The sequence below is a fragment of the Cibotium barometz genome, chromosome 3, assembly GCF_041138505.1.
Source record: "Cibotium barometz isolate CiBa-2024 chromosome 3, ASM4113850v1, whole genome shotgun sequence".
NCBI lineage: Eukaryota > Viridiplantae > Streptophyta > Polypodiopsida > Cyatheales > Cibotiaceae > Cibotium > Cibotium barometz.
The window spans coordinates 12,158,131-12,230,219 of NC_141048.1; the positions used below are offsets into that span (position 1 = coordinate 12,158,131).

At 42.6% G+C, this 72,089-nt stretch overlaps 2 protein-coding genes across 3 annotated transcripts; one reads left to right on the forward strand and one right to left on the reverse strand.

Annotated features, from left to right (window-relative positions):
• The first annotated feature begins 17,765 nt into the window (after nt 1–17,765).
• LOC147639719 (uncharacterized) lies at nt 17,766–52,279 on the forward strand. The gene is made up of 4 exons (XM_086822439.1): nt 17,766–18,093; nt 18,519–18,608; nt 51,332–51,428; nt 51,538–52,279. The coding sequence occupies exons 1-4, from the start codon at nt 17,802–17,804 to the stop codon at nt 51,674–51,676; spliced, it is 618 nt and encodes a 205-aa protein (XP_086678565.1). The 5' UTR covers nt 17,766–17,801; the 3' UTR covers nt 51,677–52,279.
• Nucleotides 52,280–55,663: 3,384 nt separating this feature from the next.
• On the reverse strand, nt 55,664–58,978 carry LOC147639720 (uncharacterized). Of its 2 annotated transcripts, none has more exons than XM_086773150.1 (2): nt 58,390–58,978; nt 55,664–57,784 (listed from the first exon to the last, which is right to left on the reverse strand). In XM_086773150.1, the coding sequence occupies exon 2, from the start codon at nt 57,548–57,550 to the stop codon at nt 56,102–56,104; it is 1,449 nt and encodes a 482-aa protein (XP_086629276.1). In that variant the 5' UTR covers nt 57,551–57,784; nt 58,390–58,978; the 3' UTR covers nt 55,664–56,101. The 2 variants fall into 2 exon arrangements, with proteins under 2 accessions (XP_086629276.1, XP_086629285.1); XM_086773159.1 differs by having other exon boundaries at nt 55,664–57,781; nt 58,390–58,868.
• Nucleotides 58,979–72,089: the final 13,111 nt, after the last annotated feature.

Here is a 72,089-nt window from a genome sequence, read left to right on the forward strand (position 1 = left end):
AATCCCCCGGGTAAAAATGTTGACAATGGGGTCGAAACCAAGCGATATGAAACAAACAAGAGTCCAGAGGGCTTAGAATCGCTTGGTACTGACCCCACAAAAAACATTATGACAATAGGGTCGGTACCAAGCGATATAAAGCAGACAGGATTCCGAAGGCCCTTGAATCGCTTGGTACTGACCCCATGACCAACGTTATCACAGTGGGGTCGGTACCAAGCGATATAAAACAAAAAGACTCTAGAGGGCTTTGAATCGCTTGGTATACTGACCCCATGACCAACGTTATCACAGTGGGGTCGGTACCAAGCGATATAAAACAAAAAGACTCTAGAGGGCTTTGAATCGCTTGGTATACTGACCCCACAAAAAACATTATAACAATGGGGTTAGAACCAAGCGATATGAAACAAACAAGAGTCTAGAGGGCTTAGAATCGCTTGGTAATGACCCCATGGAAAACACCATGACAATAGGGTCGGTACCAAGCGATATAAAGCATACAGGATTCCAATGGATTGTAGGTATGCAACACAATATTAAACATTAAGGTACATTTCTTTTAGCACTAGTATGGAGAGACACCCTAACAACAAAGTAGCATTGGGGATTGCAATCGATGAATGGAACACCTATTAGAAATGACAAGTATGGCTTCCAAAATTTGGCCACCTAGCCATTTCATTCGGATGTTACTATAACAATATCCTTCAGAGATACATTATCCCACCAATCTTGCCCAATAAGTGTTGGCAGGTCAAACCGACAGAGTAAGTGGGATCATCCAATAAATCCATTGGATATCCAACTCATAAATATTACCAGAGTATTTATGAGTGGCATGCATGAGTTATATTTACTACATAAATACTCCAGTGGGATGAGTAGGTTTGCATACTACTGAAGCATTTACAAGTGCATATCTAATAATGTTAGCCATGTGTGCCACTTGAATTGTAATGATACCTAGGAGTAGAAGTTTATGTCCAAAATCTATTTAACAGTTCTTGGTAGTCAATGTGTATGTAATATTTCCTATAGTTTTTTGCAATTTTCTCGTCTTTTGACTTGTTCTTTAGCATATCATTCTTTTAGTGCTTTTAAGTCTATGATATTCATTAGCCTGCACATGTGTATGGACATCATGTGTATGGACATGTATTGACAGAGCCTGGCATTTCATATCAGACTGTCTTTGCCATGTTGACACCCCCTTCTTAAATTTACACACAGCCCCCTAACCCTCCTCCCCCTTTTTAAAATTACACCCTCCTTTTGATTTATTAAAAAATCACACCCTAGATCTATTTTTCTTTTTTTAATTAATTATTAAAAAGCACCCTCCTAAATTAAAATTTCCTTCTTTAGTATTTACATTTTAAAAAAATACACTCCTGTACCTGTATTGCCAGACCTGCCAATGTCAAATGCCTTCGTGGCTACACTTGGGGGGCCACATCCATGGGGGCACATGCCCATCTGCAAGGCCATGCCCCTTCGCACGTGGGGGCCCATGCTCCCATGCACCGCGGGTTGGGGGGTGTGCACGTGCACCGATGTCCTTCCCGTTGCCTCCTTTATGCCCCTAGCTTGATCTCTGCCTCCTTTGCATCCCTCGCTTCATGCTTTACCTCCTCTATGCCTGTGTAAGTGCCCCCAGATGACCACTTCTTCTTAGGCTCCAAGCAAACCTACTCATATGCATGCCCGTCACCATAGTCATCTCCACTCACTTATGTAGCTCAACCGTGCCCTCCCCCCATTATATAATAGCTTTTTCATCGCCCAATTGCCTGCCCCCTTCCACCTCTGCATATCAGCAAAATCACCACACTTGAAAGGAGAACAAACCGCTTTCCAACAACACATCATCTCCCACACCACCGATGAGGCACCTCTTCTCCCACCACTGTACCAACAAAAAATCACTTTCCAGCAAGCACATCATGGCATAAGCATCAAATAGGTAGATTAGAATGGTCTAGAAAGTTTAGTGTATTCACTTCATCGGAAATGCATCTTGAAATACTCTCACCAATATCTTTATTCGAACCTCTCCCATCCTACACAAAGGTTTATGGCAGTAAGATTCTTTCTCTTCCTTTTACTACTTAAAGTAGCTCCCCTCCTGGGAAATCGTCATGTAGGTACATAAAACTCGGAGAGTCGAAGTTCACCATTTTTTGTGGAAAATCCTTTCACTTCTCCTTGCCAACCTCTTCCCCAATTCTTATCATTTTCAACCTTCTTCCCATCATTGTCCTCAAACCTTGTCTTATTCAAGACCAAACCTCTGAATCACAATCCATGCATAACAATACACCACCTATGCACATAACAAAACTAAGGGCTTACACAAGGAATCTAACATTCGCCACCATGTTATCCCCAAAAATAAGCACCCCAAACGTCTTGTTTGGGCTGAATAAATTAATAAGTTGTGTTCTCTTTGCTTCTACATGGGCTTTTTGTTACACGTGTCAACGTTTGATGCTTCCCTTTTATTTTCTTCTATACGCAAATTTTTTTTTTTTTTGGCGGTCGCTGGCTCCACCAACCAATGTGATCTATCTATATTTTTCAATATCTGTGTATTATGTAAATAAGCACCGCTTTCTCTTGTATTCTGCGCATAAGGCTATTGTTCAATTAGCACCGTAAGGAGAAAACCGATTAATGTATGCAAGAATGTATTTATGCACTCTGCATGGCCATTTTATTACAAGTGTCAACGTGTAATAAGTTATCCACTGTTTATAATTAATTTACCACGTCTATATTTTTATTACTGGCCCTTTATTTCAAAACTACCTGTGTTTATACACATGTTGTGGACCTTAATTATTTCGTTATTTTTTAAGACGCATGCTATAATTTCTCATCTGAAGAATATTTTATTTGGGCTAATAAGCATTGTTGCACAACACAACAATTTCATAAGTAAATACATGTGCCAAAAAAAACACTTGAAATGACAATAATAATAAGCAGCTAGTCAATAAAAGCAATGTTAACAATTCAATTTTATTTCCGCAAGATCTCTCATCAAAGAATCAAAAGGCAAGCACCCCATGAGGACAAATGAGAAGAATGCAGACTCAGAGCCATCCATTCACAAAATTTCTCAGTTTCCACTAGAGAAAAAGAAAAACCTCTTTGAAGTATCAGTCACAGTGGCTATAGAAAATAGAGACATACACCTCTCATGTTGGGAGCCACTCGAAGAGTTTATAAGGATGGACTATTTAAAAGGAATGTTTGCACTCGAAAAAGGTGGTACTTTAAACCACTTACATTTTCAAATGGTTGTAAGTCTTGTGGTGCCGTCACTAATAAGTATAGGAAAAACCATCAAAAGAATCTTGGGTTGGGATTTGTTCAAACCTGAGGGTGCTATAGTAATGTGTAGAGGATTAAGACACATCAAAATGCACACATTTGAAGGAATGATATGATACTTTATGAAAGATTTACACAAACCACATTTCAAGTTTTTCTCTGTATAATATCTCCACTGAGGAAATAACAAAAGGTCGTCAACTCTATTGTCTTTATGGCCAAGCAAACATTAAAAATAAAGGATGCTTATCACCAGTAAATTGTTTGAACGGGCATATGTATACATGGACAATTACATAGCCAACAAGTTGGGTGCTTCACTACAAAGTACTCTTCTCAAAATGGTTTGCATGGGGAAATACTATCCGTCAGCTTCATGGATAATTACGAAGACTGGATTTGGGATGAGCACGACAAGGTCCACTACCATTTGGAAAGTGATGAAACTCCCTCATCTGACCCAGTGTATAGATATTGATAAGATCTTCTTTGCAGATACTCCTGGTTATAGATACTTCAATCCTTTGCATGCAGGATACAACAGAGAAGATGATGAAGGTGAAGATGATGGAGGTGCAGATCCGGAAGGAAGACAAAGTAATGAAAGTGTCCATGATGTAAAGCTTGGCAGTCGTGGCAATCCCATTGTCATTGACGATGAGCAAGACACTTAATCACAAGAGAACTTTTTTGGATCATATCTGTCTGTCTGGGAAAGAGCACAAGTTTAAAAAAGCAATTGTGGATGGAGATGAATTTGTGCCGTTGTCACCAGATGTCTGCAAATATGTGGGTCTCACTGAAGAAGAAGCTTGTTTCTTGTAGATTTTGTTTTTGGCTTGTAGTGCATTGTCTTTCTCCCTTGTACTAGATTTGGCTTTCTAGAATCCTTGTAGTTAAATCATGTGTTGTAATTCAATGTTCTCAAATAAACATGACTATTTTACCCATACTTGTTGTTTACTTGACTTCTAATTGAGTTTTCATTTCTTTTTTTTTTGGATTCTCAACATTCATTTTGTACACTTGTAAATATTTTTCAATGTTATCTTCAGTAAGTTTATGTGACAAAGCTTTCATACCATAATTTTTCTAAGGTTTGTTTTATTAAATTTGAATAAGCACCCTCAAAAAAATTAATTAATGTGAAAGAGTGAATAACCACTAAGGGCTTACACAAGGAATCCAACATTCGCCACCATGTTGTCCCCAATGGTGTGGCCTCCACATCTGGCCCACTCAAGTAGGCATCAACAAAGAAGAGGTTAATGGAGGCCGTTGAACCATTTGTCAAGACAATGGTCATCATCACCACCACAAAGAGGAAGGTTCCCTACCACTAGATGCAAAATTGCTTCACAAAGTCAATGGATCCCTCATCCAAATACAAGTCACAATCAACAAAAGAAATCATTATAAGATGACTTATCCATCAACATATTGCCTCCAGCTTCTCCACACACCAAAGGTAGCCTTGTACCTTGGAAAGGTTGGTCTCCACAAGTTTCACACATAACCATTTTGCGGTCTAGATCTACCTCTCACTCTATACTTCATCAGCACTATCTCCACAAATTCCACACATAGCCATCATGCGACCTAAATCTACCTCTCACTCTGCACTTTATCAGCACCTATTACAACAATGCCAATTCGATTGAAGTTTAAATCCCGAATGGCTCACAAAAGAGGCTAGTCCTAAATGAGGACCTTGTCTCCATATTGTCCTCTACCTCCCCACTATTCCCTGAAAATTAACCAATGGGAAGGGCTCCCTTATATCAATCAAAACATCTCATGTAACTAACACATGCATCAATAATACTAGGGTAAAATTTGACGTAACATACTCATGTACCATGGGACCAGCATGGGAGAGCGCCACTCACCATTTTGACCAAACTCCATGAAGGTGCCACAACAAATTGGTCCCATGTCTTCACGACGACAAAAAAAACTTTTGGCACCTCCAAGTTCCATGCCGACAATATCATTTGTGCCCACATACTCACACTAAGGTCTTATGTCATGCCCACAACATCATTTGTGGGAGCCACATGCTCACACTAAGGTCTTATGTCATGGCATTAGTACAGAACTCCCACACCACTGGTACCCTGATCGAACATTATCCACTATGACAAGATCTAACTCTTTGACAAACTCGACTTGAACTCCCACACCACTGGTACCCTGATCGAACATTATCCACTATGACAAGATCTAACTCTTTGACAAACTCGACTTGAACCTCCTCTCAAAAAAGAAGTGGAAGCTTGAGATAACCCCTACAACCCTTCAAGAACCTCACCCATGGCTATTATATTAGGGATCCCCATTCCAATCCAACCTAATTACCATTATCAAACCCTTGCCTCTCCACAAAACTTGTCACCCATAAGCCACCTATTAACCCAATTCTAGGGTTAACAAGATCTACCACCATTATCTTACATCAAGGAGTCATGATAGATACACCAAAGGGTCATACATTCAAGATATGAAGCAATAGTGTACAAAGCTACAACTTGGACAGGCACCCGTAATGGTGTGACAAAGTATTCATGGCGATTCCTGCTTCAAAAGCGTGTGGTAGCAAGATAGGATGAAGTCCTAAGTGAGGTACTTCATGGGTATATTATGAGAGTAGTCATTGTAATAGCATTAGGCCTCTTATACGCCTAAAGTGCCCGGCCAGCCACAGTTTAAGTGAGTGTGAACACTTATGGCCATGTATATAAGTGAATTTCTCTCATAATACAATACACTCTCCCATTGTGCAATTGAGTCTTGATCTTGCTAATCTCTCTCCCTAATGCATGCTAGTGAGTGTGTGTAAGTGAAGTGAGGTGAGAGGAGGAACAAGTAGCCATAGTGCAATGCGGTGGCGTGGCAACGCTCGGGAGGTGCAGTGGAATTGCTTCTCAAGGAGTTGTATTTCCATGAAGCGGAACCGGTTTACAACGTGAACCATTTTTTGCAATTTCACGGCCAAAGGGTTCACGTCCTCGGGAACCGCGCCCAAAAAAATAAAATAAAATAAAATAAAAATCGGGTTTAATATTTTCGTGAAGTCTGGTTCACGACGTGAACCATTTTCTACAACTTCACGGCCAAGGGGTTCACGCCCTCGGGAACCGTGTCCAAAAAAATATCAAATTTAATATTTCCGTAAAGTCCGGTTCACGATATGAACCATTTTCTGCAACTTCATGGCCAAAGGGTTCACGGCCTCGAGAATCGCGCCTAAAAAATATCAAATTTGATATTTCCATGAAGTCCGGTTCACGACGTGAACCATTTTCTACAACTTCATGGCCAAAGGATTCACACCCTCAGGAACCGTGCGCTAAAAAAAAATAATTAAATTTTTTTTTATAAAACCCGTGAAGTCTGCTTCACGACGTGAATAGGGGTCCATCGGCAAAAAATAAAAATAAAAAATAATCAATCAATTAAAATTTATAAAACCCGTGAAGTTTGCTTCACGGGCGTGAACATGGATTTAGAAAACACCCCTGTTTGGAGGCCCGTATCTCCTAAATCGTATATCCGATGAAGGTGCTCTAAGGCTCATCAAAAAGTTGACATCGAGCTCTTCGACTTTGGACTTGGCCGTCCGAAGTCAAAATCGATCATTTTGGCCTCCGATCAGCAACCTTAAAATTTGACCAAGAAATCAAAGCAAAAACCCCCCAAAAACCACGAAAAATCACAAAAAACAGCTCGAAAACAACGACGAGCCATATTCAGGCTACTTTTTGAGGGTCCAAACAAGGAAATCACGGACGACTCGGGGAAACAAAGTTGTAGTACTCCAAAAATATTACAACTCTCTCATACAGAGTTTTTTAAAATTCCTTTTGGACCACTCTCAAAAACGTGCTGCGAAACATGGAAAAAATTCTCAGAAATTTTTCTCATCTTGAGACAGTGATGGAAAATAGGTTTTAGGACCTCCTCTTTCATCTGGAAAGCTACTAGTGTACGCTTTTTCCAGAAAATTATCTCTAAGAGGTCGTTCGTATGCATATATCGCCTAAGCTATTTAGGGCGAACGAGCACCCGTTGGACCCAACGAAGAGTACACCAGGCCTCTTGAGGTTGTAAAACGGGCTATGGGAGAATATAAAAAGCAAAAAAAAAAACATGTGTTTGCTTATTAAGGAGCATTTAGGCACTCCGACATGGCCACGATAGAGAGATTGCCAGGGATCACACAAGGAGTGAACCTAATGGCTGACATCTTCGAGCCATTGAGATCTATGCCGCAAATGCACCTCTTGATACCATTGGCTATGCCTATAAACAAGCGTGTCATCGGGTTTTACACCCTCACTTCAATCCCCCGGGCTTTGGTCCCTTACCTAACATTCCCGCAAATCCTATAAGTACCAATCCTTTCCTGGATGCCCACACTCTAGACATACTGACTAGTCTAGGAAAAGGGGGGTAGCCCAAGGACTCAATGAGTCTCTCCCAACAAGAGCACTCACATACGGCCTTTGTGACTTATACAGAAATACAACCATACAAATTTCTAAAATTATGGGCAAATACGACGGAACAACAGACCCTGTTCAATTCATTCAAATGTTTGAACATAGATGTGAAGCCTTAGGAAATCCCAACTGTCCCACCAAGGTACATGCGTTGAACCTATGCTTAGAGGGAAAAGCTAGTCGATGCTTCATCACATTGATGCCTACGATCAAGACCAACTTCAAAACCTTGAAATCAGCCTTTATACATGGCTTTTCCAGACAAGGTGATCAGTGGAGTGCAACAACAGAACTCTATTCAATTAAGCGTCAACCAAATGAATCCATTAGAGATTTTATCCTTTGGATAAAACTCTTGGACTCACGTTGTGAGACATGGGAAAAATTAAATGATGTTCAATTGAAGAGATGTTTTATGATGGGCTTGAAGAATAACAGCTTACACAACTTGATCATTGTATCCAATCTGAAAATATTCAATCAATGTTGTAAAGAAGAAATACATTTAGATGACAACATGCTGGAAGATGATCGTGCTACGAGATGTTCCTCATCTAAACCAAGTGAAGCAATGGCAAAAGAAAGATCGATCTCGGAATTGACATTCCCCGAATTCTATGCAGCCTTACTTAAAACCTTTCAATCAACATCTCTAAGAGAGGATGAGATTCTTCAAAAACCAAACATCCTTAATGCCTCTACAAGTGAAGAACGAAATGCCCTGTGATGAGTGCAATCACTACGACCATCCCAATCCTCATTGTGCATAACAAGGCACCTATTCTTCTATACTGCATATATTGTAAAACCTTTGACCATGATACTAAAAAGTGTCTCGCTTCATCCACAATTGACTCAAAACCTCCATCTCCCATGCACCAAACACAAACAGTCCTAAGGATAGAAACTGCTCACGAAGCAATTAATCGAACACTTTAGTGTTTCTATTGTCGTGGACCTCACAAGGTGGCAGACTGCATAGTTTGGAATACTTCCATGCCTATAGTCACTGACACCTTACAACCCATGTGTGAACAATGTGGCACATTGATCACATGTTCCAAGATTGCCCAAGACGAGTTACTTCAATGCAACTTGCCTCACAAAATACAACTCTCAACATCTTAAGTGTACAAAACGGGCAATTATCCACGATACCCTAGAATGTGCTTACACGCTTACAAGCCAAGGTACGAGGAACAATAAAAAAGAATGCAAACAACAATACCTCAACATGGGTAGAAGAACATGCTTTAAAGCAGAACCCAAACGAAAAAGCAAAACCTTCTAAACCCAAGAAAAACAAGGAACTACAAACTATCGAAACCAAGGTCGAATTAAAAGATAGGGAAAAGGAGGCATTAGAGGACATAAACCCAAACGGGGACATGAACCCAAAAGAGCTAAAAAACTATACATGATGCAGAAGCATCCACCTCAAAGACCACCACACAAACCTCAAAACCCATAAGTGCAACACATGGTACAAAAGTCCAAAAGAAAACTCGATCTCGTCGCATGGGCCAACATAATGAAAAACTGATAAACCAAAGAAAGTCAGAAAATGAAATAAGTTCTAGTACGTCACTAAGTGAGGATGAAACAAATTCTTACTCTTCACTCAGTGCAGCACATAGACCAATCAAGAAACTAGAACCCACTCCAACCACCCCAAATAGATAATAATGATTACATGACATATGCGGAACGCAAAAAGCAAGCTCAGGAGAGCATGCTGAGCTTGGTTGAAACTTGAATGTCTTACAGGGTCACTGGTTGTGATTGAGCCTCATAATGCCAATCCTAAAATAGCAACCAAAATACAAAGCCCAGAGGAGTACCACTTCCCCCTTCAAGAGGAAGACATACTCTCTATAGAAGAGTCATTTGAGACATATTGCACAAACTATACACTTATGAAAGCACGTGCAGAATTTGATAATTCCCTTACAAGATTAAAATAGTCTCTCAAAACCTCATTTGGAGGAATGATCTTCTCTCATGGTGCCAGTATAACATCTGCACTTGCACCTTTAAGGGCTCAACCTGAGTTTTACCAAGACATAAAGAACTCCATAGAACAGGACTGTGAGGATTCGCAAGTTTCCAAACAAACCTCATTAAGAATTGTCATAGGGCCAAGTGTGCCACAGTGTACACATTGGGTACTCTTGAAAAAGCTAAGAGCCAAAATGAGGATGAAAGTGAATGAGATTATGAAAAAAAAACACGATCTGAAGCTAAAATAAAAACTGAAACATCCATGGTTCCTTTGGAAGTTTCTATCATGGTATGGTTGGATTTCCCTATTGGCAATGATGTTAAGCGTAAATGCGCATTGATTAGCCCTCTAACTAGGCATAACATCATGACAATAGACCCTTGGGTGTCAATGGGACAACCTAAACTCATCCCTACAAGCAATAGTCTTGTAAAAGGAGCCAATGGACACAACATTGAAGTTCTAGGTTACTTTAGCTACACTACTCAAACTATCGGTGGAGATATGGAATTTACATTCTAGGTTACCCTAGATTCCCTTGAGTATGATGTCATCCTTGGTGGAACTTGGATATGTAAATCGTTGTATTCAATGGATGAATCCATACACACAGTCACCTTGAACACTCCTGCAGGCAATGTACAATTGCTCTTATACAGGAGAAAGAGACCTTGGAGGAGCTAGAACTTCCAACATATCTTACTGGAAAGATTCCTAGGATTCTGGTTGGATTGGAAATTGTAAATAGAATCGCCACAGCTCAAGCATAGATTTATCCAACATGAGAACACAATCTCATGACCCTCGAGCTATGGGATTTGTTAGGTCAACCAACACTCACGGCACATCCTGAAAGAATTCCCTTCACACAAGATTTGAACATGCCATGTTTGGGGTACCTTGAACATACAAAACAACGTATATTGAAACTAACCCCCTTACTTGCAAGTTTTTTGTGGTTGGGTATGTGTTGGAAGAAGATTTAATCTTGGGACATAAATGGACTATTGCTACCCAAGCACCACTATGCTTTGCTCTAACAATAGAGTCATTATGATGGTCAATGACAAAAAGTTGACAATACCATACTGCAAGGAAGAGGATACAACTTTAATGGATTTCTATGATGCTGAATGCAAAAGGATACAGGCCTCTTCCACATAAGCCCCTCTACACAATGACCTACCATCTGCGTTAACGACCGACTCCGATAAAGCATCTACTCCTTCAACCCCATCCTCACCTACAAAGTTTGATACCAAAACCTCACAATCAACAGCTATTCTTGAAGAAGTTCCCACAGCCCACCAACCATCTCTAACAAGGAACTCAAAGGGAAGGCCTCGAAGCCTATGCATCTTCATCGACAAACCTCACCAAAGCAGATAACCACATGCTCAAAGGCCTCATCATCGACAGCCACTCCACAAGAGACTCTAGCCTCATCATCGTCAACAATGTCCATGAGTCTCAAACCTACAGCCTCAGCGCCAACCAAAGTCAAGGAGGGCCCCAAACCTTTCACATTAACCCAAAAGAATACTCCACCAAGATAACCACGATCAAGATACCTTAATAGTATCAAAATGTGGGTTGAGAAACAGCTACTATGAAGGTGCCAATCAAATTTGGGTGCCTCGACAGTCAAAGCCTCTTCCTCAACGCAGAATTACTCCACAACACCTTCCACACAAAAGCCTATGTGAGTTCCTCAAATAACTCCACCAAGTCAACAAGTGTGGGTACCAAAAACACTACTGCAGGCACAAGGGTACTACCAAAGAAATACCAAAGCTTGGGTACCTAAGCACATCACAAAGTCCCCTAAGCTTGCACAAAGAAGGAAGCCTCAGCACCACCAAGCACATCGGCCACTAGTTTATAATGTTCATCAAAGATGGGTGCCTGTGCCTGTGCATGTGCTTCAACAACAAGGATACTATGATGGTAGTTCCATCAAATGGTTGCCAAAATTGAACAATGTGAAGAAAACCTCACCACCAACTTCAACCCCAACAGCTTCACCTAAAGTTCGACAAGAATGGAGGCCCAAGCAACAACAAGCAAATCACTCAACCACGCTCATGCATTCAGCACCAACATAAGAGCTTGTGTGTTCAAGCAAACAATCAGCAGTCTTCCCTACTGCCTCGACAACATTTTAGCAATAAATTCAAGAATCAATACCCACGTCTGCAATGGAGACTTATGAACGCATCAAGAACAAAATAACGATGCTCTTGTCACCCCTCTGGATGTGAGAAATAACGATGCTCTAGCTGACCCATTGAATCATTTCAATAAAAAATCATTGGGGTGAGAACCTACACTTTCATGAGTTTAGGCAATTTCACGAAATAAATTAACAAAAAAAAACACTCACAAAATTCCATCTCACGGAACTACACTTCACAGAATTCCATCTCACGAAACTCCATCTCATGGAACTCTATCTCATGAAACTCCATCTCACGGAATTCGATCTCAGGGAACTCGATCTCATGGAACTACACTTTACGGAATTCCATCTCACCAGAACTACATCTCACAGAATTCCATCTCACGACCAAAAAACTTGCAATCTCATAGGATTGAGCATTTCACGACATATCCCTTCACGGCCAAAAAACCTACCTATCACGAATTCAGGTTTCACATGAATTAATAGACTCACGGCTTACAAACCTGCAGTTTCACGATTTAAGCCACATCATGGATTAAACCATCTCAAGCATTAACACTTTCCCAACGATCTTCAATAGCCATTATAGTTGTTATTGCTTACTATTCTTATGGCTAAATTAATGTAGCACCTGCTCCATAAGTACATATCCATACTCATGCATAGAAGAACATTTACACCAAAGCCTCACCATTGACAACTTCCAAGTACATCTGGATGGGGGAGCGATGGTGGGCGAAAGCCTGGCAATGGTACAACCCATCGCTTGGAATTTTCCTTCAAATTACAAACCTCTCCAGACGACGCCACCATCTTCACAAATCAATGATCCTCAATCCTTAGTGAAGATATCTATATTAGCCTCGTAAGTCGACGTAATTCTTTCAATCCTCACCAACAAATGGCTAATTCAACACATAGCAGTTCAATAAGAGTCTATATGATTCATTTCTTGTACTTCATGTAAATCTGCTTCATAAGAGCACTTAAATATACATAAAAACATCAAAAGCACATGGATAGAAGAAGACAAAAACAGGTCCTACTCAACAACATTTGACTAGAACCCTGCCGCCACACAAAGGGACATCATCGTCGAAGGCTAATTTCTTCAAATGATGAATGTCGCTTCAATGAATCAAATGAATGTCGCTTCAATGAATCAAATGAGAAACTGAGAATCACCATCTCGTTCTAATGATTAAGTCTACGTTCCTCCGGATTCTTCCCTCTCTTCTCTCCCATTATTAACATCTCTTAGTGTCCCCACTAACAAAAATCACATGTAACCTTGCTGATGATTCGCAAAAACAAACTAAGCCCAAAAAAAAGCCCACCCTCCACCTCATTAGGAATTCCCAATAAACCACTAACCTCTTCATTCACTAACTAGGTTTTCTTATTCCTTCCGGAGGAACAAAGACCATTGAATGTCACTCAACATCAAAGCCATCAACAAAGCTTGCTCATTCTCCCCCCACACAAAGGTCTTCAACGTGACGCGATCGCCATCAGGAAGGGGGGGATGTTAACCCAATTCTAGGGTTAACAATTCAGAGATACGTTGAAGGGCAGCTAATGCTTCAGCTTCAATATTCAAAAGTTTTTATTTTACCCCAAAAAAGGTCTTCAAATCGTTGTTATCTCTGTAATCTCTTGGGTCAACAAGTACTTCAAGGGTGGGCATCCACCGGCATCGAGTAGGTGGAGTACGCCATGTCATGGATCCATGCAGGTAGCATTTGGTGCCCACTTTGTTCTCTTTGTGTGCATGAAAGTAGCAAGGTGCTTTTCCCTTAATTTAGGCGTTTTGGGCTAGCTTCAATTTGCGCATGCCTAAATACATTGCTTTTATATTTTTTAGTTTATTTTGGCAGCCTCATAAAAGACCTTGATTTTACAATGCCACGTGGCCTAACACTCTTGCTTGCTTTTGTGCAAGGGTGTTAGGCTACCCAAGGTAACTATAACCTGTCCTGTCAATAACTTCATGAAGCTTAGGAGAAAATGGCTATGTTAGAAGTTGAGCTTTAAAAAGCCAAAGAAGAAGTCCACAAGCTTGAGCATGAGCTCATTGTAGGTGAGGCCACAAAGGAAGGACTCTCCAACACTCATAAGGTATTCCTACTTCAAAGAATAATGAATTAAAAGAGGCCATAAGCATGGCAACCAAATCCCATGTAGTAGAAATGGAAATAGAATTGGAAAATCTTTAAGCCCCACAAGCTCACATAGGCCAATGATGAGAGATCAAGATTAGCAAAGGCCATAAATAACTTTTCTAGGGATGTCAACAATGCCATGGCACTAACCAACCATGCCCTCAATATCTCAAGAGAACTCAAAGCCCACCTTAGCATTGAAATTGCCAAGTGGAAGAGAGGCTTTTCAAGACCTCTTGTAATAGAAAGACAACATCATTTTAGAGGCACATGAGAAAATCCAATGGCTAGAAGTGGCAACCTTGAGGATATGATGACCAAAAGATGATCTCCTCTCATGGGCCTCTTACCTTGAACTTTACCCACCCATTTTTGATCCCTAGTCACCTTGATTCATTGCACACCTTCCCTCTACCTACTACAATTCAACATCCCTATGCAAACCAATATTTGATTCCATATTCTCCACCATCCTTTCTCGCGTAAACACCTTAAGGTAGCCTACCTTGGCTACCCTCCTCTTCTTTGATGAATCAATCAAATTCATAAACTGCACACCTTCATCTACTCCATTTAATCCCGCCAAGCATGAAGAACTTGATCAAGGTCAATCAAATTCATGGACCCCACCCTCCATTCAATCCAAGCCCATCATGAAGAGCTTGATGATGACACCACCCCAGATGACAAGAATGCTTAACAAGCCCCCAAGGGATGAAGACCCTAAGGGCGGCAAAGAAGTCTCACACTCGATCCCTAGCATGAGTCTAAAAGCACATTTTCTTTAGTGGCATTACCAAAAATGAGGTTATTTAGAGGGACTTCTAATACAAGAAGAGCATCTATTAGTGGGAGCCTTGATATCCTTTGTTTGAGGTCTTGAGGACTTGAGTAATTTTTTTTAAACTATAAGGATGATTACTTGCCCAAAGGCAAAGTTGTAGCATTACAATCTTGGAATAATCCTAGTCTATTTGTCGATCTAGCATTTGTTGTGCCCCATCCATCCACGCGTGTCCAAGAAGCTCTTATGCATGGTCCCTCACATACATGGTCCCTATAGAGCCACATCACATAGAGCTTCCATTCTAAGGGGTTATTACAATGTGAAATATAGCTATAACTGGCTATGGACAAATCTACTACTCTTACTTATGCTTGTGTAGGGGTTAATGTAGGTTGGCTTAACAAGCACCAAGTCTCTTGAGACATTAAGATATGGCTAGCTCCCATGTTGTCAACCATTGCTAACTTCAGTTAGAGTCCTATCTTAGTGGTCATGCCTAGTTGGCTTCACTCCTTCTCAGTCTTCTTCCTCCAAGTCTAAAACTTAGGCCATGTTGATGGAGATGCAACATCGATTGTGTAGCTTCTCTTGCCTTGCCTTGGCTTCATGCTAAGCTTGTAGGCCATGTTGACGGAGATGCAATGATAGTTTTTTCGCTTCTCTTACCTTGCCTCAGCTTCGTGATCGTGAGAAATCAATGGATTAAGGGGACAAAAGTGCTAATTTGCATCATGGATATGTAGTAAATGGAAGGTACTTCTAATCCAATAAAACTACCCTCATTGACCAAAACCACAAATAGCCTGCTAGGGAGAGTTCTAAGTTACCTTGGAATGAACCCTATTATAGAAGATGTTGTCCAAGAGAGACAAGAAGAAGATAAAGAGTTAAGGGAGGATGCAATCTCAATGGACCTTAAAGTTGCCTTACATCCAAGAGAAGGGACCTCTGCACATTAACTTTGAAATTGTACAAAATGAAACAAAGTTGTGAATAGATGAGTTAGTAATTGAGGAACCAAAAGTGGAAGAAGAAGTTTGGTTGACATTGATGAAAGGTTTCATAGAACAAGAGTTTCTAGAGCATCAATAGCTAATGATGTACATACACCAAAACCAATAAGAATCGAAAGAAAGGGCGACCCATTATAATCTAATGACAATCAAATTGCTATGCTAAGAAGTACATTATAAAAGTACCTATTTTAGAGAAAATAACTAGATTCGTTTAATCCTTATGAGCAAGACCCACCTCATTATTATGACAACCTAGGAACCTCAAAAGAATTTCTTAAGAAAAAGGTATGAAAACCTAAATAAAAAAAGAACTTTTGGTTGTGTCAAATTCACTAGATATAGTTGGTGATACTGGTGCAATTAAAGGATAAAAAATAGAGAATATAATGATTACAAAGATTAAGATCTCAAAGCTTTCAAAATCACATTCTCACCCTTCAAGAATCATGAGTACAACAACAAAAAGTCTTCAAAAGTAGAATCTTCTTCTCACAGATTGTCAAGATTTTTGGTTAGAAATCCCATACGGGTGGTTGTGAAGCTCTTCTTTACTTTGGATTGAGGGGATAAAAGTACTAATTTGCATCATGGATATGTAGTAAATGGAAGGTACTTCTAATCCAATAAAACTACCCTCATTGACCAAAACCACAAATAGCCTTCTAGGGAGAGTTCTAAGTTACCTTGGAATGAACCCTATTATAGAAGATGTTGTGCAAGAGAGACAAGAAGAAGATAAAGAGTTAAGGGAGGATGCAATCTCAATGGACCTTAAAGTTGCCTTACATCCAAGAGAAGGGACCTCTGCACATTAACTTTGAAATTGTACAAAATGAAACAAAGTTGTGAATAGATGAGTTAGTAATTGAGGAACCAAAAGTGGAAGAAGAAGTTTGGTTGACATTGATGAAAGGTTTCATAGAACAAGAGTTTCTAGAGCATCAATAGCTAATGACGTACATACACCAAAACCAATAAGAATCGAAAGAAAGGGCGACCCATTATAATCTAATGACAATCAAATTGCTATGCTAAGAAGTACATTATAAAAGTACCTATTTTAGAGAAAATAACTAGATTCGTTTAATCCTTATGAGCAAGACCCACCTCATTATTATGACAACCTCTAGGAACCTGAAAAGAATTTCTTAAGAAAAAGGTATGAAAACCTAAATAAAAAAAGAACTTTTGGTTGTGTCAAATTCACTAAATATAGTTGGTGATACCGGTGCAATTAAAGGATAAAAAATAGAGAATATAATGATTACAAAGATTAAGATCTCAAAGCTTTCAAAATCACATTCTCACCCTTCAAGAATCATGAGTACAACAACAAAAAGTCTTCAAAAGTAGAATCTTATACGGGTGGCTGTGAAGCTCTTCTTTACTTTGATTTTCACCAACCATTGTCTTCTACACAAACAAAGAGCTTCTTCAAGAACCTTGATTCTATAATAGACGCTCGTTTCCATTGCCAAAGCCATATTTCCGCTTTAAGTGCTTGAGAAGCATTCAACAAAACCCCCAAATTTGCACATTCTTTTTTTTTTTTTCTGCTTCCTTTGGCGGCCCCCTTATGATCTCATGAAAAGAGGTAGTTGCCACACGCTCACATCTAGTGCCTTGTATGAAGGTGTGAAACTAGTGCCTTGTATGGTGTGAAACGGCCTCAACATTTTTGAGGCACAAATTCATGTACCTTAGAGTCTCAGCATTCATTAATACCAAAGATACTATATATATGCACCCAAGATACTGTTCGATTGAAGCACACCTAAAGAGCATTTCGTAGCCTATTTTGGGTGCCACACATGGCACAAGAATTATACAACCATTTCGGCATTGCGAGGATGGCTGGCTTGTCTTCTTCGTGTTGTTGTTTGCAGTCTCCCTCTCGTAGCGAGACACAGGTTGCCCTTCTTGGAACGAAGGTGCTTGGTGGTGGGGCCCATCGTCATCGCCATGGCCATGTCCACGTCCAACCTCGCCAGAAGCTCTCCATCCTTGCAGCTGCTGTTGACACTTCACCACAGAAATCTTCCTCTGCATCAATCATAGCCCCCCTGGCCGCTTGCCTCGTCTACGCAGCCTGCTGTGCTCCAGGTGAGAGCTTTTTATGCTTATGCCCAATTGGTGTAACTACCATTGAGCAAGTTCAAGAAAAGCACAAAACATAAGATTGTGCATGTGTGTGTGTGTGAGAGAGAGAGAGAGAGAGAGAGAGAGAGAGAGTATGCACACGTGTAAAAGTATGCAAATCAAGAAAAGCATATAATTGTCTCTTTGTTTCCAAGCGTGCTCATGCATACACAATTTTTTATGTAGGTATGAGTACACATACACATGTATGTATAAAATGCTTCAATGTGCGTATACATTTGTGTGCATTCGATAGATGCATACCTACCTACCCACTTATGAACCTTATGCATCCATGTTTGTTTGTTTTTGTGCGTGTGCATGCACATGCACGCTTGTTTTCAAGCTTTAGCTCGATTGAGCTGATGATTTTTGCTAATCCTTTTCAGCCGAAGCTGGTCTTTTATCAGGCTCACCAGGCTTGGGGTCATTTGAGTTTCCTTCATTGCCAAAACCAGAATTTGCAAAAAAAATTCAGGGTATGCTCTTTGCTTTTATAACAAAACTATGGAGGCTATGAAAGAGATCATTAAAAAAAAAAAAACATCAACGTGAGTAGATAAACATGTACCATGACATGAGCATCTTTTAGTGGAGGCTTTGGGTCAAAAACTTTGAGAGGGTCAGCAGGCTGCCTGAGTGGCTCAGCTCATCATGACCCACCCTAACCAAGAGGTCATGGGTTTGAGCCCTGATGCTGCAGGTGCATGGTGTGGCTTCTAGCTCGGCTACATCCCCTTGAAAGGGGGCTTTAAAATGTTTATTGTCTATGGAAGACTTTCATGCCATGTATCATGTATATGACCTCAAGGATTGAATGACATGACGGTAACAAAGCTACATATTTTAGGGCTGATTGTTCTAAGATAGGAGGCCGGCTAATCTTGTTGTCTTAGCAGCACTACTCTGCAGCAACTCTTAAGCAAGAAGAGCATGAGGACCAATGCAAGGGGATACACAATAGACTAGCATGGGGCAAAAAACAACACATATCAGCAAATTTTCAGGGGTGGTTGTGGCATTGTATGTAAACTAAAGCAACTCTAAAGGATGGGCTGGGCTGGGCAGCTTTTATATGTGCATAAGGCAGCCAGTGAACGGGCCTTACCTGCAAAGCCTTACTTGTTGCATAGTGAAAACAAAAAACATCTACAAATACAGCAATGCACTGGTTTATTGTCACGTAATGTATTATCTTTCCACTCAAGGTTTGGGCAACGGATCTCAATGACCAGGAACAAAACAACCCCCCGCACCCCCCCCCCCCCCCCCCCCCTTCCGCTCCACATCCCCCAAAACCCTTCCCTCCCCTCCTCCTCTCCCCCTTCCTTCTCCTTGCCCTTGTGGAATATTTGCTTTACGGGTGAAAATGAGACAGGCACATAGCAAATGCGGGCAAAAGTAACCTCTCACTATGCTCTCTGCAGTACAGACTGGGAAGTAAGCAACTTTTGCCTCTTCTCCTTCAACTTCAACAGGTACGCTTTGCTTAAATTGCAAGCTCTAAGGAGGTGGTCTGTGTGTTTGAAAAAGGGAAAAAATTCCGTTTCTGCCCTCAGCCCTTGTCAGGCCTTGGGCGCTTGACTGGTGTATTTCTGCCCAACAGCCTTTAAAATGTGGCCCACTACTGCTCCAGGAGTTTGCGAGTTCCGAAAGATTCCGAGACTTTACGGACAGGTCGATCTCCGAAATCATCCCCTAGATACTGTGGACCATTTCGTGTTACACGATGGATTGGTTCAGTTGCATATGAATTGGATTTGCCTTCTCATGTGAAAGTTTATCCTGTATTTCATGTCAGTAGACTTAAGGAAGTACTGGGTGCAGCAGATCAGTTAGTTACTCCTCAAGAAATTATAGATGTCGAGGACATGACATTTGTTCCGCACGAACCTGAAAAGATTCTTGGATTTCGTGAAAGAAGATTGCGTAATACGCTTATCATAGAATACAAGATCAAGTAGAAGGATCGTGTTGAGGAGGACGCTACATGGGAGACATTGACTACTCTTCAGAGAGATTACCATGGCTTTTCAGTGAGCAAGCTCGTAGAGCAAGGGGAGTATGTCATGTGCACAGTGTGTATCTACCGTGTGCTACACGCACGCAAGACTAGTTTCGAGGCTTGGAACTAGGCAGGCTGATTGACGAGCTGAGTTAGGGAAATACTAACGGGCGGGCACCCAAGTATGGACGGGCGGGCGCCCAAGTGTGGACGCCCGATGACCGGCCAAGAGCCTATAAAAGGGTGGCCAAGGTTAGTTATTGAGATATAGAGAGTCTCGCAAGTTTGTGAGAGCTCTATGGTCTTGGAGCCTGGATCTAGTGTAGACGTGCACCTGCTTTACGCAACCGATGCCGGCAGCAGTCTCGAGGCCCGCAAGGGCAGCTTCGTGGCGGTATGGGACGTCGCGAGGAGGAGATTGGTCGGTACGTCAACCTAGTTAGCTTAGCTCGTGGCTCGGTGGGGACAGCCAAGACTGTGGGCTTGCCCACGGCTGTCATGGTTGGGAGGTGAGTCAGGCCTGCACCCCCTTGTTGTTTGTTTGTTCTGCACCCCCTTGTTGTTTGTTTGTTCGTTTGTTTGCAGGATTCGAGTCTCGAACCGAGAACGATCACGAGGAGATCCGTGGGGATTTGACACCTTGGAAGTGCAGATGCGGGTGATGAATCCTGCAAAGTCTTCGACGATGCGGGAGCACATCAACAAGTTGTAGGCTCTTCAACAGGAGGTTCTTCAGGCAAGGAAAGAGATATCTTCAGAGGACATGGCCATCACGTTGTTGTCTCATTTTCCCTCTCAGTACTCAGCATTTTACTCCTCTTTGATCACCAGTGGTAGGCTCATGGGAGGAGCTTGTGCATATGGTTTTGGACCAGGAAGAGGGTTTTACGAACCCTCCACAAGGCGGAGGTTCTGAGGCCTTGACTGGCCAGCGGTCGAAAGGCCGTAACAACAAACAACAATAAGGCAAAGGCAAGTCTTCATCGGATAAGTGTTCTGAGAAGAAGCCCGATTCAGAACGTGAGAAACTGAAGGCCGAGCAGACCTGTAACGATTGTGGCGAGAAAGGCCACTATTGGAGAAGTGTCCTAAGCGGAATATTGGGAAGAGTGCTGATTCTTCAGCTTCAGCTGCAAAGACTCCAACCTTTGTGCACTTGGAGATTTTGGACTGAAACCGATCCCGTCAAGTGGGAAAGACTCAGTTGGACACCTACACGTTTAACTGCACAACTTTAAAACCACAAATATGAAATGGACAACTTAAAACAACTTGAAATTTAAATGAACAGAAATGGAAAGATGGACACCAGCACTGGGGCCGGAACGGGCCGACCCCCCCCTCAATATATGATATATTTATTGGGAGTATTTAAAGAATACAATGCTCCATGGGTTCTGAGAACCAGATCATGTCCATGCACATATGAAAACAGTACTAAACAAATAGCTCGAATTTCGATGTAGAAAACTCGAAGCAGATCGACCACTGGTGTGGTCCAATCGCTACGGTCCTGTGCTTTCACTGGACTCCGCGGAGAGCACCACACTGGTGTTCCGAGACCACGCACAGACTGGCGCTCTCGTACTAACGCCTGGCTCTCCCGATCTCAGCACCTTTGGACCGAGGTTCGCCCATATAGCTTGGACAACCCGGCACCGAACGGGTGTAGGCCGAGCGGGACGAATCTTTTACCAGATTTAAACATTAAATGCTTTACTCAAATCTGAAAATCACTTACTTGTAGTTGGTTGATCAAAGACCAAGACTTGTGGAATGATGAAGTCTTCCAGGTGATGAAGGAGCAGTTGCCTCGTGGTGAACCACCAAAGCAGATACCTCCGTAAAAGAAAACCACAGCCACCTTATAGAATGCACAGCCTGCAACAAGAAGGTACAGCCTGCAGTACGGAGGGTACAGAGGCTGTTGCAGCCAATCGCTTGTGGGAAAACAAACGTAGGAGAGGTGTAGGGCAGCCACCAGGGAATATAGTCGTAGCAGAGGGTACAGAAGTGCAGTCGCCTTAAGGTAGTCAGCCGTCTGTGAGGAGCAGCAGCATGCGACCTGAAGTGGGGGCAGCCGCCTGTGTGGAAGGTACCACAGCCTGCAGGAAAACAGGCGCAAGGAGAAGAACAGCCGCCTGTAGTTGCAGCCCCTGGGAAGAGTAGCCGCCTGCTGTGCAGTTTGCAGCCAGCCGCCTGGGGACAGGAGCAGTAGGCGCAGCAGTACAGGGAAAAGATGGCAGACAGCCAGTTCAGTCGCCTGTAGAGGGGCAGGCGCAGCTGGCAGAATAGTAGGTGCTGCCGTCTTTGTGCAGGGCAGGCAGTCGCCTCATGGATGAGCAGCCGTACAGCAGCAAACGTAGCAATCTCCAGCCGCCAGGAAGTTACGAAAGGTGATGAAGCAACGCCAGGAAGAAGCGATCATGTCCCACGCTTGAAGGAAGGCCCTTTTTTTTAATAAAATTAACGTGGAGATAACCTTAGTGTTGTCCATGCTTGCATGTGGGGGGGCTAGTGGGGGTAGGTGACCATGCCCACCCCCACACTCACTTAAAAGTGAGGCTCCCCACCTTGGCCCCAAAGTGGGTGCCCAAAGGGGGTGCCCACTTTTAAATAAGTGTGAACCCCTAACCTTATAAATCAAAGGGTTAGAATTTAATAACATTAAACGACATGTACCATATACTTACCACCTGTTCACATGCACTGAAACTTGTCAGAATACAGGGCAGACTTCACGACTCACTGGCAGGCGTCCCCGCTCAGTAAGTAACACGTCAGGCAGGCAAACACACGAATACATATCATGCGAAAACAGTTTCAAGCATGCAAATCATGTGTGCATGTGCAAATAGTAACATGGACATATCTCCCGTTCATGGAACATGTACAAAATATCTGTCGGCACAGAACTGGCACGACATAAAACATAAAAACCTGGTCTTCCTATGGAGTGACAGTCCCATAGGTAAGACACAGTTCCAGGCACGAGTTTCCCTAGGTGTGACAGTCCCATAGGTAAAACACGGCACGAATACTGGCTCTTCCATGGCGTGACAGTCCCATGGATCGAACACAGTCCAGGTCATACACGGGTGGCACTGATCTGGCTCCCGTCCATACGACACCATCCTGCTAACACACGGGTGGCACCAGTCTGGCTCCCGTCCATGTCAGCAAAATACTGGCCTCTTCACATGAGACACCGGCCTGGCCTCAAGTGAACGAGACGCAAAAATGTGGGAATGGACCAAATGGTCGGCCAATTGGTGACATCCCCCCGGGCTTCTAAAGAGTTGACCTCAACTTAAAAGCCTCAAGATATGCCTGCAACAATTGCGGATAATCTGCAAAATAATCCTCATTTACCCATTTGGCATCAATAGGCAAATAATTTTTAAACTTCACAAGGTATCTCCTGGAAAGCTTTCCTGCAGGTAGCTTTCTCTCCTTGTGAAAAACAATCTGTTCTGGCTGGAGGATCTCCTCAAGCTCTTCAATTTCTGGCGGATCTTCTGTGACAGGCTCATTAGGATCTGGCCCCACATATTTCCGAAATAGACTCACATGAAAAGCATTGTGAATCTTCCAATGACTAGGTAAAGCAAGCCTGTAGGACACTTCATTGATCTTGTGAATCACCTTGAAGGGTCCATAATAGCGAGGAGAAAGCTTAGGATATGATCCTTCTCGTCCTGGCCTCTTCCGAAGCCTAGCCTTCTCAAATTTCAGCAATACCCAATCACCCTCTTTGACTTCCATGTCCCTTCTATGCTTGTCAGCAGCCTTTTTATGCTTATCCTGAGATCTTGCAATGGCTGTCCGCACCTGACCAAAGGCAACATCCAAGTCACGAACATATTCATCAGCTGCAAAAATCTCATCCTTTGTACGAAGGATGGGTGGCAAGACCACTCTGCCATAAATAATCTCAAACGGAGCCTTGCCCGTGGAAGCATGGATTGTATTGTTGTAGGCAAACTCAACAAGTGGAAGATACTTCTCCCATGCACTCTTTTGATCTGCCACATAACATTTCAATAAATCCAACACAGCTGAATTTGCAGCTTCACTTTGGCCATCCGTTTGGGGATGATAAGCTGATGAAAACTCAAGCTTAGTACCCATATTATCAAACAAAGCCCTCCAAAATAGGCTTGTAGTCCTGGGATCTCTATCTCCAACAATGGATTTAGGCATACCATGATGCTTGAAAATATTAGCAAGAAAAAGCTTTACCATATGATCAGCTTTTATGGTTTTCTTGACGGGCAAGAAATGAGCTTGCTTGCTAAACCTGTCGACAATAGTCCAAATAGCATCATTCCCATACTGGGATCTAGGCAAATCCATAATAAAATCCATCGTGATACTTTCCCAAGGTTGCGAGGGAATAGGCAATGGCTGAAGCAAACCTGGAGGCTTTTGTCTATCAAATTTCACCTTTTGGCAAGTAATACATGCACGCACATAAGCCTCAATGTCTTTACGCATGCTCGGCCAAAAGAAGTACCTCTCAATCATGCGAGTAGTAGGCATAATACCTCTATGACCAGCATAAGGTGGAGCGTGACATTCGTCCATAACCTTTGGACGCAAATCCTTCACCACACATAGGCAATTATCCTTCATGAGATAACCCTCATTGATAACATAAGAGGCATGTGAATGACCAGCCATCAAATCAGTCCATACATGGCAAAAATCAGCATCCAAATGATACAAATCTCTCATAGCAAATAGATCTCCATGAGAGGCCACTGAGACTGCAGCAATATAAGGCCTCCTAGATAGTGCATCGGCCACCACATTTTTCTTTCCTGGAGTATGCACAATCTGAAAATGAAACATGGAAAGAAAATTTGCCATTCTCATTTGCTTCTCTGAAAGCTTGGTTTGAGATAGAAAGTATCTCAAGCTTTGATGATCTGTCTTGACTACAAATTCAGCCCCAAGAAGGTAGTGTTTCCAAATCTTTAAGGCGTGAATTACAGCCAAGAGCTCTTTCTCATAGATATCCATATGAAGCTCAGCATCATGCAAACGACGGCTCTCGTATGCAACTGCATGCCCTTCTTGATTTAGGACAGCTCCTATGCAATCACCACAAGCATCACATTCAACCACGAATGACTTGTGCAAGTCAGGAACAATCAATACTGGACCACATATGATCGCATGCTTGAGCTGCAAGAAAGCATCCTGTTCCTTTGAAGTCCATTTGAACACAGTTTTCTTCTTCGTGAGATCATGTAAAGGAGTGGCAATCATAGCAAAATGCCTTATGAAACGCCTGTAGTACGAACATAATCCCAGAAAACTACGTACTTGATGTACGTTTTGCAATTCGGGCCAATTCCGAATAGTTTCGATCTTTGCAGGATCCATTGTAACTCCATCTTTGGATACAATATGTCCCAGATAATGAATCTCTGAAAGGAAAAACTCACTTTTCTTGGCATTGACGAAAAGTTTATGCTTCCGCAACTCTTCGAACACTGTGACCAAATGAGTTCTGTGTTCCTGCTCATTCTTGGAGAAAACCAAGATATCATCAAAGAAGACTCCTGTAAACTTGCGATGGGGTCGGAATATCCTATCCATCATACGATTAAAAGTAGCAGGAGCATTGGTGAGACCAAAAGGCATTACCAAGAATTCATATAATCCGAAGGCTGTCCTGAATGCAGTCTTATGGACATCTTGTGGCACCACTCGGATCTGGTGATAACCACTCTTCAAATCAAGTCTGCTAAAGCAAGCTGAACCATCAAGCTTATCCAAGATATCATCAATACGTGGAATAGGAAATCTGTTCTTGATGGTAAGCTTGTTCAAAGCTCTATAGTCTACACACATACGGAATGATCCGTCCTTTTGAACTAGAAGCACAGGAGAGCAGTAAGGTGAGGAACTGGGCTGAACCAAACCTTTCTCTAAAAGCTCGTTTACCTGCTTCATAATTTCTTCTTGTTGTGCGGCACTCACTCGGTATGCGGGTTTGTTAGGTGGAGAACTACCTGGCACAAGATCTATACGGTGATCTTCGGGCCTTTGGGGAGGTAATTCACCTGGCAACGAGTCAGCAAAACAGTCTTTGAATGCATTAAGAAAATTCAGCCTATCATTAGACATAGCATCCACATTTTGATGATTTGGCACAAGACTATCACGCACAAAAACCAAGTACGCTGAAAGACTCTTTTTCATTGCTTTATTAATTTGGATGTGTGATACAACTGGGATGGAATCCCCTTCTTTGCCAGTATCAATAAAGTGCATGCGGCCTTTGTGCATAAAAGAAATCATATTGGACTTGTAGTCTTTGCGGGGCTCAAGCCTATGGTGCCACGGCTTGCCCAACAATACATCACATCCATTCAGAGGAGCAACTAGGAAATGCTCATTATCAACATAGCCCTGAATATGAATACGCAACTTCCCAATCAAAGGGGTAACCTGCACCTCTTTGCCAATAAATGCAGCTTCGGCTTCAATCTGAGGTCCCATGTTTTCAACCTCAATTCCCAATGCAGCTGCCATTTGCATAGAGATGAAATTGTCAGTTGCACAGTCATCAAACATGAATAATGCGGGCTGATCCTTGATTTGCCCCCAAGCCTTGCAAACCATTCTCTCTTTAGCATCATGACCTGTATTACCTTGCACATCAGGAACTGCATGAACATTTGCTTTGTTGTGCTTGTCCTCGTGCTTTGGTTTGCGATCTGGGCATTGCCGAAACATGTGGTCTTTGCTACCACAAGAAAAGCATTTTCCATCCTTAGCATATTGCTCTCTTTGCTCCGGGGTTAGTCCAAATTTGTTCTTCCTTGGGCCCTGTTCTTTTGATGTGTTATTTTCAGCTTTACCACCCTTGTAAGGCTCCCGGAAGTTCTTTTTAGGTGGCTGTCCACCCTTTTGCTGATTTGGGACAGCCTTGTCCTTCCCCTTGGAACCTCCTTGATCCTGCTTGATCTTGAGCACCAATTGCTCTGTAGCAAGGGCAGAAGCTGTGAGTTGTTGCAACGTATGTTTTGGGTGTAATTCAATACCCGATCTATAAGCAGGTTGCAATCCAGAACGAAACTTCCTCTTTCTTTCATCTTCTGTGATTAGCATGAAGGGAGTCACTTCCAGCAACACTTTCCAAAATTTGTTAACATACTGTTGCACACTCTCGTTATCTTTTTGTTCCAGCCTATCCCACTTTTGAGTGAGAGTTTGCTCTGCATTGGGTGGCAAGAACTGAGCATAAAATCTATCTTTGAATTCCTTCCAAGTAGAGATGGGATCCTTGGTGATCTTTTCGGTGATCCACCAGCAGTGCCTTTCAGAAACATGCTAGCATGGCGCACCTTCGACTTTTCTGTAAAGTCCTCATCGCTAAAAGCAATGTCGAACTGTGCCACAAACGCTAACACCTTAGAGGCATCATGTTCACCATGAAAGACATCAAATTTGACAGATTTATCACCTGCTTTGAACTCCTTGAGCTTCCTGGCATGAGGCTCATGGTCCTCTCTTTTTCTTTTCCCCTTATCCAACGGGGTAGCCCTGTCTGCATGGGCTCCATGGGCCGTCAAAGAAGCTTCATGGGGCACGGTGGCATGTGCTCCACGAACTCGAAGCTCAGATGCATGTGACTTACCTGCATATGGCATAGTCTCTCCATGAGACAACTCAGAAGGCAAAATTTTTCTGGAAGCAGACCTGTCACCATGAGATACATATCTTGCATGCATGTGACTTTCGTGCCCTCCATGAGCACTGGCATACATAAATCTGTCAGGCTTAGTGCCTTGGGGAGAGGATGCATGTCGAGAGGTGACAGTCACCTCTTCCTTTCGCATATAAGATTTCAGCCTCTGGGATGCGGGATCTCCATGCTTCAAACGAGGTGGATTTCTGAAAATCAGCTCCCCGTCATCCCCCTCTTTGATATCACCTTTGCGAAGGAGATAGGCAAGTGCCAACTCCCTTGGTTTCTTGCCCACTTCACGAGCCATTGACTCAAAGGTTACATCAACCATAGCATCAGCCTTCCTGGCTTCAATAGCACTTTGTAGATGAGGATCTTCATGCAAAAACTTCAATTCTTGCTCTTGAGCCTGCAAAAGTTTTCTCATATGTTCCATTTCAGCTTTCATAGCATCAGGGTCTTGTTCAAGCATAACTGTCTTTCCTGGAGACAGTTGACCTTTGGATTCACTATCAAGAACCCTTTCAAGAGGCTTGTGTCTACCTCGCAGGGCATCAGACCCACGAGAAGCACTAGAAGGACCCCTCGAATTTGGCACTTCCAAAGGGTTGCCTTGGCTGTCCATTGTGTTCAAAGTTTGCTAAAAGCGGGATGTCCAGTACACAGGTTCGTTTCCCCACTAGGAAGAGGGAAACAACCGTGCTCTGATACCAATGAAACCGATCCCGTCAAGTGGGAAAGACTCAGTTGGACACCTACACGTTTAATAGCACAACTTTAAAACCACAAATATGAAATGGACAACTTAAAACAACTTGAAATTTAAATGAACAGAAATGGAAAGATGGACACCAGCACTGGGGCCGGAACGGGCCGACCCCCCCCTCAATATATGATATATTTATTGGGAGTATTTAAAGAATACAATGCTCCATGGGTTCTGAGAACCAGATCATGTCCATGCACATATGAAAACAGTACTAAACAAATAGCTCGAATTTCGATGTAGAAAACTCGAAGCAGATCGACCACTGGTGTGGTCCAATCGCTACGGTCCTGTGCTTTCACTGGACTCCGCGGAGAGCACCACACTGGTGTTCCGAGACCACGCACAGACTGGCGCTCTCGTACTAACGCCTGGCTCTCCCGATCTCAGCACCTTTGGACCGAGGTTCGCCCATATAGCTTGGACAACCCGGCACCGAACGGGTGTAGGCCGAGCGGGACGAATCTTTTACCAGATTTAAACATTAAATGCTTTACTCAAATCTGAAAATCACTTACTTGTAGTTGGTTGATCAAAGACCAAGACTTGTGGAATGATGAAGTCTTCCAGGTGATGAAGGAGCAGTTGCCTCGTGGTGAACCACCAAAGCAGATACCTCCGTAAAAGAAAACCACAGCCACCTTATAGAATGCACAGCCTGCAACAAGAAGGTACAGCCTGCAGTACGGAGGGTACAGAGGCTGTTGCAGCCAATCGCTTGTGGGAAAACAAACGTAGGAGAGGTGTAGGGCAGCCACCAGGGAATATAGTCGTAGCAGAGGGTACAGAAGTGCAGTCGCCTTAAGGTAGTCAGCCGTCTGTGAGGAGCAGCAGCATGCGACCTGAAGTGGGGGCAGCCGCCTGTGTGGAAGGTACCACAGCCTGCAGGAAAACAGGCGCAAGGAGAAGAACAGCCGCCTGTAGTTGCAGCCCCTGGGAAGAGTAGCCGCCTGCTGTGCAGTTTGCAGCCAGCCGCCTGGGGACAGGAGCAGTAGGCGCAGCAGTACAGGGAAAAGATGGCAGACAGCCAGTTCAGTCGCCTGTAGAGGGGCAGGCGCAGCTGGCAGAATAGTAGGTGCTGCCGTCTTTGTGCAGGGCAGGCAGTCGCCTCATGGATGAGCAGCCGTACAGCAGCAAACGTAGCAATCTCCAGCCGCCAGGAAGTTACGAAAGGTGATGAAGCAACGCCAGGAAGAAGCGATCATGTCCCACGCTTGAAGGAAGGCCCTTTTTTTTAATAAAATTAACGTGGAGATAACCTTAGTGTTGTCCATGCTTGCATGTGGGGGGGCTAGTGGGGGTAGGTGACCATGCCCACCCCCACACTCACTTAAAAGTGAGGCTCCCCACCTTGGCCCCAAAGTGGGTGCCCAAAGGGGGTGCCCACTTTTAAATAAGTGTGAACCCCTAACCTTATAAATCAAAGGGTTAGAATTTAATAACATTAAACGACATGTACCATATACTTACCACCTGTTCACATGCACTGAAACTTGTCAGAATACAGGGCAGACTTCACGACTCACTGGCAGGCGTCCCCGCTCAGTAAGTAACACGTCAGGCAGGCAAACACACGAATACATATCATGCGAAAACAGTTTCAAGCATGCAAATCATGTGTGCATGTGCAAATAGTAACATGGACATATCTCCCGTTCATGGAACATGTACAAAATATCTGTCGGCACAGAACTGGCACGACATAAAACATAAAAACCTGGTCTTCCTATGGAGTGACAGTCCCATAGGTAAGACACAGTTCCAGGCACGAGTTTCCCTAGGTGTGACAGTCCCATAGGTAAAACACGGCACGAATACTGGCTCTTCCATGGCGTGACAGTCCCATGGATCGAACACAGTCCAGGTCATACACGGGTGGCACTGATCTGGCTCCCGTCCATACGACACCATCTTGCTAACACACGGGTGGCACCAGTCTGGCTCCCGTCCATGTCAGCAAAATACTAGCTTCTTCACATGAGACACCGGCCTGGCCTCAAGTGAACGAGACGCAAAAATGTGGGAATGGACCAAATGGTCGGCCAATTGGTGACATGGACACAGATGCTTTATCTTCTTTTAGAGAGGAGGCAGTTGGCTTCACCGCCAGGGATACTATGGAGTGGATTCTTGATAGTGGTGCTTCCAGGCACATGACTCCTTCCAGCGAGTTCTTACAGGATCTTAAACGGGAGTCAGGTCGCATTTTCATTAGCGACAATTCCACTATACTGATTCATAGTGAGGACAAGATGGAGATCATTCCCGATGGCAGAGGGGGAAAGCATTCCTCTCGTGTTCTTTACGTCCCCACCCTTGGTTTTCATCTATTGTCAGTGCATGAGGTTTGCAAGATTGGCTTCCGGGTGGAGTTTGAGGAGCATTCTGTTGCTCTACGGGATAGAGAAACAGGCCAGGTTGTATGGGAAGGCGTAGTGGGCTACGGCAGTTTTCATTTCCGCTATGCATTCTAACAATGCCCAACTTATAACTTGTCCACTTAATTATAAGTGAGTATCGACAGCCCAATAAGGGCCTATTTTCATGTCGAAGATGTATGGGGTCCTACGAAGACCATGTCTATGGGAGGCTGCAGGTACTATGTGACATTTATTGATGACCACACAAGGAAAGTGTGGGTATACTTCATGAAGGAGAAAAGTGAGGTGTTCACTCACTTTCAGAATTTCAGAGTTATGGTTGAAAAGCAAACAAGGAAATATGTAAAGTGCCTAAGGTTAGATGGAGTGGGAGACTACTTCTCCAATGAGTTCTCTGAATTTTTGAAGAAAAATGGTATTCGGAGACAATTTACATGCAGATACACTCCGCAGCAAAATGGAGTTGCTGAGCGGAAAAACAAGCACATTGCTGAGATTGCCAGAAGTCTCCCATTTTCGTGTGTTTGGGAGTGATGCCTATGTTCACATTCCAAAGAAGCAGAGGGGTACACTTGACTCAAAGTCCCATAAGCTTGTATTTGTGGGATATAACTCTCTTTCCATGGGATACAAGTTGTATGACCCGGAGCGGAACGAGGTTGTTGTCAACAGAGATGTTTTTGATGAGCATGTTTCAGCTTCCACTGTTGATGAGCCGCCACTTCTTGGAGACCCAGATGAGTCTGATGATGATTCCCAGTCTATTGTTCCAGCTGGATAGCCTCAGTCAGTTGTAGAGGTTGAGCCTGTGGTGGCTGGAGATGAGCCCCCGCAGCAGCAGGAGGCTCCGCGCTCTGTTCGAGTACCCAGGTGGTTGTTAGACACCCATCGAGAGTCAGGTGTTACGAAGCTTCCCTTCGAGTGGACCACAGAGGACGGACCTCGAAGATCGCATAGAGTTCGGGACAAAAGTCATTCAACGGAGCTCTTACAGGTAAACTATGCTTTGATGTCTCGTATCATGCAGGACAAAGAGCTCACTTCCGTGAAGGAAGCCCTTTCTTAGGATACTTGTGAAAGAGTGCATAGAGCGGAAGCAAAGGGGCACTAGAGTGTGCTGAATAGAGAGTCCAAGAGAGAGAGAGATATGGAGCAACTATGCTGAATATACTAAAGCAAAACAGTCCCAAGCAAGAGACACAGATAGTCTCATAAGTGAGGGAGCAAAATATGTACAAGACTGAATGAAAAGTGAGAGGCCAGCCCCACCTATTTATAGGTGGATAGTGCTGGCCGACTGGGGCTGAATATGCTGGCCGACTGGTGCAGATGAGCTGGCCGACTAGTAAAATACCAAATAGGCTGGGAAAAATCCCAGAAAAATATGGAAAAAAGGGGTGGCCAGCCCACAATCAAGGGCCATACCAAAGGGACCAAAAGGACACCAGAAATGGGCAGAAATTGGGGATGAATGTGCTAACACCCCCTCTCAGCACCAGATGCTTAACAAACTCCGAGAAGCCGAAGAAGTCGTCCTCTATCAAAGACAAAAGAATGCAAAAACAACAAGTACCAGGAAAGCTCCACAAGCAATCTCCACAGCAACTCAGCTACAAAAGCAATAGAACAAGCTGCCACGTACACTGCTTCTCGAGAAGAGAACAACCATGTAGGTTGCGTCGTGCTGCTCCAAATATTGGTGCCAAACCCAAATATAAACACAGTGTCACAGGAATCCCTAGAAGCCTGTAGCTCCAAGAAGATAATACCCTCAAAAGAAATAGAGTCCATCTGCTCCAACTCTGTACCAAGAGTAGCCAAATGTTGTACAATAGCACCCTCCTCGAAGGTCGGCATAGCCAAATGTAAGAACTCAACTGCCCCCTCTGAAAACTGATGTCGGGACTCCACAAGCCCAACCAAATCCAAATCCCAATCCTTCAATCCCTGGAAGTACCATTGTGCCCCAGGCACGGTCACGGACACACCTGACCACAATCCAGAATCCTCACACAGAGTAAGGGAAATAGGAACATTCACAGTAGTGGTAACTAAAGTAGTAGTAGTCTCCTCAATAGCATCACACAGCGTAGAAGCAGGCTCCTCCATAGAAGGCAAAGGGACCAGCAACACATCATGGTCACTGGTTGTCGAAGAAAGAGTCGGAGGCGAAGCAATAGGAGACAAATCCCCCTCAGAAGTTGTGAGCAAAGATAGCCCACTATCTTCCTCAAAAACATTACCAGATATATCATCCTGGCAAGGAGAAGTATGCACAGAAACTGAAGGCAAGGCAACATGAGAAGAAACAAACTCCTCAGATGCAGTGAGCAAAACTAGCCTACTATCCTTCGCTGCAAGAACATCTCCAAAAGAAGTATCCACAAGATCACTGGCTGCATAGCACCCAGAAGTAGAAACCATCTGCCGATCACTGGCATCACCATACAGGTCACAAAGCAACTGCCATACATAGAAAGTAGAAGCATCATCAGGAGCATCGATGAAGTGTCGAAGAACCGAATCCTAACAATTCAGGAGGAGAAAGCCATAGATCTGTCCGTTAGTCTTCCTCCACCGACACACATCCTCCACAGAGGCAGGGTCCGGCAAGCACCGATTCTTGTACGAGAGAAACTCCATCAAACCATACTCCTTGAGAGTAGAAGTAACCTGCAACTTCCATGACTGAAAGTTACCGCCATCCAACTTGTCTACCTCATCAAGGAAATAACAAGAAAGTGGTATAGGAGCCAAATATGAAGTTGTCATCATTGATCCAATCAATAGGACCAACCCTCATAAGATAAAATTGTCCAAATCAGAAAACGCTGATATAGGGCCCTTCCTCACACCAAAACGCAACCCTAAGAGGCTGGACAGCACCCAAAAATCTGTTAGAAGTCATCTCCTGTCTATATTTATACACCAGGGCCTCTGTTGTGGGTGTGCCCGCCCTGTATAAGGTGTTTTATCATTTTTCCTCACTCCCCGTATTTTTCCCTATTTTTTCCCATTTTTTCTAGTGGTGGGGAGGGATGCTAGAGGTTGGCAGGAGCACTTCAGGGCTGGCCGACTGTCCCAACAGCAGTCCTGTGGCTGGCCGACTGCACACAGCTGATGCGTGGGCTTGTGGACTGCTGGCCGACTGCATACACACAGTCGTGGACATCTTCTGTGCTGGCCGACTGCACATGCAGTCGTGGACATCTTCTGTGCTGGCCGACTGCACATGCAGTCGTGGACATCTTCAGTGCTGGCCGACTGCTCTCCCAGGGGCATATAAATAGGCCCCTTGCCCCCACCACTTCCTCATTCAGTTTTCTCCGGATCTTGTGTATAGAGAAGAGTTTACACACCTATCTCTCTGTGTTTCTTGTGCTGTCTATTTTCTGCATTCTACTTGCTCTTGTCTACCCAAGTTTGGTTATCATTTCCGCTGCATATTCTGACATGGTATCAGAGCCCTAGGCTCGAGATAGATCTTGGGAGTTTTTCTGAGCAAGAGGGGGAGCGTTAGGCTGCTGATTGGTGGACTGTTTTGGACTGTACGGGAAGAGAAGGTGCAAGAGGAAGGCGGGCTAAGGTGCTGGAGACCAAAAATGGGCGGGCACACCCACAACAGAGGCCCTGGTGTAATGTACAGACAGGAGATGATTGCTAACAAGCACCTCGGATTCACACTCACTTTAACAAAGGCTGGACATTTTATTGCTCGGGCACCCTGTGAGTAAAGAGTTTCACACACATTGGGCTGGTTATTAACATTTGGGGCGCCCAAGACATGTAAAAGCAAGAAAAAAAACATGGGCTTCAACTATCACGTGCACACTTTTCTGAGTGTGACATGGACATGCTTCTACCCATTGGCCAACTCATAGGTCAACCCATCATCATCATCTGTGTTTTCAGTCAGGTTTTCATTTTTTTCATCAAAGCTGCATTTTGCAAATTCTGTACTAGATAGATCTGGCGTGTTCAAGGGGTGCCCAGCCAAAAGGCAAGAAAGAGGGCCAAACGGACCAAGTAGAGGGTGGACATCCGACAGAGCAAGCAAGCAAGGCAGCCTATTGGTGCTTCAAACACAGCCAGACAGGAGTGGAAGAAGGTGCATCAGGGGGGTCCAGTGGTGGGCACTCAAAGGCGAAATTTGGGAGAACATAAGGGCAGCCAGATTCAGAACAAAATGCAACCTATGCAGGCTGCATGATAGCACACAGTAGGCAGTCAGATTTGGCAGAAGGGCCCCTCCAAGGAGGAAGTGCTATAGGCCGGCCAGTTCTTGGACGGAGAGGGCAGGGTTTTATGCAACTAGGTATATGTGGCTGCCCTGCCCAAGCCAGAGCCAGTTGGCTACACCCACGCTTCCTCCATCGTGCAAGGATGAAAGCTTCGCCTAGTCCTTGACCACAAAGCTGTTTTTTTTTTCTTCAGGTACATTTGCGACAGGAACATAACATGGAGTTTTGGTAGGTGTCAGAGAGCTCTTTGGTTTCTTGGGAGAAAAGATGGTCCACTAACCTCGAAGAGCATCATGACACCATATAAGATAGATGGAAATGAGGAGACTATCCAGATGTTGGAGAACAAGTTTGTGTGTGTATGCACATGGACATGCTTAATCCCAGGCTAATCCCTGATTTGCAGCAGATAAAACATCAGACTTTGGAGTAGTAGCAGTTGTCACAGGCTTGAGGAGGGCTAGAGATGGACTATAATCTTGTCGGCTAGGTGTTGGAGGTCAGGCACTTCCAATCGGTAGCATCAATATTTATTTGTGTCCATAGAACTGGTTGACAGTAGGTCGGCGAGTTGATTAATTTCCCCAAGAGTCTATAAAAGGCATCTCATTGTTCGTTGTTGGATATCTCTCTCCCAAGTGGATAGCTAGGTTTTTTGTTATCCTTTTGGGAAGGCCAAATACCATTGGGGGTACTAGATTCAAAGAGGGTAATAAATGTATGGTATTCGTGTTTGACGAAGGAGGGGTGGATGTAGCTTCAATGGTTGTGGAGGAGGATGCTTAGGTGACTTTATAAGCCTGTAACTTAGTGCAATCCTCTAATCCAAGGCTAATCGTAATAGGCAACAGATAAACAGCTAGATTAGGGCTCTAGCATGGGTCTAGTTGTGCACAAAAGACATCCAAGTGGACAAAGATCGTGTCGGCGAGATTTGGGATTGCTTATGGAGAAGGTTGGCAGCATATTTTATTATATGCTGCTCACCTGGAATGGTAGTCGTGTGAATCGGGTGCCACTTGGGGCATACCAAGAAAGGCTTTCAGGCAATGGTTCCAAGGGAGGATGATCCTCCAAGGGGTGGAGTGAGAGTGCCAGACTCAATACTCAGGAAAAGAAGACCAGGGAAAGTGTTTAGGGTCATGGCATGAAGGGCTAGGGGACAAGATGGAACAGATGCATAGATCTTCGTCAGATTTGGAGACCGGGGAGGGTTTGGGCAAGGTTTTTCAGTGAAAAGGTTGCCAGGAAGGGAAGGATGTCAGTTTGGGAATCCTGGAATAGGCAATGGGATGATGACAGTCATCCAAGAATAGAATTTGGAATCCCGTCATCAGTAATGCCCTCCTTGGCCTTCTCGTGCGTCTTTTTAGGCTTAGCCTTTGTGGTTTTCTTGGCACGTGAGGTGCTATGAGACTTTTTGTCCTTACTCTCTTTATTGTTTTGAGTACCCTTACCCGGTTGGGATGAAGACTGCTACTGCTGCTGGGGTTTGAGACTGGTCTAGACTTGCTTAGGCTTACCTTCGTTCAGCATCATCTCTTGATTTTGTGCCAGAGTCAAAGCCCGGTCATAAGACTGAGGCTCGAAATTGTGAAGATGAAATCTGATGTTCGTATCTAACCCCCTAAGAAATTGTTTTAGCTTCTCATTTTCCCTTTTCCCCAACTGTTGTGCCATGTCGATGACCTTATTGGAATAAGTCAACACGATGACCCACACTGGGAGAGTTTGTAAACTCATCCTCCAGATTGGGCATGTATTGGGGTGGAAGGAATCTTGCTTCTTCCTTCTTCTCCTAACATGGTGATTGGCTGGGTGGTTTTTCCTAAACTCGGTTTTACCATTCACAGATTTGCTCACTTAGGTAGTCAAGCTGGGTCACAACCAGAAGCACTGGCTAGATCCGGTAATGCACTGCAAGACCTTCTTTATACCTTTATGTAGTGAGCATGAAGCAATCCACTTTAATCTTTTATACATAGGAGGTAGAGCTGAGGAGAGAGAGAACAGAGACAACACCAGGTTGAGTCCAAACATAACCCCCTCCCCCCCTCTCTATGCAAGCAGGAATATTTGCTTGTATTTCTTTGGAGAACTGAGAATTGAGTGATGGAGAGTGCCAAACGCAAGGTCGTTGTAGACTGGACGTTTGCTGAACCATCAAGCGGTATAAGCCAACTTTGAAGCCTTATGCACACCTAGATCTGTTGAGGGAGATGCACTACTGAAGGCTGACTGCTGAAGTAATCTTCAGGGCTGCCTATGGACTGAAGCACTAGGTGCTTGGCTGAGATTTATGCATGCAAAGACTAAGGTCTTCAAGCACACAACTGTTTTCTAAGAGATTGAAGAATGAATTATGAGACGATTTATGCAATGAAGTGAGGGGCTGCTTATATAGTGCCTTGTGCTGCTGGTTGGTGGAAGACAACTGCTGTCAGCCAGCTATAAATGCCCAAGACCTGCTGTTTTAAGCATTAAATGCTGGCGCTTTTTGTTAGCAGTCATCTCCTGTCTGTACAGTACACACCAGGGCCAGTGTTGTGCGTGTGCCTGCCCATTTTGGTGTTTACCCATTTTTCCATGTATTTTCCTCATTTTTACTGGTCGTGGGGATGTTGTACTGGCCAACTTGGAGCCTTGTACCTGGCCGACTGTAACTTGGTTGAACACAATGCTAATCAATACACTTAAATACACTAAGATTTGAAGGACACTTGCTCAAATACAAGAAGTAAATTGCTGAATTGACAAGAGGCACACAATGAGCCGGAACGGCCGACCCCTCCCTTGTATTACTATTGGAGAAATTCAATACATAGTTTCACGGGCATCCATTGCCAAATCCTCCATGCCAATGCATATGAAATTCAGCATTTAGAAAACAATGGTATGTCGATGTAGATCACCAAGGAGCTGCCTTGATGCCCGGCCCGACTTCAGTGCCCATATTCTCTACCATTGGCTCTATGTTCTACCAAGCAAGGTAGCAACATCTTCAAGAGCACATAGGACAAGAGAAATACTACACAGGGCGGCTAAACAAGGAGTCCTGCCCTTCTACTGAGTAAGTAATGACAATACATTGTCCAATTACCTTACCAGTCTTCATAGAAGTTGTTGCAAGCGGAAGCCTTCGCGTTGGAAGCTTTAGAAGTGTTGATATCTTCGATTTGCCGCAATCCTTCGCGACAAAAGTCTTCAAGAGGATGAAGGGAACCTTGGGAAAGCTTCCCCTATGGTTCAACTTGAGAAAGGAAGGCTGAAATTAGGGTTTTCAGCAAAAAGACCAGAAATTACAGCAAAAATGAGAGTTGTTTTGTTGAATTTCAGTCATTGGGAGTGAGTAGGAGAGTGATTAGCACTTGGAAACACTCTTGGAAGCTTGGAAAACACCCTAGCAAGTTGGGTATGGCTATGGAGAGCTTGGAAATGGAGAGAAATGGTGGAAAAACAGAGTTTTCAGCCTCCAAAAATCCTCATGAAGAGAAAACACGAATTTCTCTTAACAAGTAAGTGAATTGGGGTCCAATCAGGTGAAGGGACATGGGGAGATGCCCATTTATGAGTAAAAGGGGAGGATCAGGTCCTGGACATTGAGTCTTGTCCGCCTCGGGACTTCAGTGAGTGTGAACTTGGAAGAGGTCATAATTTATAAGTGACTTTTGGGCGCCCAAACTTTAATGAAATGGGAACGCACTCACTTATAAATATTGGCTAAGTCCTAAGGGCTATTTGAGCCTAGATCGGGAAATACTTACCACCTGTTCACATGCCACACAACCATGTCAGCAGACAGTTTCACACGCACGGTTCACGGGCGGGCGTCCCCTTACCCGGAACTACACATAGGTCATGCAGGCATGAAAACAGCATGCAATTTCATTTGCAGGCAAGCACATAAAGATGCTATGCAATGCAGCATTGGCATGAGCAATTTCCGTTCATGAAACCATATAAGACCAGGCGTTTCCAGGCAAGTATATGCAATACCAGACCCAGTGGAAAGCCAATCCTCCAGGCGTTTCCGGGCATGTACACAAAGGCACAAGTCCCAGCGGAAAGCCAAGTCCTCCAGGCGTTTCCGGGCATGTACACAAAGGCACAAGTCCCAGCGGAAAGCCAAGTCCTCCAGATATTCCGGGCATGATAACATCAAGTCCCAGCGGAATATCATATCCAACTATACAGCATGACACGTGTCAATCACCTGCATAGGCATATTCCATAAGCCATGGACACTAATCCAATATGTACATAGTGTGAAAGCAAGAGTGAACCATTCGGGTGGCCAAATGGTGACATTCCCCCCCGCTTCTAAACAGTTGTCCGCAACTGAAATGCATCCAAATATGTCTGAAGCATATGCGGGCAATCTTTGAAGAACTCTTCATCTACCCATTTAGCATCAATGGGAAGATAGTTCTTAAACTTCACAAGGTAACGCCTCACAACTTTGCCTGCAGCAAGCTTGCGTTCCTTGTGATACACAATCTGCTCTGGTTGCAAGATCTCCTCAAGCTCATCCACTTGTGGTGGATCCTCAATGACCATTTCACTGGGCTCCGGCCCTACATACTTTCGAAGGAGACTCACATGAAAAGCATTGTGTATGTGCCAATGACTAGGTAATGCCAATTTGAAAGCCACTTCATTGATCTTCTCGATCACTCGAAAAGGTCCATAGTACCTGGTTGCAAGCTTAGGATATGCACCCTCTTTGCCAGGCCTCTTTGCAAGTCTTGCTTTCTCAAATTTCAGCAATACCCAATCATTCTCTTTAACATCCAATTGCCTTCTATGCTTGTCGGCAGCCTTTTTATGCTTGTCTTGTGACCTTGCAATGGCTGTCCGCACCTGAGCAAAAGCAATATCCAAGTCTCTTATATACTCATCAGCTGCAAATATCTCATCCTTTGTGCGAAGGATGGGTGGCAAAACCACCTTACCATAAACAATCTCAAACGGGGCCTTTCCCGTAGATGCATGCACCGTGTTGTTGTATGCAAATTCCACAAGCGGTAAGTACTTCTCCCAAGAAGACTTCTGATCCGCCACATAACATTTCAAGAGATCCAACACGGCTGAATTTGCAGCCTCACTTTGCCCATCCGTTTGACGGTGATAAGCTGATGAGAAGTCCAATTTGGTGCCCATATTATCAAATAAGGCCCGCCAAAAGAGACTTGTAGTCCTGGGATCTCTATCCCCCACAATGGACTTCGGCATTCCATGATGTTTGAACACTTGTGCAAGATATATTTTAACCATATGCTCAGCTTTGATGGTCTTTTTGACCGGCAAGAAATGAGCTTGCTTGCTAAACCTGTCCACAATTGTCCAAATTGCATCATTACCCTGTTGGGTACGTGGCAAGTCCATAATGAAATCCATTGTAATACTTTCCCATGGCTGCGTGGGAATAGGCAATGGCTGAAGCAAACCTGGTGCCTTTTGCCTATCAAATTTGACCTTTTGACAGGTGATACATGCACGTACATGTGTCTCTATGTCCTTCCGCATACCTGGCCAAAAGAAATACCGCTCAATCATGTGCGTAGTAGGCATTATGCCTCTATGACCAGCATATGGAGGAGCATGGCACTCATCCAAAACCTTTTGCCTCATGTCAGACACCACACATAGGCAATTATCTTTCATGAGATAACCCTTTTTGATCACATATGAGGCATGTGCATGGCCAGCCATCAAATCAGCCCAAATAGTGGCAAAATCAGCATCCGTATGATACAAATCACGCATGGTAGACAAGTCCCCATGAGAGGCAACCGAGATAGCTGCTACATACGGCTTTCGTGACAATGCATCGGCCACTACATTCTTTTTTCCCGGGGTGTGCAAGATCTGAAAATGAAACATAGAGAGGAAATTGGCCATCCTCATATGCTTCTCTGACAATTTAGTTTGAGTAAGAAAATATCTCAAACTCTGGTGATCTGTCTTCACAGTGAAATCAGCCCCAAGAAGGTAATGTTTCCATATAGTAAGTGCATGAATTACAGCCAAGAGCTCTTTCTCATAAATGCCAAGAGATAGCTCTGCATCATGCAATCTACGACTCTCATAAGCCACGGCATGTCCCTCTTGATTAAGGACAGCCCCTATGCAATTTCCAGATGCATCACATTCCACACAAAAAGGCTTTTGTAAATCCGGAACGATCAACACTGGACCATGAGTAGTTGCATCTTCCAATTTGAGGAATGCCTCTCTCTCTACATTAGTCCATTTGAACACGGCCTTCTTCTTTGTCAAATCATGCAAAGGAGAAGCAATCCATGCAAAGTGCCGAATGAACCTGCGGTAGTAAGAGCATAATCCAAGAAAACTACGGATCTCATGCACTGAACTCAATTCGGGCCAATTCCGAATTGCATCAATCTTTGCAGGATCCATCCGCACTCCATCTTTGGACACAATATGCCCAAGATAATGTATCTCTGACAAGAAGAACTCACTCTTCTTTGCATTTATGAAGAGTTTATGCTTATGGAGCTCTTCAAAAACAATAGCCAAATGAGCTTTATGCTCTTCTTCGGTCTTCAAGAAGACTAGTATGTCATCAAAGAAGACACCTGTAAATTTCCTGTACCCACGGAATATGCGATCCATCATTCTATTGAATGTAGCCGGGGCATTTGTAAGACCAAAAGGCATAACAAGATACTCATAAAGCCCAAATGCTGTCCTGAAAGCAGTTTTGTGTACATCCTGAGGGACTACACGCACTTGATGATATCCACTCTTGAGATCAATTCGGCTAAAGCATGCCGATCCATCCAACTTGTCAAGGATGTCGTCTATGCGTGGAATCGGAAACCGATTCTTGATGGTAAGCTTATTCAAAGCTCTATAATCCACACACATACGAAAGGATCCATCCTTCTTTTGAACCAAGAGGACGGGTGAACAGTATGGGGAAGAGCTTGGCTGAACCAAACCCTTCTCAAGAAGCTCATTCACTTGCTTCATGATCTCCTCTTTTTGGGATGCACTTACACGATAGGCTGGCCTATTAGGTGGTGAGCTACCCGGCACAAGATCAATGTGATGATCTTCCGGTCGTACAGGTGGTAACTCATTTGGTAACTCATCAGCAAAACAATCATTGTGCTCTTGCAAAAATTTCAGCCTATCATTACAAAGAGTGTTTACATGTACATTAGTTTTCTCAATAGGATCTCGTACAAAAATCAAGTACGCAAAAATACTCTTTTTCATTACTTTCTTAATTTGTACATGAGATACAAGGGGAATGGTATCACCCTCTTCACCAGCATCAATTACATGTTCTCGGCCTTTATGTATGAAGGTGATCCTGTTAGTCTTGTAAGCCTTGTACGGATCAATACGTGTATGCCAAGGCTTTCCAAGCAATACATCACAGCCATTCAAAGGCGCCACAAGAAAATCCTCATGATCCACATAGCCTTGAATGTGTACGCGCAACTTGCCAAAGATAGGCATGACCTGCACTTCTCTACCAACAAAGGCAGCCCCTGCTTCAATTTGAGGACCCATGTCCTCCACTTCAATACCCAAAGCAGCTGCCATCTGAGTGGATATGAAATTCTCCGATGCACAATCATCAAACATGAACAAAGCGGGTTGATCTTTGAGTTGTCCCCAAGCTTTGCATACAACCCTATCTTTGCTATCATGTGAAGTGTTGCCCTGCACATCCGGAACCATATGCACATTAGGTTTCGGTACATTAGCATTTTCAGCTTTGTTCTTCTTATTTGGGCATGCTCTTGCCATGTGCTCAGTGCTGCCACAGGTAAAGCATTTGCCTTCACGCATATATTGCTCCTTCTTCTCAGCACTAAGACCAAAGTTTGCCGGCTTATAAGGGCGCTTTTTAGCAAACTTATTTTCAGCTTTTGGACCTGATTTGGCTTGGTTTTGGTCCCTTTTAGGTGGCTGTCCATCATTTTGCAGGTTTTGGACAGCCCTCTCTTTGCCTTGAAATGAGGGTTTAGCCTTATTGGATCGACTCAATTTGAGTTCCAATTGCTCGGTGGCGGTGGGTGGCGGCTGCGATTAATTGGTGTAAGGTATGACCAGGATACATTTGTAATCCTGCTTTGTACACGGGTTGCAATCCCGATTGAAACCTTCTCTTCCTTTCCGCCTCGGTGACATGCATAAATGGAGACACCTCCAAAAGCACTTTCCAAAACTTTTGTACATATGCATTACCGATTCCCCCTCATTTTGCTTTACCCAATCCCACTTCATTGTTATCTCATTCAATGCATTGGGAGGCAAGAATTGAGCATAGAACCTCTCCTTGAACTCTTTCCATGATCTAACAGGATTCGGTGAGAGCTTCTCCGTGAGCCACCAATGGGCAGCAGTGCCTTTCATGAACATGCTTACATGCGGGATCATGGATTTCTGAGTGAAATCCTCATCACTGAAAGCAATATCAAACTGGGCAATAAAAGCAAGTGCCTTTGATGCATCATATTCTCCATGATATGTGTCAAACTTCACAGATTTGTCTCCGGCTTTGAAGTCACGAGACTTTGATGCATGTGTGTGCATCTCAACATGTTTTCCCCCATGTTTGTCCACTGGCATCATTTTTGGACCAAAAGGTGATGCATAAGGCATAGATACATGTGCCCTATAAGCATGAGGCATGGCTGGCCCCTCAACATGCATTGATACATTTTCAGCCATAGCTTCTCCCTCACGAGCACACTCGAAGGCATGAGTGGCATGAGAGATACGCGGAATACCTGCACCAACAGAAAATTGCAGCCCATGTTGCATGTGTTGTGCATGTACATTTTCAGCCGGCAATGGCATTTGACATACATTTTGACCACTGCCATAAACATTGTATCCTTCACGGGCTACATGAGATATTCCTGCATGGCGTGAAGTCACTGATTATTCCTCTCCCATCGCATGGAGGTTCATCCTCTTAGACATAAGTTCTTGTTCGGGCACCAGTGGGGATTCCAAGACATGTGGGATGGTTGCCTTTTCTGCATAGGCATCCTCGGTACAAGCCAAGTATGCACGTGCTGCATCCCTCGGTTGCATGTGCAACTCTTGAGCAATCATTGCCATTGTATGATCCATATAAGATTCAGCTTTCTTGGCCTTCAAACGATCATGTGCCAATGGATCCTCGCGGCGATAGAGATTCAATTCTTCTTGTTGTGCATGGAGAAGAGCCTGCATACGAGTAAGTTCAGCTCTCAAGACTATGGACTCCTCTTCTTGCATCTTCTCTTTGCCACGAGACGGCTGTCCCACATATTCATGTTCCCTATTGTGCACCACATGAGTTTGCTCATCCTGTAAAGCATTGGAGGCATGCATTTCATTGTCCCTGCCTCTTGTATTAGCATCTCCAACATTCATTGTATGGCTGTCCATAATGTTCTAAGTGTAGAGATAGCTAGTGTTCACGGTGATCGTCTCTCACGATAGAAGTGAAAGAGAACCGTATGCTCTGATACCAATGTAACTTGGTTGAACACAATGCTAATCAATACACTTAAATACACTAAGATTTGAAGGACACTTGCTCAAATACAAGAAGTAAATTGCTGAATTGACAAGAGGCACACAATGAGCCGGAACGGCCGACCCCTCCCTTGAGTAAATTGTATTACTATTGGAGAAATTCAATACATAGTTTCACGGGCATCCATTGCCAAATCCTCCATGCCAATGCATATGAAATTCAGCATTTAGAAAACAATGGTATGTCGATGTAGATCACCAAGGAGCTGCCTTGATGCCCGGCCCGACTTCAGTGCCCATATTCTCTACCATTGGCTCTATGTTCTACCAAGCAAGGTAGCAACATCTTCAAGAGCACATAGGACAAGAGAAATACTACACAGGGCGGCTAAACAAGGAGTCCTGCCCTTCTACTGAGTAAGTAATGACAATACATTGTCCAATTACCTTACCAGTCTTCATAGAAGTTGTTGCAAGCGGAAGCCTTCGCGTTGGAAGCTTTAGAAGTGTTGATATCTTCGATTTGCCGCAATCCTTCGCGACAAAAGTCTTCAAGAGGATGAAGGGAACCTTGGGAAAGCTTCCCCTATGGTTCAACTTGAGAAAGGAAGGCTGAAATTAGGGTTTTCAGCAAAAAGACCAGAAATTACAGCAAAAATGAGAGCTGTTTTGTTGAATTTCAGTCATTGGGAGTGAGTAGGAGAGTGATTAGCACTTGGAAACACTCTTGGAAGCTTGGAAAACACCCTAGCAAGTTGGGTATGGCTATGGAGAGCTTGGAAATGGAGAGAAATGGTGGAAAAACAGAGTTTTCAGCCTCCAAAAATCCTCATGAAGAGAAAACACGAATTTCTCTTAATAAGTAAGTGAATTGGGGTCCAATCAGGTGAAGGGACATGGGGAGATGCCCATTTATGAGTAAAAGGGGAGGATCAGGTCCTGGACATTGAGTCTTGTCCGCCTCGGGACTTCAGTGAGTGTGAACTTGGAAGAGGTCATAATTTATAAGTGACTTTTGGGCGCCTAAACTTTAATGAAATGGGAACGCACTCACTTATAAATATTGGCTAAGTCCTAAGGGCTATTTGAGCCTAGATCGGGAAATACTTACCACCTGTTCACATGCCACACAACCATGTCAGCAGACAGTTTCACACGCACGGTTCACGGGCGGGCGTCCCCTTACCCGGAACTACACATAGGTCATGCAGGCATGAAAACAGCATGCAATTTCATTTGCAGGCAAGCACATAAAGATGCTATGCAATGCAGCATTGGCATGAGCAATTTCCGTTCATGAAACCATATAAGACCAGGCGTTTCCAGGCAAGTATATGCAATACCAGACCCAGTGGAAAGCCAATCCTCCAGGCGTTTCCGGGCATGTACACAAAGGCACAAGTCCCAGCGGAAAGCCAAGTCCTCCAGGCGTTTCCGGGCATGTACACAAAGGCACAAGTCCCAGCGGAAAGCCAAGTCCTCCAGATATTCCGGGCATGATAACATCAAGTCCCAGTGGAATATCATATCCAACTATACAGCATGACACGTGTCAATCACCTGCATATGCATATTCCATAAGCCATGGACACTAATCCAATATGTACATAGTGTGAAAGCAAGAGTGAACCATTCGGGTGGCCAAATGGTGACACCGACTGCTCCCCTGCTGGCCGACTGCTTGTATGCAGTCGTGGACTTGTCCAGCAGCCAGTCGGCTGTCTTTTGGCTGGCCGACCAGCATAGGGGGAATACCACCCCTACCCCCACTTCATTGTGTTGTACCGGATCTTGTATATAGCAGAGTTTATACAGCTTCTCTCTCTCTCTCTCTTCTGCGTTTGCTCTTCTACGCCCAGTTCTGTGTTCAGATTCAGGCTGGTGGTTCTCTCTTGCGTTTGCTCGTCTGCAGCATAGAGTCCTGCTACGTGTGCTCTCAGGTTTTTGTTTCATATCTGCTGCGTATTCCGACATGGTATAAGAGCCCCAGGTGGCTTGAAGTTTGGAGATATTGGAGAGCTTGTGAGACTATTGATTTCTTGAAGACCTTGGAGAGCTTGCGAGACTGCTGGTTTTTGGTGTTGATTGGAGATCTCTTGGGTGTTCGGGACTTGGAGATCGGGTAGAAGGCAGCCATCACCGTTGGACAGCCACCTTGCATATTGCATATTACTTGCAGCCTCTTCTTCATTTTTTTTTCCACCCACTCTCCCTTCACAAGACCAAAGTAACCCCCCCGAGATGGCAGACTTGCTTGAGATGGCTGAGAAGCACGTGAAGGTCCCTACTCTCCCCACGTTCCCGGTGGATTGACAGTTGGACAAGACCAACTATGGCATTTGGAAGGTTATGATGGAGTCTGTATTGGAGTCTTATGACTTGGCTGATTTCATTATTGTTGGTGTTCCACGGCCAGAGTTGGAGGACAGGGAGCTTTTATCCTCTACTCGGAAAGAACGGGAAGCTTAGGCACAATTATGGGATCGTGTCAATGCCCGTGTGCGTTCTTTCATCTTCCTTAATTGCACACCACAGGTGATTAATCATATCAAACATATGACGTTGGGCAGAGGGATTTGGCAGCATTTGGCTTCTCTGTAAAACAGGGTATCACCCATGAAGCGGATTTCCTTGGAAGTGCAGATGCGGGTGATGGATCCTGCAAAGTCTTCGACGATGCGGGAGCACGTCAACAAGTTGCAGGCTCTTCAGCAGGAGGTTCTTCAAGCTGGGAAGGAGATATCTTCAGAGGACATGGCCATCACTTTGCTATCTCATTTGACCTCTTGGTACTCAGCTTTCTACTCCTCTTTGATCACCAGTGGTAGGCTCAGCACTATCACATGGTCTTGGACCAAGAAGAGCGTTTTACGAACCCTCCACAGGGTGGAGGTTCTGAGGCCTTGACTAGCCAGCGGTCGCAAGGCCGCAATAAGGGCAAAGGGAAGTCTTCACAGGAGGAGTCTTTCGAGCAAGAGCCCGACTTGGATCGTGACGCCTTGAAGGCAAAGAGGACCTGTAACAATTGTGGTGAGAAAGGCCACTATTGGAGGAAATGTCCTAAGCGGAGCATCGAGAAGGGTGCAGATTCCTCAACAGTAACCGTGAAGACTTCGGCTTTTGTGTACTTGGAGATTATGGACATCGGCGTTTCATCTTCTTCGAGCAGGGAGGCGGTTGGAATCACCGCTAGGGACACTCGGGATTGGATTCTCGACAGTGGTGCTTCCAGGCACGTGACTCCTTCCCTAGAGTTATTACAAGATCTTCAAAGGCATGCAGGTCACATCTTGATTGGTGATGAGTCTACTATCCCTATTCACAGTGAGGGCAGGTTAGAGATCGTTTCCAATGGCAGAGGGGGAAGCATTCCTCCTAGGTTCTTTTCGTCCCATCTCTTGGTTTTCATCTGTTGTCAGTGCATGAGGTTTGCAAGACTGGCATACGGGTGGAGTTTGATGAGCATTTTGTTCTCTACAGGACAAAGTAACATGCCAGATTGTATGGGAAAAGGCGGAGTGGAGAATGGGATCTACAAACGCTCAGCACTCTCTTACAGGTTCTCAGCTAGGTGATGTGTGGCAGTTTCGTCATGACCACTTGAATGTGGATACGCTACAGCAGGCTTTCTGATGGTGGATGGCTTGCTAGATGTTGGCAGTAGTAGGCAGTGACATTCCAATTCTTGCGTTCGTCAGTCAGAGCTATAGGTAAACTATGCTTTGATGTCTCGTATCATTCTGGACAAAGAGCCTCCTGCAGTTGAGGAAGCTCTTTCGCAGTGGACTTGTAGGAAAGCCATGCAAGTGGCAGATGTTGACTTGCAGGAGGAGGTGTTTGTTGAGCAGCCTCCAGGCTTTGACGGGTTTAGAGGGGGGATTTACAGGTTTCCGAAGGCCTTGTATCGTCTTCAGCAGGTTCCCAGGACTTGGCATACCAAAGTTACAATTGATGATCCTTGTGAGCAGGTTGATGCCTCCTTGTATCGGAAGCGGTTTGGTTCATTGATTTGGTTGCTAAACACGAGATTGGACTTGAGCTTCTCGGTGGGGCTGTTGAGCTCATTCATGCATACGCCTTTGAAGACTCATTGGGACGCAGGATTGTGGATCTTGCGGTATCTGCAGAGTACGAAGGATCTTGGACTCTTCTGTGATACTAGAGGGGGAACGGTGGATGGAGTCAGACTCCACAGTTGGAGTAACTGAGATTGGGGAGGAGGAGACCCAGACACGAGGAGAGGCCGGGCTGATGTGGTACTACTTGGTGCTGCCTGAGTGCATCCACACCTAGCCGATAGGGTTTCTAGGCCCATGAAGGCTGCCGACTGGGTCTTAGGGGCTGCCCCATGGGCTGGCCCATAAACCCATGCCATGCAGGTCCCATGGGCTGGCCCATACACCCATGCTTCTACATGCTTTAATATGCTTTGTATATGCACCTAAAGGATTGATTTCACATGACCTAATCCTCAGATGACCTAAATGCTTGTTCTCCAAGTGGGTTAAGGAACTGACCCTAACATCTAACTTTCTAAGGCTGGGAGACAGACCTACATAGCTCGTGCTTGACAAATCCCATACTAGGGCTCACAATGGGGTCATGGCGTACGACAAATATTCCTAAAAAAGGTACTAAATATCTGTGTAAGTGTAGCACTTTTGATGAGCTAGTGTGTCACACTGCACCTCACTGCATGGTGCATGCGACATTCCCCCAAGAGCCTATAAAAGGCATCTCATTGATGATTGCTCATTGTTGGACATCTCTCTCCCAAGTGGAGATTGGTCATAGCTAAGCTTTTTTTATCCTTTGGGGAAGGCCAAAGGTCACATAACATGTACCCTTTTGTACTATATGAATATACTGAATACACAGCCATTTCTCTCTCTCCTGTCTTTGTCTATGCTGATTGTTCTTGCATCAAGAGTTCCTACGCAGTGCTTAGGGCTGAAAGAAGACTACCGAGAACTTCGCATGTAACAAAGTTGGCAGGTTGCCAACAAGAGATCCAAGCAAGAAAGCAAGCACATATAGTGGTAAGTCCATACATAGATGAAGCTCAACAAGAGGGAGTGTTCAAGGATGCCGGAAAGCTTTCAAGAGAGGAAGTGGTATCGATGACAGAGTCCCCAAGAAAAGAGTATATTATGGAGGATGTCTGATTGCCACAAGCCTGCTTGGTACCGATGGCCCAACCCAGCATCCCATACCACTAGGCCAAACCACCCACTTTGCAGCTCCATGGCCCTGAGGTCTTGCACGCCCCTGGTAGCCCTCTTGTCTACCACATGGATACTTCAATAAGCAATAACTTGGCTATTATTGGCCCTTGCTTTATTTATAAGCTTTTCTACTTAATTATTCCTAGGCTATTAATTATAAGCTCTTAGCCAATTTAGACCTCATCTTGCGTGCCCTTAGCCCACATATGAATCCTCTAATTTAGACCTCATACAAGCAGTGTTTTGTATCTTCCCCAAGTTAAGCCATCCTTCAAATGGGGACACTGCTCGTGCTATTCCCACACCTCTCGGTGCCCTATTTGCTATAAGAAGCCAACTCCTACACCATCACTTGAAATTGTCATCAGCATTGCTACCCACAATGCAATATTTTGCAGCCAGTTGATATTGTGTTAATTCTTTCTATCTTTAGTGGTGCATATGCCCTATCAACTACCTTTTTGTTGTAATAATTCTTTCTATTTGTTATGATCCTTGGTGCTAGGCTTCATTATGGCTAAGCGCCCTGTATCTCTAGAGCTTTGATAGAAACTCAGTACACATACCTTTGTATGAATGTATGTTGTGTGTGTGCGTGGGGTGTGTGTATGTGGGAGCATATATTGATACCAAGTTCTACACCCACTATTGGGCACTGATGACATTAGTGGGGATGTCATAGTATCTAGTCCATACTATGCATGATGGAGTTGATGGTTTATTGTCTTGTGGATGACTACCATAAGGTTATAAATTGCACTTTCTTATAAGGTGAATTTGGGCATGTTCTTGGATTCATCTAGGTATATATTTTGCTCTTAGAGAAGGGTAAGATGTGATGATGAAGGTTTGGAGATGCAGGCATCTACATCTGCAGGCTTTGCCAGAGTCCATGAAAGCCCCTCAAACATTATCTTTCACAAACATACACATGAAGACCAAATGAAGGGGCTGCTGGCAAGCTGACTGCCAACCACAGCTCTGTTGGGAGCACCCCTAGGCCTTGGCTTAGACCTACCCAAACCCTAGAATCCCATACCATTGGAGTCCACTGTCCAGGTGTCTGGCAGAGCTTGTGCATGGCCTGATCTGGGTTTAAATCTCCTGGGAATCCTCCCATTTCTGGGAAACTTCCCAGCTGGAGATGCTTGATTATGAGCAATCCACTCACGTATTTAGTCTTGGAATTGGTAATAAAAGTAACAGTTTATGAAGCAGTTTCTTTACACAGCCCTTTTGTCATAAGCTTAACCTCATTAATGAAGCCAGCCTAGTTACATATTTTAGGCTCAGAACAGTTTTGTGCACGTTCATCATCTTTTGCAGCAGTGAGGGTTTCCCATTCTAACTCTCTTTGTTTCCAATGCAGAAGAAAATAAGATGAAATATGAAGGGCTTGATGCTAAGTTCAAGTCTTCACCTTACGTTCAAGAATTGTTGAAGCGATCAAAAGAGAACACAGAAAAGTAATACATGATGTTTTTAGGTTTTCAAAATATTTGGCTCGCTTGTCGTTGTTTCGGGTTCTATAATGACTGGTCTCTGGTAAACCTTGTCTGTAAAACTCTGTAACAGGCACAAACGAGAAATTCAAGATAAGTATTGTCAAAGAGGTGCAGATTGGGGTGTTGGGGACTGTTCGCTTGCTGCAATGTCTGAAGAGCAGCGGACATCTTTCATGGAATTTTTGAAGGCAAAAGAAGCTCCCCAATAGTCTTAATTTTTCTTCTCCTGTAAGAAAAATGAGATCAATTTGGTACATTAGATCGGCCTCGCTTATTCATGTCAACCTTCATCATGGCTGGTTCTGCACAAGGGGATAGAGGAGCCACATGGTGGCTCTTGTTTGAAACATTTGAAAACTAATGCTGCATGAACCTTGCATGGATTCTTGGGCACACCGACGACAAGAATGTCATACCGGGCAGTCTTTGCTATGCATAATGGAGTTTATCGTTTACAATTTTGTGAAATTACTCTCATGAAGCTAGGTTGAACTTTGTCCTTATCCAACAAGCTTTTGAATGCAACTGATCTGAAATTTTATGTGGGTTTGATAATGGTTGCAAGACTCTATATCTTCATGCCTCATGAAGATCCTTTTTTGTAATTATGTAAGGGTACCACAATAACTACAATAGTTTCCATATTCTTTAACCAAACATCACCACCACAAGGACTTACATGGAAGTCATCCTTAGTGTTATGACATCCCCATTCACCTCAGTGTTCAAGACGAGACTCAAGTTCATGTATTAAAGGCATTCAAGACTAGATTCAAGTTTATATACCAAAGAGAGTTCATCTTAGAGAACCAGCATGGTGAATTCCTATCATTACGAGGTACTTCATGCATGCCAGCACTAAAGAGCATGATTACATATAAAGTTGTCATTTCAGTTTTGCTCAACTCATGCATGCACTTGCACCCAATGTCTTTATGTCATAGCCATGGTTTCACAATAGCTAGAGGCACATATCCAGTAATGCTAAAGAGCATGATTGCTGAAATAATAATCATTTTAGCTTGTTCAGATCATGCAAGCATCCATAGTGCATCAACAAGTGCACCTAGCTATAGAAATGTGCCTGTGTCACTTATGGCAAATAGATGTCCAGTAATTAAGCTTGTGTCAAGACTTCTTTGAGAAAATGCGAGTGTATCTACTTATGGCAAATAGATGGCATAACAGATGTCCAATAATTGAACTTTTGTCGAGGCTTCCTCGAGAAAATATTTTATCAATACATACTCAAAAATATAGCTTGCTTGCAACATGCATACAACAAATCACGGGTTTTATGAACAAAAGAACGTGCCCAAATTTTGACCCTCACAAAAGTATTGGCAGTAAAAGAAGAGCATGCATGAAAAAAACCCTCGTGCCCAAATTTTGACCCTTACAAAAGCATTGGCAATAAAAAAAGAGCATGCATGAAAAAAACCCTCACAAAACAATAGGCTATGACTGATTCAAGTGATTGGTAATGATTGAGTTTGTAAGCTATCACTCCTTTCAACACAAAAGATATCTGTTCATATTAGAATCGACAAATATTTGAGCATATTTTCTATATAGGAATAATCAAAGTCCTACCTCACTCCAACTGAAATGTCCTTGCATGCATAGCACCATGGCGATTGAAGATCGATCTTGGAAGGACTCTCTCTCTCTCAAAGATATAAAGGAGGTTTCATTGTCTCTTCAGGGAGGGGTGTGGTTGTCTTGGGTCATTAACTTCCCAGGCATCGTTGACTCGGCCTGATGGAGTTGTGTTGCCACAGAGATCAGCTATGCAGAGAGGCATAGATGTAGAAAACAAATGCCTCACAGCTCTCCATCACGACTTTCTTTCATCTGGCCCAAGATGGAAGCATCCGCAAGCAAAACCACACGAGCTCCATGTAGACATTGATGATGAGGATCCACATTGTATTACCGTATCATTTGCATTCACATGGATGTTTTTCCTTGAGTCCTAGTTGGTTTTCTTCTAAATGTTTTTTTCCATGATCTAATTCAAGGATGCATTATAACACTTTTGGTCTCTAGATCCTTTGGTCTTTCGTAAATGTTAATAGTACCTCCCTCTCTCTCTCTCTCTCTCTCTCTCTCTCTCTCGACACTGGCGGAGACTACAACAGAGGATTAGGACCATACTAGTACGGCATGGGAGATGTCCAGTCAGAGTACTCACCATGGAGGACATTGAGGATATCCGCCATCGACCGATGAGAGACATCTTTGGATAGTGATGTGTATGATGCTTACCTTTGTTGCTGGAGTTTTCCTCCCAGATGTTATCCATTAGGAGCTCCTAGTACCGTACTTTTCCTCATAGTTGTTTCAGTTTCAGTTAGTTGTTTAGTTGTTTTTAGCTTTTCTTACACAGACATTGTATCAGATCCACCAATTGTTGTAACCTTTTTGGTCTCATAGGTCATTTTGGCCTTCTGAAGACGTTAATATATCATTTCATTTCATTTTCATCTCTCTCTCTCTCACTCGCATCACAACTCACCACCATACTCCACACGTGCACACGATGGTCTACTACCAAGCCACCTTACAGTCCCATGCCCCAGCACGGTTGGTATGGTGTCAAATGCCGAGCCACGCTCTCCTGTCTTAAGCATTAGTAATAATTAAACGATGATCATGATTGGCCAAACTCTATGGATCGATGCTCAAGGCCAAGCTCAGTTCATTTGTAAAGAGATAGGGATGCAAAGCCTCAAGATAGGCAAGCTTTCAGAGGAGCTACTCTACCCTTGACCACATCTTCACCCTCCATGCCATCATTGAGGAGGGTAGAGCACAGCATCAAAGGATTTACTGTGGATTTCTACAAAGCTTTTGATACTGGACCCCAAGCCCACCTCGTAAACTATCTATAGGAGATCTGACATGGTTTGGAGCATCATCGCCCTCTATGAGTCCATCACCAGACGAGTGAGAGCCCCACGAGGTACATTGCAAGAGATTTCCAGCACTATTGGGGTGAAACAAGGCTGCCCTCTATCACCCACTCTTTTTGGCCTCTACATTGATGAGATCTAGAGCTTCATTGATAGATTATACAGGGTTGGTCCCACACTGGCAAGCATATCGATCCCCCTAATACTTTATGTAGATGACATCGCCCTCCTTTCAGATTCAGCCAAGGGGCTTCATAGACATTTGGATGCCTTACAAGACTTTTGCACTCGACGGGACCTCACTATTAACCTTGGCAAAACCAAGGCAATGGTCTTCAATACCCCCACCCCATCCAGATTGAGCTTCACATTCAGAGGAGATCCTATGGAGATTGTCTCATCCTATGTCTACCCCGGTGTCACCCATGCTTCACCATGCTTCTCACAACACATGCCAGAGTGACACGGGGATATGCAGCCTTCAGCTTACTTGAGCGGTAGTGCTTCTAGGCACATTTAGAGGAGCCCAAGACGAAGGGTTGGCTTTTTGACACCACCATCACACCTACCTTGATGTATGGAGCTGCCTTCTCGGAATAGATTTATCCGATGAGGATTGGCAACGAGTTGGGAGGGCCCATGTCATGATGTTCTCCCGTATGATCTGCAACAAACCATCAGTCCCACACCAAATTATCCACGGAGAGTTCATTGCAGCCCCAATGGTAGTGGATGCACTCTTCTAGACAATCATGTACCTCTATCACATCAGTCACATGGATCCCGACATGTCCCGAGGCTGGCCCCGGAGTCCTTGAGACAACTAGCACTTGAGGAGTATGGTATGCCCTAGTTTCCACTTGGTTCTCAAGATATGGGCTCCACATGGACCGCTTCCCACCCGTTCAATACAGTATGGAGACCCCTTTTCTCCAGCTCTCATGAGGACACGAACCGGATTATCCGGTTAGATCTTCTCAGCCTCTACATCCATTGCACATGGATCACTTTGGTCTCATAGGCCCATTGGGTCTTTAGTAGAGTTTCAATATATCTTTCTCTCTTTCTCTCTTTCTCTCTCACACACACACACACATGCACGTGTGTGCCCACCCATCCGCCTTCCTTATGATGAAGGGATAAGCCCTGATGCTGGGCCTGCCTGGCACAACTCTCTCCAACTTAAAAATGAAAATATAAATAGGTGGACTGCATCTCGTAATATGCAAACTCAACGTTTGTCAATGGTGAAGAAAAATGCATCATACAAATAACAAAAGATCAAGAAAACCACAGGTTGCATAGCAGACCTGAAACTTGAAAATTATATCCTGTCTGCCAGAAATGTTCTTACAAAATACTTTACATTGCCAAGACCCTCAAGTACACAGACCACCGAAGTATCTGAAACTGAAGGACTGTGTCGTCTTGATGTGAACTTCTCCATGAGTCTCAGCAATTGCCTAGGCTGCAGTGCCCCATTTTTTCAAGGTCTATCACCTTGCAATGTGATGAATTCCCGAAAACATCGGGCTCTTGGTTGGCACTTCATTTCTAAAGAGTGTGTTCCCTCGAGACGAGGACACCACCTGTGTTATCTTTCTATTGCCTACAAAGCTAAGAAGTCTTACAAACATCTTAGTTCCCTAGTGTATACAAATATGTATATACGTGTAAATATATTGATATATAAGTAACATGGGGACTCTGAATGCCATCTTAGCCAGCCTCTACAGGTCTGGCTCCGACAACTGCTGTCAACTCTTGAAAATAGGGGCTATCACCCTGTTCCCTTTTCCCATCAAGGACATCCTTATACTCCGACATAAGCTTGTCCCACTTTTCTCTGCATTGCTTTCCATCTCGTTTGATCCCTTGAGTGCCAAGGATATCAGAAAGCTCATCCCAGAGTGCAGCTCTACGTGTAGACTTAGAAAACCTGGTCTCCATCTCTCCACGCATCTTGATGAGTTGTAGAACTTCCACCCTTTTCCAGTTCTTTGAGCGCTTCATGGGTCCTTGATGAGTTGATGGATTGCAGACTACTGGTGCAGAAAGCCCTGATGTTGTTGCTCCTACCCTCTCCCCGACAAGTTTCTGAGTCAGTACTATCATGGCATTATTGAAAATACGGCTTTCAGCCTGCTCCTCTGCCCTCCATTTCTCCTCTCTCTCTTGACGCACCTGCTCCCGCTGCTGCTCTTTCCGCTCCAAGGTTTCTAGAAAGTCTTTAAAGATTTTTTGCTGTCGGGAAATGACCGTCTCCAACAACGTCTGAACAGCCTGGAGATCCGTGACTGCTACATACTTGGAGCTCCGCTTTCTCTTGTGTGAAGACCTCTCATCTAAAGCACCATCATCGTCTTCATCAGAGCAACCATCGGTCCTCATCGAAGGGCCCTCTTTTTCTGCTTCTTTCATCCCACAAGCGGATGATGGTGATTGCTGGGCAGTGGCCACTCCGGCTTCATTCATCTCAATCTCATGCTGGAATAAAAGGTTGTCTCTGTCTCTTCTTGATGATTTTCCTGAAAGCAAGGGATGCAACTCTTCATAAAAAGGATTATCCTCTCTTTCTTTAAGCCCATCTCTTACCTCCTTGTACCCTGCCATGAGTTTCTCCCATTTGTCTCGGCACTGCTGCGCATCCCGGCAGAACTGATCTTGTTGCAGTGCATAGGCGATTTGGTCCCACAAGTCACTCTTCCGTCCTGTCCTGGCAAACTTCGGGGCCAGTTCTGTCCTGAGCCTGATCAGTTTCAGCGTCTCTGGTCTGGTCCAGTTCTTTGACCTCTTCTTGTGCTCTTTGTCCGGCTTCTTGTCCTCCTCAACATCCAGGTCAGCATCGGTCATCACGCCGTTGGGACCCCCATTCATAACGATCTTCTCTGAGGTGAGTGTGTGTGGGGGGACTGAGAAATTTGGGATGTATGGAACACATAACGAATTCGGACCCATTGGGGGGAAAGCACTGGCCAAAGGAGGGACCAAGGTGGGGCTTTGCAAGGGGTCATCTTGCATGACGTGATGGGATGGCTGTGGCAAGTCGGACAGATCATGAGGACCCGCTTCACAAGGCATACTTAAAGGACCAGAGTGGTGAAGGAGATCCTCTTTACCATTTTCCAGAGGCAAAGAAGGCACGGAAGCCATGGGATGACACTTCATAAAGGCACACAATTTGCCAGAAAATGATATAATTGACTACAACAGTCTGCCACTGTGGATCCTCTAGTATCTCTGACGAGAAAAACAATGATGGTATGATGTGTTTGATATTCGTTTTTTTAACAGGCAGAGACGTGCACTTCTCCAGTGAAGCAATTCAAACTAGCTCCACTCTCCGCCATGAGCAAAGCTTGGTCAAAAACGCCCCTTCATCAATTTGTACATCAGGGCCTGCTGTGTATGCACCAGATCAAAACGAACCATATCAGGTTTCATTACTAAAATTTTGTAAGAAAATTAAAACTCAACAAAAATGCTTAAATTCATATATACTTGCGGTAAAGATGACACATCCACATCACGATTTCACTACTGTCTTGAAATGTCAGTAAAGTCCAACCCAACTCCAAAACAAGCAATAAACCTTTGCCCAAAGAGCCTAAACTTCTTCCAAAAATATATATAAATTCTCCTTCATACCTCCTAGAATTGACCTGAATTCTAAAGTAGTAGCTGCTAAGATCAAAGACCCACTTCAGATTTCTCATAGGAAGCTCAATCAAAAGCCCAAATTTCGTAAATAAGCGATTACTAACGGCGGGAAAACCCTAATTAGCCTTAAAAGTGCAAAATTCTGCTGACAGGGTAAGCAGACACAAAAGAGTGTAACTTACCAGCTGTTAAGATCAAAGACCCACTTCAGATTTCTCACAGGAAGTTCAATCGAAAGCCCAAAATTTCGTAAATAAGCACTTAATAACGGCGGGAAAACCCTAATCAGCCTTGAAAGTGCAAATTTCTGCTGACGGGGTAAGCAGAAACAAAAGAGTGTAACTTACCAGGAGTTAAAATTTAGCCTGGGACGGAGGCCCTTGGCCCCTGTACTGAGAGATGGTGGGCAGATTTCAAAAAATCCACAAAGAGAAATTTTCTTTTCTCAGAGCGCATCCTCAAAAACCCCGAAAGAGAGAAAGGACCGCAGCTTGCTGCAAGAGAGAGGGGGAACCCTAATTGCTAATTTCTGCAAAGCTGCACAAAAATGAAGGAAAAAGTGGCCCGTGTGCGCATGTATAGTAGAAAACTTGATTGAAAAATCTCGAAAAGTAGAAAGCTTGCTTGGAAATTTTCGAAAAATCTCAGGGAGCAAATGCAGAGGGGGTTCGCGAGCAGAATTGGGCACTTGGAAAATTTACGAGAGAAAGACAGAGAGACAAAGATTTGGTTCCCTTTGAGGTGAGATCAAGGGGGCCTCCTCTCTGACGTTCCTCTTTCTTTCTGCTAGTGTGTGTGCCAAAAGAGAGAAAAGTGGCGTTGCCTGAGAGGAGACCAAATTTGGGGGAGAAAGAAGGGCATCAGCTTGTTGGAGGGCATATCTGTGTACACACCAGCAGCCCGCCCGTCCTAGCTCGGCAGGTCAGTGGGTACTGCGTTTGAAGGCTGCCAAAGCCTTCAAATATGGTTACGAAAATAAACAACATTTTTGTTGAGTAATGTGTTTGGCCTTTATCTTTGTTGAGTAATGGGTTTCTCACTTGAAGGACTTTCAAGGTGCCTCAAACACAGGTGGGTTGCAAATTTCAACCTTGGTGCCATCCTTCTAGGCCCTAATTTCCTTGCTTCCACTACTCCTTTACAAATCTGCCTGCTCGTCAACTTGGACTTTGTGGGAAATTTTTTTGGTATATGATTTGCTGAAGATTGGCCTCATCCTTTGGGTTTCCCTGGATGTCCATGGCTACTCCATGCAGGATTTGACATGAAGGTTCCAAGCAGTTTGTGTGTAAAGAAGGTGGTCTTGACTTCTTGAGAATCCAATGATGTAGCTCACATCTCGGAAACAACTCACTTGTCCTTCTGGCCTAATGTATTATACCATTTATTGTTGCCATTAATTACTTCCTTGCTATTATGAACTACTGGCTTCCTTTAAAACTTACACTTGTATAATTTATAATTTTAATTTTTTATTTATGATTTGCCTAATGCCCTTTTAAAGTCCTAACAAATTATGAATTAAATTAATTACCCCCACTACTATTGATTCCTAAGCTTTGTGTGTGTGTGTGTGTGTGTGTGACACATCACTGAAGTCTTGTGGTCTTGTGGATATATACATGCAATGCTTTGTTGGTTGTTGGGGGGCTCTCATGGACATGGAATTGCCTATTCATTGCAAGCTTTCCCTATGTATGGAGTCTCATACTTTGTTGGTTGTGTGTGTGTGTTGGGGGGGGGGGGGGGGGGGGGGGGGGCTCATGGACATGGAATTGCCTATTCATTGCAAGCTCTCCCTATGTATGGAGTCTCATACTTTATTTCATGTCCTCTTAATCTATTTTTATTTATTGCTAGATTCTACTTGGTCTTTCAAGACCCCCCTTATAATTCTTAAGCAATTTCTCCCTTGTCAATGTGCCTAAGGTTTCATTCAACAATTATTGAATTGCACAATGTTCTATTTCCAAATTTGCCTAAGTTTTACTTGTAATTAAATTCCTACTTTGTTTAAGATCACCTTTGTGACTATTGCCAAAAATTTCTATTTTAGTTTGTTAAGGTTCCCCTTTACAAACATTAATCAATTCATCCAAGGTTCTCCTTAACTTTTCAAAAGACAAGTTGGTTTTTCTTCAAAATCCATTAGCTTTATGGAGAATTTTTTGATTTTTAAATAATGTCCTTTCATGTGCTATCATTTCCTTATCGTCAGCATTCTCCTACCCTTGGATATCTTTCCTCTCTCTCTCTCTCTCTCTCTCTCTCTCTCTCTCTCTCTCTCTCTCTCTCTCTCTCTCTCACACATTCTATAGCTCTTTTTCTCTCTACGCATGTTAGCCCTTTCTACCTTCTTTCATAACACCTTTTTCTATCTCCACACCTCCTCCATCAATGTGTAGGTTTGATCTTTCTCTCTCATACACCTAAGCACTTTAAAGGTTTTAGCCCATTCCCATTGGTCACCTCCATCACATTTGTCTCTCTCTTTCTCTCTCTCTCTCTCTCTCTCTCTCTCTCACACACACACACACACACACACACGCACACACACACACACGTGTGTCATATCATGTTCATATTTCAAAGGTTTACACATGTTTGCTTTGCCAGAAGACACATCTATTTCATCTTCTTTTCCCTCAACCATACTAGAAAACTCTCCATTAACTTCTCTTACATAGTTCTCACCACCTTTATATCAACACTAATTAGCAACCAACATGAATTTATTCAACGAAAGTTTATATCTTACTCTTCACAAAGTTTTTTTTTCTTGCTGTACATGGTTTTAGGCTTTCCCACTCAAGCTTATCAAGCCAACAACGTTAGTTGAGAAATTTATGATCTTGTATCATTACAAATGAATGAGACATCTCTCGGTGCGATCTAAGTGTATTGATGAGATTCTACAGTGTGAAAATACTTCTAATCTGTTATAGAAAGGTAGAGGAATAGAAATATTCTTTATTATGTAGGAACTTCTAAACACATGGTGCATGTGCCATAATCGATTAAGTCTCATGATAAAAAATGGAACTTGTGCATACCAATATCTACGAGGCTACAATCATAAATAAGATGTTATCACAAGTGTATGCTATTTGTTGATGGTGTCTCAAGGCCCAATTTATACACAACCCTGTGTTTATTGTGTTTTATAGAGTTCAACATACAAAAGTTATGAAGGTTTGCTTTGTACAACAAGCACTTCAATCATAGTAGCAAAAGTAGACATGGGCTTAGTCATTACTCTATCCTTCAAGACATAAGTCCTACCCATTTTGAAAAAGAATTGTAATTTTCAATGTGTTAATACATGTAAGGTGTATTGAGTCTTCTAGTCTTTAAGGATTTCAAAATGTGCATATGATGTATTTTATGAAATATTGCTAGATATATGAGACCTCTTTAGGGATGGTAGGGCTGGTGTGATACTTAACAGGTTTTGTGAATGGTGTACTTAACTCTTAGACCAAGATGTGATTTTTTTATTCATGAACCATAATATCTCAATGATTTCCATATGTTTCCTTCAAAACAATGATATATGTGCTTTGGAGATTTGTATCTTTGTGTTTAGCTTGCTTCTTCTAAAAAAACACAATAATATGCATTAATGAAGAGTTGTTAAAGTTTCACACATAGATTGATTGAACTTATTTTGTTTCTGCATTTCTCTTTCCTTTTAAGATTCTATGATGAGACCAACATAAAAACATGAAACATTTGAATTTTCATTTTCATGGGAAAAGTATTAGAACAATTGCAACATTTGAATGCTGCAAACAAAATCAATCTCCATTCTCTTACTAGTCTTTCACCTCACTTATTTGTTTCTTATTCTTCCCATTTTGTCTAATTTGATGTGATGTAATCTTAATCACCCACACTAAATATACTAATCTAACTTTATGTGATCTATATCACCCTCCCTAAATGAACACTAAATATACTAATCAAACAACACATTTTTCTCCATATCTAATGTGACCCTCCCTAAATGAACACTAAATATACTAATCAAACAACACCATTTTCTCCATATATGATGTGACATGCGTAGCCAATATATTAGAGTAAGGTACACCATGAAACATTAACAATTTCATAAGCATGCCACTAGATGTCATACTCTCATATCAAATATTGGAGAAGTTAGGCGAGTCTTTCTTTTCTTGAGGTCATTCATCCTGGTTATGTTCCAATTAGGTCAACACATGATCACACTTGATTGGAAGTGCCAAAACTTACCCTATTTGTTGAGGCCCCATGACATCAAGCTTCTGGGTAACCAGCCTTCTAGAAACCTCTAGTCTTGCACATTGTGAAATTTTCCTAATAAATTATTCTTTAGAAATTGTAACTTGTTGGTGAGGATCATTCCCTATACAGCTTATGTTTCAAATTATATATTATTTTCCATCTAATTTTTATACTTAGAGAGAGAAAATCCTAAGCTTGATGTTTTTTTTTTGTTTAGTTTTGAAAATGTCTTCAACACCAAGGATTTCTAATGCAAAATGAATTTCAGGAAAATAGAATTTTTGTGAACAAGAAAAATTATCATTATAAACTAAGGGCTATGTTCAATGAATGAATCAAATACGTTAATGTTTTTTAAAAGGGTTTTCAAGAAACGTGATCATTCCCTATAGAGCTTATGTTTCAAATTATATTTTATTTCCTTCTCTTTAAATTTAATTTTTATACTTAGAGAGAAAATCCTAAGCTTGATTTTTTTAAATTTATTTTTTGCTTTTGTTTAGTTTTGAAAATGTATTCAATGCCAAGGATTCCTAATGAAAAATGAATTTCAAGAAAAAGGAATATTTGTTAAACAATGAAAATTATCATTATAAACTAAGGACTATGTTCAATGAATGAATCAAATATGATCAAAGAGAGCTTAAAGTGTGTGAGTGTGCATCAACCAAAGTGTGTCAAAATTTAAAAGTTAAAACCTTGAGGATTTAAAGAATAAATTAATTGAGCACATGTTTCCTTTCCTTTGGGAATGAAGGGAGATCACTTTCAAAGCATCATCACCACCTTTACGTGATTTAACTTGATATAAGGTTTCATGATCTTTGGCAAAACAAAATGCCATGACCATTCTTGTGTAGCTGTTGAAGGTAATGGCTGATGCTTTCGGGCCACATAGGATGCCAGCCTTGGAGCAAAACTCCTCAGTGTTGGTGAAGCGACCAGTTGCTTGGTGTACACGGCCACCTCGTCCTTGGAGAGTGCTTCTCCGGGTTCTCCTTAATGAGGTGCTCTTGTAATCCACAATGAGAGTATGCATTAGGTTAATGCTTCTAGAACACATCTTGATAGAACTTGATTCCATCATCCCTTCATCTGAATATCTTCTATTGAAGCTCCTTTTTGTTACTTCACCTCAGGGTGCCACCTCGATTGAATGTCTTGGTGTGGCCACATTGTAAACACCATCCTAAGAGCACTAAGAATTGCTTTGAGGAAAGGTTGGCATTGAAATTATAGGTTTTGTAAACTGATCAATTTAAATAAAGTATAAGGAAGGATTTCGCTTGGGAGAGAATTCATATGACTATCTAGACACGAGAAGGATGGAGTTTCAAAACATCCATTTCCTCAAGGCTAGTTTTGGCATATTGAGAACAAGATGTAGTAACTATTTGACAATGCTTATGTGATGGGAGACCTAGACCCTGATGCTAGTCCAATGTATCCATTGCAAAGATTGCAAAATATTCTGTCTATGATGGCTTGGGCCTTATACTCTCCCTCAATTTTCTTAATGGAAAGCGAGGGTAAGAGTGCTAAAGGAACCTCTATAATAAATTCAAATTCTTCCCTATGGGATTGTACCAAGTCTTGCAAGGGTTCCCTTGAGAGTTGGAGCACATGCATCATTATACCTATCCTGAAATTCAATGACCCCAAGAGTCCCAATAGCTACCAAGCTATCATGTTTGGTCACTTCTTGGCCAAATTATACGTGTCCATGTGAGAATACAATCTTATTTTTAGTATAGCTAGGTAGAGACAACATAGACAGAGAGAGACAGAGACACACACACACACACACACATTTTCGTATATATAGAAACATTGTTCTCACTTAACAATGATTCTTGTTTTATGGGACCTCCCATTTTATGCTCTTGATGGAACCACCCATCCTACACTTGGGACCTCCCAAGTGTAGGATTGGGACCTCCCAAGGCTATATGTATTTTTTTTAAAATAATGATTCACTTGTTACGACCTCCCACTTATCTTGTGGGGCTATCTTATAGCACTTCGGTGGAGATTTTTGTCTTATGGTATGTATATGGGATATTTGGGGGATTGGATCTTTCCTACTTTCTACCTTATTTATTTACACTATCAAACGAACGATGCTAACTTTACTATCAAATGAACGATGCTAACTTTACTTTATCTTCTACACAATGCCTCAAGGCTACTAAATTCTCCCACCTCACCATTTTGGTGGCTAATATGGTTAATTTTTAAGGGTGATGACCTCTCCCACTAGTCTTTGTGTTGGTTACCTCTACATTTCTGTGATGCTTCAAAGGATTGGACTCTATCTAAGACTCTATCAATACCAAGTAGACTAATTTTTCCTACTAAAACATACATTACATAGGTTCTTTTGAAGATCATTGGTATCTCTCTCTCTCTCTCTCCCTCTCTCTCCACTAAATAACTTTTAAGACATAAATAGCGCCCTCTCTCTCTCTCTCTCTCTCTCTCTCTCTCTCTCTCTCTCTCTCTCGTGAAAAAAAGCCAACAACTTGCACAAAAAGCCATTAACTTTTATTAAAGAAAGGAGCATACATTAAGAAAATTTGTGTACCATCATAACCAAGGAGACCAAATTTGCATGAACCATCATTCGAGAAAAGTGATCGATGTTACTTGATGTCAAGGATAATGGGAAGCTCTTGTGAACATGCATAAGGTTGAAGCTTTCATGTTTACACAAGGCATAAGAGTTATGGGTTTGGCATTAGCACATTGGCCATGTAAATGAGCATTCTTTGATGTTCATATAGTCCAAATATATTGTAACAAGGTTTTCAAGATATATGCTTGATGGGATACATAAAATTTGTGAAACACACTAATTTTTTTGAAAAAAAGTAAAGATTTTTTTTAACATGAGCAAAGAAAAGATCTAAAGCCACTTGTGCTGGTGCATTCAAGTGTATGGGGGCTTACAAAGGGTATTTCTTAGCATGGATGTAGACTTTACGTTTCGTTTATTGACCATGATACATGAAAAATATGGGTGTACTTTATGAAGGAGAAAAGTGAGGTATTTTATCAATTAAAGAATTGAAGTCTATGCTTGAGAATAAAATAGGTTAATAGAGTAAGCATCTAAGATTAGATAGAGAAGGAGAGTACTTCTTTAGTGAGTTCAATCGTTATATATAGAAAATTTAGACTCAAAGGAATTTTACATATAGATAGACTTTGCATCAAAATGTGTTCGTCGTGAGGGGAAAAAAAGTCATACTCTAGAGATTATGAATGAATTGATCTCTTATAAGACCTTCCCTCATTACTATTGGGCTGAAGTAGTTTTACACCATAGGAAAATTTTAGTGACAAGAAATCAAATTTGCAACAATTGAAAATTTTTAGATACATTGGTTATCTTGCTATAATAAATGAATTACGAGATATAAATGAAAATTTTTAGATATAATAAAGGCAAGAAAAATGTTTTCTCTTGGGTTAATCCATTGAGGATAAGGGATATACATGTAATAACACCACTACACATGAGCTAAGAGTAGCAAGAAAAGATCTAGTGTTTGATGAGACGAGTACATGGTAGGATAAAGTAAATTGATGGTGTTGGGGATAAATTTGAACAAATAGGGTTGTGCAAAGAATTTGTTAGAAATTCACAGACTTTGAGTGGATAAAGAGAATCACCAAGTCATGGGTTTATTCAATGCATGGTAAACTCATTATGCCAAATACATCACATGTATGAAAAGGAAAAGAGAAACTAGATGAGTCTCTATGAATGGCTAATGTAGGGTGTGCACATATTGATGCAAATTTAAATGGCTATGGATAGAGCCTTGATCAAGAGTTTGATTTTCCAACTCTTACAACACAATGTGTGAAGAAATCAAGTGAGTTAGCAAAATCAATTTGTGATGAGGACCGTGGAGGTCAAGTACAACTAGGAGGGTTGTATAGAGATCAAGTTATGATCCTCATCGTAGAGCATATATGAAAAAAGTGGTACACAATGTAGATTCCACATGTTTTAAGGATTTTGTTGGTAGTGTGCATTGAGAGAATGAAATGGATAAATAAATTCTTGCAATGGATGTGAATAAAAGATGGGATTTGGTGCCATCAAGATTGAGGATAATTGGTTGTAAATGGACCTTTAAAGTGACACATAAGGATGATGGGATTAATTTTGTTTTGGTAAAACTTGGGATCTATGCATTCCATGTCTTTACAGGACCATGCAAATATATCCTGGTATTCTCTCAAAAGTTGTTCTAGGTGCTCTTTCAATTCTTCTTCTAGTTTTGCACTTATTTTTACCATCTTCTCTTCCCATTTGTCACACACATTCACCTACACAAGCTGATCTTGTTTTACTCTAGGAGAGTTGTCCATTCTATTTTCTTCCTATTCCTTAAGCCACTCTTCATATGCTTGGAGTGGCTTAGAATCTCCCGATTCCTTTTCCATTTTTTCCATTGAGTCCTATATCTATTCCATACCTTTACATTCCTTTAGTAGCTCTCCTTTCTTTCCTTGTTGAGGTTCCTTGGTTTCTTTAGGTTTTGCTCTCTTCTCATATGTCCATAATTTCATCAATGTGCATCAATAAGAGTGGTACAAGGTTCAGATTCTCCTTTAGCAACATCTCTTCCTCTCCTTCTTCTTCTAGTGCATGTGCCATGTTGAATATCTCTACGTTCTTTGCCATTCTTGCTAGCTTGTTGTTTGCAAAGTAGAAATATTCTTTATTTTTCCCCTTCTAGAGTGATATTCTATTTCCCTTCCAATCATGCTTGACTCTGCCCTCCCTTAGCCATCTATAGATTTCATGGTCAAAACTACTAAGGAAACTAGGAGCTCCATTCTTGCTATACCGGTATTTTGACATTTTGAATTATCCCTTTGGGTGTCTCTATGAAGTTATATGCCATTTGTACATTGAATTCAAATTTTGGATTGTATCAAGGATCTCTCATCCCTGAAGGCTATTGGTGGCTGTCCACAGTACATCCTCTTTTCTAACTGTTTAGATACAGAATTTCTAGAATAGATTCAAATTCTACCCTTGTGGATTGTATCAAGCATAGGTTCCAATCTTGACTCTTGCTATAGGTCTCTCTCTCTCTCTCTCTCTCTCTCTCTCTCTCTCTCTCTCTCTTTCAAGTTAATAACTTTTAAGGCATGGATAGCTGTCTCTCTCTCTCTCTCTCTCTCTCTCTCTCTCTCTCTCTCTCTCTCTCTCGTCAACAAAATCCAATAGCTTGCACAAAAAGCCATTAACTTTTATTAAAGAAAGGAGCACACACTGAGAAAATTTACGTGTACCATCATAACCAAGGAGACCAAATTAGCATAAACCATCATTAGAGAAAACTGATCGATGTTAGTTGAGACTCAGCTATGTGTGCAACAAGGTACACTTTAGCCTTGATGGTTGCTATATGTAGAAGACTATAAGGATAATTGGAAAGTGGTCACACAAGTGTTAAAAAAGTAAGCAAAATGTTTGAATTTCTTGTGAACATGCGTAAGGTTGAAGCTTTCATGTTTACACAAGGCGTAAGAGTTATGGGTTTGGCATGAGCACATTGGCCATGTCTATGAGCATTGTTGATGTTTATGTAGTCCAAATATATTGTAACAAGGTTTTCAATATATAAGCTTGATGGGATACATCAAATTTGTGAAGCACACTCTCTTAAAAAAAAAACTAATTTATTTTTCAAGCAAAAAAAAGATATGAAGCCACTTGTGGTGGTGCATTCAAGTGTATGGGGGCTAACAGAGGGCATTTCTTAGCATGGATGTATATTCTATGTTTCCTTTATTGACCATCATACAAGAAAATTATGGTTGTAATTTATGAAGGAGAAAAGTGAGGTATTTCCTCAATTAAAGAATTTGAAGTCTATGCTTGAGAAGAAAATGGGTTAATATATAAAGCATCAAAGATTGGATAGAGAAGGAGAGTAGTCTAGTGAGTTCAATCATTATATATGGAAAATTTAGGCTCAAAGGAAGTTTACATGTAGATACACTCTGCATCAAAATATGTTCACGAGGGGACAACAAGTCATACTCTAGAGATTATGAATGAATTGATGTCTTATAAAACCTTCCCTCATTACAATTAGGCTAAAGTAGTTTTACACCATAGGAAATTTTTAGTTGACAAGAAATCAAATTTGCAATAGTTGAGAATTTTTAGATATATTGGTTATCTAGATATAATAACGTAGAAAATGAGAATTTAAAGGTAAGAAAAATGTTTTCTCTTGGGTTAATCCATTGAGGATAAGGGATATACATGTAATAACCCCACTACACATGAGCTAAGAGTAGTAAGAAAAGATCTAGTGTTTGATGATATGAGCACATTGTAGGATAAAGTAAATTGATGGTGTTGGAGACAAATTTGAACAAATAGGGTCGCGCAAAGAACTTGTTACATATTCACAGACTTTGAGTGGATAAAGAGAGTAACCAAGTCACGGATTTATTCAATGCATGGTAAACTCATTATGCCAAATACATCACATGTATCATGAAAAGGAAAAGAGAAACTAGATGAGTCCCTTGAATGGCTAATGTAGGTTGTGCACATATTGATGCAAATTTAAATGGCTAATGTAGGTTGTGCACATATTGATGCAAATTTAAATGGCTTTGGGCAGAGCCTTGATCAGAAGTTTGATTTTCCATTACAACACAATGTGTGAAGAAATCAAGTGAGGTAGCAAATTCAATTTGTGATGATCAAGGACCATGGAGGTCAAGTAGACCTAGGAGGGTTTTACAGAGATCAGATTATGATCCTCATCATAGAGCATATATGAAGAAAGTGGTGCTACACAATGTAGATCCCACATGTTTTGAGGATGTTGTTGGTAGTGTGCATTGAGAGAATGCAATGGATAAACAAATGGTTGCATTTGATGTGAATGAAAGATGGGATTTGATGCAAATGACTGAGGATAATTTGTTGTAAATGGACCTTTAAAGTGACACATAAGGATGATGGGGTTAATTTTGTGTTGGTAAAACTTGGGATCTATGCCTTCCATGTCTTCATAGGACCATGCAAATACATCTTGGTATTCTCTCAAAAGTTGTTCTAGGTGTTCTTTCAATTCTTCTTCTAGTTTTGCACTTATTTCACTTAACCAAGGTGATCTTATTTTAGTCTAGGAGAGGTGTTTGTTCCTTTTTCTTCCTATTCCTTAAGCCACTCTTCAGATGCCTAGAGTAGCTCAGAAGTTCCCTGCTCCTTTTCCATTTCCATTTTTTCCATTGAGTCCTATGTATGTTTCATACCTTTACATTCCTTTATAACTCCCCTTTCTTTCCTTGTTGAAGTTCCTTGGTTCTGCGGGTTTTGCTCTCTTCTCATATGTCCATAATTTTGTCAATGTGCATCAAGAAGAGTGGTACAAGATTGGAATCCTCCCTTAGCAACATCTCTTCTTCTTCTTCTTCTTCTAGTCCATGTGCATCAAGAAGAGTGGTACAAGATTGGAATCCTCCCTTAGCAACATCTCTTCTTCTTCTTCTTCTTCTTCTTCTAGTCCATGTGCCATATTGAATGTCTCTACATTCTTTGGCATTCATGCTAGCTTGTTGTTTGCAAAGTAGACATATGATTTCTTTTTCCCCTTCTAAAGTGATATTCTATCTCCCTTCCAATTGTGCTTGACTTTGTCCTCCCTTAGCTATCTATAGATTTCATCATCAAAACTACTAAGGAAAATGGGAATTTTGACATTTTGAATTATCCCTTTGGGTATCGCTATAAAGTTATCTACCATTTGTACACTGAAGGTGATGGACTCCCACATGAGTCCCAGGCTGAATGTTGCTTCCTCAGTAAAGTGACACACAATGTATGGAGTCCTTGCCACAATGTTATGGCTAGGTTTTGTGAGTCATTATTATACAATATACAAAGAATAAGTCAATGTTGGATGCCTCGTATGGATGGATCAGCACATTGGGTTTTACACCCCTTGATAAACTCCCACTTAAAGGAAAATGTGCCTTTAAGTTCGTGTGTGTATGTATATATGTACATACATCTATGAGATAGACAAAAATATCTATCTCACACCCATAAGTACATGACAATGTGCAAAGTGCTTAAATGGTAGGCCCTTTGTTAGTAGATCAGCCACACATTATCATCTGTGTGAACCTTGATAAGCTGCATGCACTTATCCTAAAGCACTTCTCCAAATGAAGTGAAATTTCACATCAATGTGCTTTGTCTTCAAATGAAACTCTGGGTTCTTGGCTAACTAAATAGCACTCCGACTGTCATAGTGTAACAATGGAATCTTAACAATTATACCCAAATCTCTCACTAGACAACTAAGTCAAATGGCCTCCTTCCTTGCATGCCTCTAAAACTACAACATATTCTGCCTCAATGGTAGACATAACTATGCAATCTTGCAATTGAGATCTCCATGAAACTGCACCACTAGTAGTGAAAATGAAGACATAGCATGATGTGGACTTTCTCTTGTTCATATCATCAGCATAATGTGCATCTATGTAGCCAACTACACTTGTTTCTTGGCTTCCAAAGCATATGCACAAGTCTTTTGTACCATTCAAGTATCTCATGCCCCTTTTGATTTCCTCCCAATGATTCTTGCCAAGGTTTGACATGAATCTACTCAAAACTCCCATTGCAAAAGCAATATCTGGGCATGCAAAAATCATTGCATACATCAAACTCCCCACATTAGATGAATAGGGCACTTGTTCCATTTCATCCTTTACCTCATCAAATTTAGGAGATTCATTCAAGCTTAACTTCACATATGAGGCAATGGAGTACTCAATGCCTTCCCCTCTCCAAATTGAACCTTTTCAGCACTTTCTAAATGTACTCTATTTGAGACAAATAAAACAATTGCTTACTTCTATCCCAAACAATATGCATACCAAGAATATGGCTTGCTTCCCCAAATTCTTCATGTCAAAGTTCTCACTTAATTTTAACTTCAAGGCTAAAACTTCATCACTATTTTAGCGTGCAATAAGCATATCATCCACATAAAGGATCACAATTAGTAAACCACCATCCATAGGTTTCTTGATGTAGATGCAATGGTCAACATCACTCCTTTGGTAACCTTGAAAGAGCATAAAAGCATGGAGCTTTTGATACCACTCCCTTGGTACTGATTGAAGATTATAAAGGCCCTTCTTTAACTTATACACCAAGTGCTTCTTGCCTTTATCCACAAACCCTTTTGGCTAGATATAAATATCTTCATGAAGATCACCACACAAGAATGCTATTTTATTATCCATTTGGACAAGATCCATTTCCTTCGTGGAAACAACCAACCCAAGGACATACCACAAAGTGGTCATCTTGACCATTGGAGAGAATATCTCATTCAAAGTCAACACCTTGCTATTGCCTAAATCCCTTAGCAACAAACCGTGCTTTGTACTTTGGCTTGCCATCACTTGGTGTAAGCTTCATCTTGTATACCCATTTGCAAGGTAATGCTTGCTTTCTTTTTGACAGCTATACCAAATCCGAAGTAGCATCGTTATGCAGTGAATCCATTTTCGATTGCATAGCTCACTCCCACTCAAGCTTGTCATCTCTCAACATAGCTTCTTTATAATAGGATGGCTCCCTGCAATTTGTCAACATGACATAATCTAGAGATGGAACATAACGATCAGGAGGTCGTGAAACCCTCGTAGACTTCCCCAAAACTCGTTGAGCCTGAATAGCCTATTGTTCCACTCCATTGCCATCAACCAT

What these genes read in the sequence shown, in the direction of transcription:
- LOC147639719 (XM_086822439.1), top strand. Translation starts at nt 17,802, where the DNA reads ATGGCACAAGAATTATACAACCATTTCGGCATTGCGAGGATGGCTGGC. An exon ending in ATTTGCAAAAAAAATTCAGG is followed by an intron (nt 18,609 to 51,331) that starts GTATGCTCTTTG and finishes TTTCCAATGCAG; the next exon opens with AAGAAAATAAGATGAAATAT. An exon ending in TCAAAAGAGAACACAGAAAA is followed by an intron (nt 51,429 to 51,537) that starts GTAATACATGAT and finishes ACTCTGTAACAG; the next exon opens with GCACAAACGAGAAATTCAAG.
- LOC147639720 (XM_086773150.1), bottom strand. Translation starts at nt 57,550, where the DNA reads ATGAAGTGTCATCCCATGGCTTCCGTGCCTTCTTTGCCTCTGGAAAAT.